At 37.3% G+C, this 72089-nt stretch overlaps 1 protein-coding gene across 8 annotated transcripts; it reads left to right on the forward strand.

The window, feature by feature from the left end:
- Positions 1-2758: 2758 nt before the first annotated feature.
- Positions 2759-43565, forward strand: LOC149289762 (phosphorylase b kinase regulatory subunit alpha, liver isoform-like). 8 transcript variants are annotated; one of them, XM_089490347.1, is made up of 33 exons: positions 2759-2836; positions 7628-7786; positions 9542-9589; positions 11644-11812; positions 13698-13780; positions 14716-14796; positions 16083-16181; positions 17704-17850; positions 19551-19604; positions 19903-20025; positions 20818-20913; positions 21335-21442; positions 21843-21921; positions 22714-22848; positions 23285-23394; positions 24188-24332; positions 24909-24987; positions 25615-25790; positions 26533-26709; positions 26930-27018; positions 28109-28233; positions 28849-29005; positions 29618-29697; positions 30663-30741; positions 31325-31454; positions 31697-31798; positions 32762-32880; positions 33428-33457; positions 35716-35766; positions 40660-40833; positions 42000-42053; positions 42539-42739; positions 43392-43565. In XM_089490347.1, exons 1-33 carry the CDS (start codon positions 2759-2761, stop codon positions 43563-43565), a joined length of 3711 nt encoding a protein of 1236 aa, XP_089346473.1. The 8 variants fall into 8 exon arrangements, with proteins under 8 accessions (XP_089346473.1, XP_089346471.1, XP_089346472.1 ...); XM_089490345.1 differs by having other exon boundaries at positions 26536-26709; positions 28100-28233; positions 35716-35793; XM_089490346.1 differs by having other exon boundaries at positions 26536-26709; positions 28100-28233.
- Positions 43566-72089: the final 28524 nt, after the last annotated feature.

The following is a 72089-nucleotide window of genomic DNA, read 5'->3' on the forward strand; positions in this document are numbered from 1 at the left end:
AACTGATTGTATTGAGTTGCTTCTAACAAATCAATAAAACAGGTTGTTGGCTTCCCCTCTGCTTATGCCATTTGCATTACAGTTATGCAGGAATTCTTCATGTATAACCCCCAAGTGCATTTAAGGGTCTTCAAATATATTCAGAACATTACTTCTGTCTAATATCATATTTTATAAACCACAAAGTTACCCGAAAACAAGCGAGTAGCTCAAAGCCAGGAGCCATGGAGAAGTGAATATTTCACAGAATAAGTGTGCAAAAATTCTTTTAGAAGATGCTGAATTGTACATAAAATTCTGAAAGACTGTAATTTGCATTAATTATACTTACCATCTATCAGTCATTTGTGTGGAGAAGATTCAAAAGCAGCAGGTTAATGATTTTCTGAGGCAATCACAATAAGAAAAAATAATATATTAAGTTGATACCTCTTATTGGGCCAACCTAGAAAATGTTTTAAAAAGACATCGGCATTAGGGACCACAAATGTCTCTTTTAGATGGCACTAAGAAATTAACTCTTTACTTTTCCTGCTGTATTTTACAATTTATCTAACATGCAATTTTTTATTATTAAACATTTTCTAGATTTTCTTGATTTTTACATTGGATACTTTAAAAATGTTTTGAAGACTGAAGATTCTATTGAGATTATATATATAATTGTAGAGAATCCCATGGCACACTCACCAATACACAAGACCCTGGTGCAGTCTCCAAATGAATTTGAGCACAAAGGCAGTTTAAAATACCAATCCACAAAGGATTTTATTAACACATACAGAATCTAATTCAGATTCTGTATGTACTAATAAAATGTTTAATGGATTGCCATTTTAAACTCCGTGTGCTCCCATTAATTTGTGTGTATATATATATATATATATACGTATAAATTTCTTAGCCATTATGGAATACAAATGAGGAAACGGTTTCCTAACTCAATTGTGGGAAAAAAGTTCCTTTCAAGTACTTATCTAGAAATCTAAATAGTGAACAATGGGCAACTGAGTACTAGTTTTGCAAACAGAGAAGGCATCTATACAAACATAATAGAGTCTATTCACTAAAGGGAGAGTTAACATGAGAGATGCGTTTCATGTCCTTGGCTTCACTATACATTGTGAAAGTCCAAACACAGCAAGCTTCAGTTGCACTTAGAGCTTTAATCGCCCTGTCAAAAATGTTTTATGTTACATACTATGTGTTATGTCCTGTCTATCCATTGCACAGTGCTATGGAATATGATAGCACTATATAATAATAATAATAATTAATAATAATAATTCAGGGCCATCTTAACCTTGTTCCTGGAGAAACCTGCCAGTGATGGCCCTTCATAGTGAAAATTGAAGTTAGAGAGTTAAAACTACTACTCTCATGTGACCTCATTGTATGCCATAAAACCACATGAAAATGGGTACCTATCGGATATTGGTCCCAAAAAAGTGTTAATATGCTTGTGATACCTTTAAATGGGTCACCATATTGGGTCATAGATGGTGTCACATAAACTTATACATTTCTGGTCTCTTATCTCATGTATATGCTGTTTCAAGAAAATGTATCATAATGTCCTCAAAGGCTCTAATGTCATTATAAAACCAACAGCAGTATCAGAAAGAGGCCTTTTACATTATTATATTACATTGTAATATAAAAGGATCCTCTTCTATTTGAGTACGTGACTTTGTATTGTCCTGGGTGTGCTAGCGACCCCTTCTGTCCACGAGGAGCATTGCAGATATCAAAGATGATTATTCACACACAGTGCAGGTCCCCCGGCTGACACAGATCTGCAGCGGCCATAATGAGAGCAGACTGAGGAAAAACCTTCTTTAAGAGCGATTTACGAAGATCGTCCTTGTTTTCTTCCTTGTTCATGTCCTTGCCGAGGGGCAAGACTAAGGCCAGTGTGTTTTAACATTGGAATAAAGCGCTGTCGCCCGGTTGAGCCTTGAAACCGGTATGTTTTGCGTTAACGGGATCAACACAACAGTCTGGAGATGACAATTATCTGAAGCCTGGATAATACATGATTTATCTTCATACTAGCAGGTAATTAACATTCCCGATTCCCTTTGTCTTTACACATACATAGATTTCTTACAAAAGAAAGAGCCAATAGCATTAATATCCAACGCTGTACGATCAGTAGATCCCTTACCGAGATCACACTGTCTGGGCGTGACATGGTTAATCTTTAATCACTTGCTGGGTCACTTTGGGATTCAGATACACACTGGCTATTTATTATGCACATTTAATCACTGTTGGAATTACACAGTTCGAAAATTATATTAATATATATATATATATATATATACAAACACATTAAATACAGTATATATATATATATACATACAAACATTATATACAGTATATATATATACAAACACATTATATACAGTATATATATATATATATATATTGTGTAATATTTATGAAAAGCAATTATATAGCAAATTGCCAATAGTGACACATGTTTACTTGCTTTCTAAGAATGTCTTTTGGGAGCTGCCATCTAATGCTTAGTAACTTGCTTACTTGTCAGGGTGGGATGCAGGGAAATCTCAAATAATCCAACCCCTTTGACAGCTCTGTTTATTTTGGAACAAGGACATCAGCTGTCTCCAAGTGTCATTGAACCCTGAATGAATGAGAGCAGCACTCTGAAAGCAAAGGAAATTTGCCCAGCCTGTGCTGCTGACCCACAAGGAAGCTGGCTGGCAGAGGAGCGTGAAGTGCAGAACCAACAATGAGAAGCAGGAGTAATTCTGGAGTGAGACTGGATGGCTATGCAAGGCTTATACAGCAAACTATACTGTGTCACCAGGTAATATTATTATTATTTATTGATTGATTTATATAGCGGCATCAGATTCTGCAGCATTGTGCAATGGATATTCTCTTAATTTGACTGAGCATGTAAAGTATGATCTACGATTTATATATATAATGATAAGTTGCAGCCTATTATGTTGGGTGCTATACTATATTTATTGAGTTTAATTATTGTCAGTTTAAAGTTTCTCAAATTAGTTTATTAATGATTATGTCATGATCGGTGCTAATCTTCACCAGCAGCAGATATAACCAATGAATAGGATTGTGTGAAAAAATTAATATTTTAATACTATGGAAACTGGATAATGCTGGAGAGATTGTTCATATGTACTGATGAGTACTGGATTTTATCAGACCAAATGTCAGCTCAGATAAGCGGGTGTCTGCAAGCAGTAAGGAATTTCTACCAGAATCCAGTATCCTTTGCCTATAGTTTAGAAATGTCTATCCTGATTTCTAGTGAATTGGATATGGTATTCTGATTTGGATCACTTTGTATACACTGAAGACTTTGTCAGCGTAAGAGATGTTTGGAAAAACAACTTTAAAGTTTATGAAAAAATAGCCTTCCCTGCTTTTGACAATATCCCGCCTGAGCATCATTTTCCAAGCCATATTAAATGTATGTGCCAACATATTAAATAACCTAAAAGTCTTTACTGGAATCCGTTAAGTCCATTCTAAGGAGTACTTATCAGTTTAGAATATCTGTTAGTACAGTTGTGCCTAACTTAGGTGCACCATCCATAGCACAGGGAGCTTGCACACAAATAAATAGGTGTTGGGTTTTAAGTTGATTAAGATGATACCTTTATTGGCTAGCTGAAACGTAATAGATTGCAAGCTATTGAGACTATGTAGGCTTGGTCTCTTCTATTGATGCCTGAAGAAGAGACCTAGATAGTTTTGAAAGCTTGCAATGGATTTTCCTAAATTGGTGTACTGAGCTTGCAGTATCCGTTGTTCCTATGGTTCATCCATGCTTGATAAGCATCAAGTTGGGGCTAAAATCCATTGTATGCTTGGCCAGCTGAACATAATCCAAGGGCAAAACTTGCTTGGTCCCTCACAGTTGACTGGGTTGAATTCAGTGCAAAAGAGGCTGAGAATTTATTAGAGAAGGTTAGAGTAAAAAATAAGAAGAAGCGGGGAAACGTGCAGGAGCAGATATGATGGAAGAAATAAACTGAAATGAACTGAAGGGAAACCTCAAAAATCTGGAAAGAGTCCTGTGATATTATCCTGAGTTGAACTCCTTGGTGGAATTTCTCATTGGAATGCCTGTTGTAATTCAATGTTGCTGAGAATGCAAAAAAACAGAATGTTGCAGAATCTTGTAATACCTTTTTTATTGGACTAACAGTATTTAAAATAATAGACGAGCTTTCGGGAGTCCTCCCTTTATCAAGTCAAGTGAGAAATGCTTTTGACTTGATAAAGGGAGGACTCCCGAAAGCTCGTCTATTATTTTAAATACTGTTAGTCCAATAAAAAAGGTATTACAAGATTCTGCAACATTCTGTTTTTTTGCATTCTTATACACTGGACTAATACGGCTACCCCAAACTACAGTAATGTTGCTGAGCAAACAGTGAATTCACTGATCACTGATCATCTTAAGGCCCAATTTATTACCCTAAGGTTTACTTCGCTAAAACTCTGAGAACCAGACAGGCTCTTGTCTACGTGGGACTAACACTGTTGCAATGCAGAGATAAAATACTCCCAACATTTGATTTCTTACCATTATGCAGAAGGAGCTAGTGCTGGCAGGTTTATCCAACAGGGTGAAATGATTATATTATACAGAGGGTTATGAGAGGACAAAGCGGGGCGGGAGAAATTGATTGTAAGCAGAGACCTTTGGGGGCAAGAAAGAAGCCAAAAGTGCAGTAGATAGAAAAAGTGTTCAACGGCACGAGAGAAAAGATAAATAAAACACAAAGCAAAATTTTATATGTTGCCGCTGTCTGGGGTATGTCAATACTGCCATTACTCGTAATCTTAGACCTTTACCATTTTTGTAAGTGTATAAAGAGCCGGCCTTCTCTGTAATGATCACTATTACAGCGGGTCTGTAAATCTAGAAGTAGTTCCAGGAATAGCACATACAGGCTATTTGTGTCTGTCTAATGGAAAGGACATTATTAACCTTTTGAATACTGGGGTGGGCTATTAATATTTCTGCAATTAAAAGGTTAACGTAAATTTCATGTAAAAGGTAATTTTAGAACGGTTATCTCTTGAGTGATACCGTTTTAGCGCTCTTCCCCTCATTAAGCAGAATGTCAGACGAAATTAGGAGGTAAGTTTGTAAGAAGATGTCAACACATTGATTTCTGTCATGTAAGTGTAACTGATAAATGTTATTTTAATGTTTCCGTGTACTAATGGAAGCCATCACTTATCACTCAGGTACTTTGGTTAAGACAACTTTATCAATCCCATGACATTTTTCATGCAATTATATATTCTAAGTATTGCTGGCAAAATTATATTGTGGACCAAATATATGGCTAAATAGTTTTGTGGCACACAGCATGACCACATCGGCAATGTTTTCCAGGACATACATGCTTTTCATTTATCAATACAGGTTAAGTACTTCAGGGCAGTAGTTACATACAGGCCTGGACTGGCCATCTGCCACATCGGGCAAATGCCCAGTGGGCAGCTGGCCAACAGCCTCCCATACTCATCTACAGTGCCTGGATATGGCCGGTTGCATGCTACCGTAGCATAAAAACATAACGTGTGGCCTGTCGTATGCAGCCGTTGGCCACGCTTACATCATTAGGTGGCTGCTGGTGTTAAAATGCTAGGGCCGCCTCAGTCCGTCCCTGGTTTCACGTGTAATTACCATAGAATGTCTCAGCCTTAATTACCCACTAATGGGTGTAATGACATTATTACTAATAAAAGTCTATAGGGGAAAGGGCATTATAGCCTACAACAGCAGCCTCCTGATCCGCAGATAAAGGAAATTTATTGGAACAAATTGAACAAAAGCAAAGTTTTCTCCAAGGTGGTGCAGGAGACATTGCGTATCTGGGTTTCGGTAAGGCTTTTCACACTGTCCCACATAGGAGACCTATCAATAAACTGCAATCTCTGAGTTTAGATCCCAATATTGTTGAATGGCAGACAGACAATAGAGTGTTGTAGTAAACAAGGTTTTGTTACCAGTGGGATACCTCAGGGATCTATACTTGGATCCATTCTCTTCAATATTTTTATTAGCGATATTGCAGAAGGTCTTAAAGGTAAGGTATGTCTTTTTGCTGATGACACAAAGATTTCCTGGAGGAATAAGTCAAATAGCAAATGATTTAGGTAAACTGGAAAAATGGTCAGAGCTGTGGCAATTGGCATTTAATGTAGATAAATGCAAAGTAATGCATCTGGGGCATAAAAACCCAAGGGCAGAGTATAGAATATTTGGTACTGTCTTAACCTCAACGTGTGAGGAAAGGGATTTAGGGGTAATTATTTCGGAGGATTTAAAGGTAGGCAGACAATGCAGTAGAGCAGCAGGTAATGCTAGCAGAATGCTTGTTTGTAAAGGGAGAGGGAAGAGCTCATGCCGTACAGATCACTGGTGAGTCCTCACTTGGAGTATTGTGTACAGTACTGGAGACCGTATCTCCAGAAGGATATAGATACTTTGGAGAAAGTTCAGTGGAGGGCTGCTGGATTACAGGATAAAACTTTCCAGGATATTATTAAATATAGCCTGGAAGAAAGACATGACAGGGGGATATGATAGAAACATTTAAATACTTAAAGGGAATCAACAAGATACAGGAAGAGAGTTTATTTAAAAGAAGAAATACTGCCACAACAAGAGGACATAGTCTTAAACTAGAAGGGCAAAGTTTAAAAGTAACATCAGGAAATATTACTTTACTGAAAGAGTGGTGGATGCATGGAATAGCCTTCTAACAGAAGTGGTAGAAGCAAGCATATAAGGCAAGGCCAGGGACTAAGGAAAGTATTCAGAGGTTGGGCAGACTAGATGGGCCGAATGGTTCTTATCTGCCATAACTTCCTGTGTTTCTATGTTACATTACTGCATGGAAGTACTCTATTTCATTCTCAAAGAGAAATATTTGTTTTTCCATGTGATGTCTCCTTTATTATATCCTAAGATTATCTCATCTTCATACTGGCAGAGCCAATGCATGCTGATACTGAGATAGGAACAAGCAGAGTAGATTTTATTTTCTGTATCTCGGTTATATATTTATGTTGTTTTTTTTTTTAAAAAACATCTTCTCTGTTTATACAGCAACAATGTTGACCACAAAACTGTTGCGACAAGGGTCTATCTGTTCCACAATTTCCTGCCTTTAACCTTCATTGCCATAAGCTACAGTACATATCTTTTCAAAAATAGAACCTGTTATACATTCTGGGAGGATCAGTTGTACATGTCAAAGTCCGCCCGGAAGAACTGTAGCCAAGTAGGTCAGAGTTTACAGCAAGGACCCCTTTCGGCTCCTGAAATTCCGAGTAAATTTAGTATTTCGTTTTGCTCTTTAATTTGCTAGAGGAGCGGACGGTGCATTGCAGGTATTCTGAGTACAGAATACAACCCGATCACACGGCTGCAGTCATGACACTGTTGCAGCAGTGAATCACAACATGTTTAAATGTTCTCTCCGCAGAACGATTAGTCCTAGCTCCAGTAAGCTGTTGTGTGTGCTTTATATTTACTGCTGTGCCGTGTAAGACATACGAAATAATCATTTCTCATCATACCATTTATTTTTTTACACAGCATCCAGTCACTGGCCTGCTCCCTGCCAGTAACGACCAGAAGGATGCCTGGGTTAGAGACAATGTGTACAGCATCCTGGCTGTCTGGGGACTGGGAATGGCATACCGAAAAAATGCTGATCGTGATGAAGACAAAGCCAAAGCCTACGAACTAGAACAGGTATTGCCTTTCAATTGAAAAGGATCCATTCCAATGCGTGGCGTTTATGCAGCAGCCTGAACTTTAGCAAATGAACTATCTGACCATGGGGATAAAGGTTCACTCCAACCTTAAACAGGGTTTTTTTGCATTCAGATGCACATACAGAGTCATCAGAATGCACTTTCATTCTGCCAAGCTGAACAGTTTTGAAGTTGTCCCATAATTGAGTTCTGTCTTTGGGGAACTTTCACATATCTCACAACTGCCTTGTTTTTGGCAATGCAGTCCTGAATCTGGGGCATTGTCTCGTTGCCCTACCAAGTGGCAATCTGTTTATAGGATGCATAGACTGGTTCTGTGTGGTGGTAACTTTCTGTCAAAATCTATCTCTAGTCCTCTCTCTCTCACCTGCTATGTGTCGGGAAGAGATGTCACATCTTGGCAAGCAGTGTGGCAAGCCAGAGAGACTGGAAGGCATGTTGCGACATCTGAGTGTGCCTGCATGTCAGGAGATTGGGTGGCTGGCCTGTTACACAGGGTAGGGGACGCTGATTGCCAGCCTGGGGATTTTTCAGAGCAGGGAGGGAGATGTCCCACTTTGGATGTTGGGTCAGTTCAGTAAACCTTATCTAACGTGTATTGCATATAGTTACACATTTGCTCAAAACCCTCTAGTAATAAATCAAATGTTGGTTATCACTTGACTAATGAGTCATGTCACCATACCTGTGGTTTTGAATTGTATATAGTGACATCAAAAGTAATTAAGATAGGAGGTGAAGTCTAGATGGTTATAGTGAGTGGGGACATCAGAGTTCATTGCTGGCAAATCCTAACTAAGCTTTCATAAGAGAATTATACATTGGAAATATTATACATGTATGACTTTGAATGTAAAAATTTCAATGTGAAAGTTTTCAAACAAAAAGCCATATGTCACATGAGCTAGAACTGACATTTAGGGATTTGGGAAATAAATCCCACTCAAATTCTGCCAGTGAAGAAAGATTTCCTTATTCCCTTGGCCAGTGCAGCATGAGCTAGTGGACTGCATTCACTTCACAAATCTTTCATAACTTATTCAAAACACTTGATTTTGAAACATATTAAGCTTCATCTACAATTTCTTTAGAAATTTACTAACCAATTTAAGGTAGGCAAATATACTCTAGGATATGTAAAGAACACGTGGTGGGATAAAACACCGGATTCCAGCCTCTACATACATGAAGCACAAAAGAAGAAACCTCTTGGCAGCCATTTTTTTGTTGACGTAGTAGTTGTAGGAAGTAGTTGTGAGTAATGTATTTATTTGATTGATTTTTAAATGAATTGTTATGAAACTCCTGACCAATTAAACGATAAATTCAGTGGGTTCCTGTAAAACTAAATGATTTTAGAAGGTCAATGCAAACATCATTGTCAAGTACCTCGGTGACCAAGTCTGGTGATTTTCCTGAAAATTGTGAACTGGGAAAAAATCAGCTGAGGGAATCAAGAACATGGGAGATACACATCACTTTCTCCTAGTTTTATATCACTTACTGAGATTACCACTTACAAAAGCCAGCTGGATTCTATCATGTCTAATTGATTGCTGCTAATGATCCCCTCATATAAGGTCTGCTTGTGTCTTATTTCATAATTTAAGTTAATATTGTTTTCCTGAATACAGTACAAGCCTGGAATGTACACGCTTCTCTGCAGCATTGGCTGTGTATGCATATAAATCAGTAATCCACATTAAAAAAATGTTAATTTTATTTTTTTCAGAGTGTTGTAAAGTTGATGCGAGGGATTTTGCATTGCATGCTGAGACAGGTACGCAAACCTCTTCCACACTTTGATTATTACAAAGCTTTGCTTACAAAATGTTAACTATAAGCTGCAAATGTAACATTGGGATGGCAGAGGTGCACCATGGAGCCTGGAGGACTGGGACTTGGCTTCCATGAGGTGAAATATCCCCACACTTAATTTAGTTGGGGTTACCATACAGGGGCGTAACTAGAAGCCTCAGGGCCCCGGTACGAGAATCTGTTACACTCACACTATCTACCCTCTCCCTACCCCCCTCTCACACTATCTACCCTCTCTCACACTATCTACCCCCTCTCACACTATCTACCCCCTCTCCCTCCCTTCTCACTATCTACCCTCTCCCTACCCCCCATTCTCACTATCTACCCTCTCCCTACCCCCCTTTTCACTATCTACCCTCTCCCTAACCCCTTTGTAGGTCACTTACCGTGCAGTCCTGTGGTGGGGGCGCGCGGCCTCTGTCTCACTGCTCTGCCGCGGTGTACGCGGCTTCACTGCTGAGCGCCGGCATATGACGTCATATGCCGGCGCTCAGCGTGAAGCGCCGGCACCCGAGACAGAGGCCTCACGCTCCCACCACTGCAGTTGGGGCAGCACTGAGGCAGGCGGCGGCGCTGCGGCAGGGAGTAGAGGAGACAGAAGCCGCTCGGCACCCCTTGGGCCCCCCTGACTGGCAGAACTCCAGGGCCCGGTCGCAGTCGCGACCCCTGCGACCCTGGTAGTTCCGCCACTGTTACCATAGGAACTAATTTCTTATGCCAAACTAGTTTTTCATGTCAACACAAATAAAACATAATTAATGGAAACAAAAGTTTCTTGCAGATTCCTTTACATTCCATTCATGATGTAAGACCCTTCTCATATTAATAGTTAGCATTATGTGCCACATAAGGCCTTGCTACTTGATTACTGTAAAATGGGCACTATGCATAAGCCAAGCTGACTTTCAACGGGACTGTTGACAAGTGGCACATAACTCCTGGTCAAGAAGGTCCCATTTAAATCTGGACAATGGGAAACAAATATAATATTACATCTACCACACAACACAAGGGTGGAAAAACTAGGCACTTACGCTCCACTAAATCGACCAAGAGCTGCTATCAGCCATTGCACTTCAAGATACTTCCTTGTTGTCTCTCACTAGCAGGGTGTAAAGTACAGTGCAGCGTGGGACTGGGCACACAACCCTGTGCAACATGGAGAGAAAGGAGGCCAAACAGTCAATCAGCACACACTGTGTGACCTAAAGCCCTTCCACTCTTTGTGCCTGAGAGCAGATGGACACTGAGAGAGGAGCCGGCTCTGCACTGGGTTATTCATGTAATATACGAACCTGCTGTAGAGCTGGCTCCTCTCTGCTAGTGTCTGACAGTCCCTCACATTACTCCAGAGCTCAGAGGCAGCACAGGTTATAACAGTGATGGAGCATCTTAGGCTACTAAATTAAGTACGGTAAGTCTACTATAGGATAGGGACTCAGTGCCCCCTACCACGCTGGGCCCGTAGAGCAAATGCTCCATGTGCCCCTTGATATACAGTATCCTGTGCTGCGTAAAGGCAACTAAGTAGGTCTCCAATCTTTCCCTTTAACCTGTTTCCCTTTAACCCTTGCTCTATTTATTTGTATAGTTCCCACGTCCTTAAATCCCACATCCGGTTAGGTAGGCAGTAAGCTCAAAACATCAAAGTAATTCGCATATGTATGGGATATACATAAAACTATGTTGAATCTAAAATGACACCAAGGACGGATTACGGTCAACATCTGGGAAAAATGGGTGGACTCGATGGATGGACTTATCCAGTGTCTAATTTTATGTTTCAAATTCTGTTTCATTAACTATGTAGGTTTTCCCCTAAGGTTAAATACAATTACAACAAATACCTACAAAACAGTTGAAGTAATGACAAGCCATAGGTATTTAATTTAATTTTAATAAAATATGTGTAGGTTGCAATTTCTCACCAGCATAATAGAATATTATTATACACTTTGATCAATATTACTCATTCTCGCTGAACACAATTTTTTTTTCTTTTTTGTGTGTTAGGTAGATAAAGTTGAAAAGTTCAAACACACACAGAGTACAAAAGATTGTCTACATGCCAAGTACAACACAGCAACGTGCAGTACTATAGTTGGTGATGACCAGTGGGGTCATCTTCAGGTGGATGCTACCTCCCTCTTCCTGCTGTGCCTCGCTCAGATGACTGCCGCAGGTAAAGGGCCTTTAATTTCTGATGATATTTGGCATTACATTGCTGGATAACATCTTACAAAAATCACTAATGTGACAAATGTAACAATGAAATCATCACAATCTGCTGGTTTACACAATACATAAATGTAAGCTCATCCTACATGGCTAATGATGAACCTCCCACCAAGAAGTCTTAGGGGTTCCATCGGTCTGTCCATTCTACATTGATTATGAATAACTTACTTAAATCAAAATGATAAGCAGTGCTGCTGTAGGGTATCTGTTACAAATTAATATATTTTTTTTCTTCATGAACAAACTAGATTTTTTTCAGCAAATGTCAATTAAAGCGACATTCCAGTGTTTAATTACCATGAAAGAATTAGTAGTCAAATATTTTGCATTCATTAAACTTGTGAAAAATAAAACAAAAGTGGCTTACCTTTAGAAGAAGCTGGAGCTCCAGAATTGCAGGGCAATTCCCCCTCTGTCCCCATATCCACAGCGTATAGGTTCAGACTCCCACAGAGGAACACAAGCAATGTTATGGTACATGAAGTCAACATTAGGCCCAGCAAACAGTTTCTGGGATTAATATTGCAGTTATCATCAGGGGAGGGCTGGCAGCCTAAGGCCTGGGGGGCAAGTCTAGTCAAGTGGCCTGTTGTGCGACCGAATCAGCACACCATCCATGCCCATCTTTTCCTGATTTTCTAACGCATATTGATGTAATGTGATGGGACCGGGAGTAAAAAAAAATTATGTTTAATACATTAAAAAACAGCTAATCTTTGTAACAAAAAAGATAAGCATCAAGATAACATTAACAAATTACAGTCCAGAGTGAGCCAACTTTGTCCCCAAACAGCCCAGCGTGAGCCAATTTTGTACCCAAACAGCCCGCCCTGACACCAGTAAAGGCTCTGCCACACCGACACCCAAACACACACACACCAGGACAGGCTCTGCCACACAGATACCAGGACAGGCTCTGCCACACCGACACCCAAACACACACACCGGGACAGGCTTTGCCACACAGACAGCCAAACACACAGACACCAGGACAGGCTCTGCCACACCGATATCCAAACACACACACACCAGGACAGGCTCTGCCACACTGGTTTGCTGTTTGTTTGTTTTTGCCCCTTGTGTATTGATGTCCCAGCCAGCCCCCCCCTTTGGTTTTAATGTATTCCCCCCACACCCTTGTGTATTGCCCCATGTGGATTTGTGCCCCTAGCCAGCCCCCTTTGTACATTATGTCCCAACACCCTTGTGTATTGATTTATGTGATGTCCCCAGCCAGCCCCCCTCCCTTGTGTATTGATGCCCCCCTTTGCATTGTTAATGACCCATGTATATTGAACCCAGCCACCCACCCCAATTGTTGACCCATGCTCCTCTAGCTGTCACGAGGAGCTGTTCCGTGTGACTCCGCCCCCTTGAGCGGCCCATCACATTGACAATGTGACGTGTCTCTCAAGGGGGCGGAGTCACATCGAACAGGACACTGTGCGGCACTGGGCAGGCACGCTGGCCGCTTAATGATTTTAAAGCAGCCAGCGTGTCTTACGGCCGCTTTAAGACTCGCAGCCACATCGGCTGCAATGGCATCTCGGTGTGCCGGCCAGTTCGGCCGGCCCACCGCGGATGCTGCGGGCATTAAAGACAGCCCTGGCGTGGCCGAATCGGCCACTTAAATGGGCGGCCGCGCGGCCGTTTAATGTAGATTCAGGGTGGCCTGGGGGGCAATTGCCCCCTTGCTCCCCGGCCCAGCCTGCCCCTGGTTATCCTACTGCGTGAACATAGGGGATATTTAAACATATTTGTGTGTTGTACATTAGGAAGACATTATGTTATTGTAACATATTAACGTGCATGTGTATTACAACCTCTAGGACTCCGCATTGTGTTTACACTGGATGAAGTGGCCTTTATACAGAATCTTGTATTTTATATTGAAGCTGCTTATAAAGTTGCTGTAAGTATAAAACTGTCATATACGCACATTAAGGGTTTTTTTCCGGCTATTCCTGATATTTTATTTTCATGTATGAAAAACCTAAGGTTTGCAAATTGGTCTTATCACCATGACAACCAATGGAATTCTCCAATCAATTGCTATGGTGAGAGACCATTTTTCAAACTTTGCACCAGTCACTTTTTATATAAAATCTGTCTAAAATCTATAACAGACACTAGATAATATAATAATTTATGTGTAAGAAACTTCCAACATTTGGTAGGTTCTGATGGCCAGAATCACCAAGTTTAGGGATAGTGAAGCTAAAAAATAAGAATTCAGAATTTCATTTATTCATGAGCCCTAGAGTGAAATTTTACATTTTTCATTGATGATTCCCATAATGTATAGTCAGTTATATTAACAACCCATGCGCTCAGTGAGTGAGTATCGCCAAAAATAGACAAAAAAATATACAGTATATTAACCTTCAAAATATAAGATAGTAGAAACCATATAGGTCACTATGAATGTAGTGAAAAGGGTTTGTTTCATATAAAAAAAAATATCTTATTTAAAACATGCAGCAGCCAGCTTCCATGTTATAAGATCCAGGCAGGAAAAATAATCCTAAATAAGTCCAGAGAATGAAGTCAGGATACGCCAGGAGGAAGCCCCGATAGGGTGAAACATTTAGTGAGCTGAGTACCTTGATTTTTTTGTATCACTTTTTTTATCTGGGAGAATATATTTATTATTTGTTTTGTGAACTTCATCCGCTGGACCCATTCAGGTCTATTTTCCTGCCTGGATCTTATTACATGGACCTCTTAATTAGCAGGGTATGATAGAAAAATGGTATATAAAGTACAATATAATGATCTAGGATTTTAATATTTAATGTGCAGAAAATATAATTAGTGACTATTTCTTATATGTTATGTTGTTTCCAGGACTATGGAATGTGGGAAAGAGGAGATAAAACAAATCAAGGGATTCCTGAACTGAATGCCAGCTCTGTGGGAATGGCAAAAGTAAGAACTAATCTTATTTTATTGTTGATTTAGCTAGCGTGTCACTACTGTTTAGAGAACTTTTCTTATGTTCTCTACTGTAAAAATGTTTTGGTTTCTATTGACTATCCTTCAGAATCTTAAGACTTTTTTCATTACTGGTGTTTTTTCCTGTAATGATCGGTTCTTGATCGTTTCTTAGTTTCATATATATAACATGGAAATACTCATTAATACGTATGTTGTTATCCTTTGATTTATATAGCTCCATCATTTGTGCAATGCTGTACAACAGACAAATACAACATACACAATAAGGCATTATAATTTTATAGCTGTATAATAACAAGTTTACTTACAGTGAAACAAATTGAGGAGCTTACAATCTAGAAGAAGATTAATTATATATTATAAGTATATTATATTATAAATATTATATATGCATATAGTAAGAGGTAAATGAGAAATATTTGAGGTGGATCAGCAATACAAAAGTGTATTGCAGTCTAAACATTGTTTAAATAAATATTACTAAACATGCACAGACTGACAGAAGGTTCAAATTTACATGAAAACAATAATTGAGAAGATATCACAATAAATAGATTATTTTAAATAATAATAATAATATGGACATTTTTATAATTCTATTTTCATTACAACATATGCTCTATGACAAAATGTATGTGGACTCCACTCCTTATTATTGAGTTAAGTGTTTCAGTTACACTCGTTGTTAACATGTGTATAAAATAAAGCACATAGAAAAATGAATGCCCATGGTTTTGGAGTGGGATGGCCAACAAGCTCATATAGGTGTGATGGTCAGATGCCCACATACTTTTGGTCATATAGTGAAGATTGTGGTTAAAAAAACTGCTGATTCAGAGCATTGCAAAGAATGTTTTATCTTTTTGAACACATTACTCTTTACATCACACACCTTTATTTAATCATTTCTCCATAACCATTATTAAATACTTTCAATTGTAATTTATTATCCTGCTTCCAACATTTACTTTAGAAGGTGGGGTATGTAAAGTCAGAGGTGGATGATTAACAATGGGGAAAGAGGGAAAGAGTGTCACCTCTTGTAACAGTGTTGCCCCAGGGTAGCACCTGATCTTGATCCACCCTTCTGTAAATTACAATGAGTAGGGCCTACAATGAGTAGCCTGCTTTTGAATGCATGTCAGAAAAAAGTTCAATTTTAACTGCTCTGTAAAATGTTGCAATGTTGTTTTTTCTTTCTTATGTAACTTTGTGAACACATATGAAAACTCACTTTTTAAAAATTTTTCTTGAAGGCTGCTCTGGAAGCTATTGATGAACTTGACCTATTTGGAGCTCATGGTGGACCCAAGTCAGTGATTCATGTTTTACCTGATGATGTGGAACATTGTCAAGTAAGAGTATCACAGTTTACATAGAAAATAAGCCTAACTCTTTAGCCTAGTAGAGATCAATATCATTAAAATTGTATTTTATCATCTACTGTGTACATCCGTATGTTTGCAATGAAAATACATGTATCTTGAAAAACAGTAAGGGATTTGACTAGAGCTGGCCAAAAACAGATGTTTTTGTCACCAGGAGATACAGTGGACACCTCTCGATTTCCACCAATTCCACATGAGTGGTGTATGTGCGAATAACCTTAAACACACAGAAAAATGAACTTGGATATAAAAAGGCCGTGGTATTTTATTGAGGCTTTAATGAAACCACAATTAAAATTAACCATTTATTAACCATAACTTAATAACCATAACTTCATACATAATAATTTAACCATTAAGTCAGCCCTACTAGCCAGACTTACAACCAAAATTGAAAAGCTGTCCACCCCCCCCTCCAATGGGCAGGTGACCCATACCCTCAATAAAAAACCACGACAAGTCAATAATAAATTTTTTTGGGGGGCTCAGCCCAACGCAACACAAGCTGGCTAGTTACCTTAGATTTGTGCAAACAATTTTACCCGCGCAGCGCTATTTATATTAACGTTTCCCGCCTTAATCTCTCACGCAACACATAGCCAGTCAGCGGCTCACCTAACTACCATGCACAGCTGAAATAAAATGCGCTCGTGCTACTACCTGCCCTATTAACCCCTACCCGCCCAACACCCTCATGCAACATTAAGGGCTATGCACCCCCATTTTGTCAGTAATTGCTACAGTGCCTGCAAAAGTAGTCAAAAGCTCATGACACATCATGGCAATGACTATTTATTTCTATAGTCATGTGTCATGTCATGATCTAGGCTTCACAATGATGCAGGTGGCCACAGATGTTCCACTTGGAAACAATTTTTTTATGAACGAGATTACAATATAGGAGAAGGTTTTCACCCGCTACTAGAGCTTTCCTATCCTTCTTGTTGTAAGTTATTTGACAGATTTTGAAAGCTTTAATTTGAAAAATAAATAAATAAATAAATATATATATTTTAAAGATTATGATAACTTAATTAAAGTGATAGGAAACACAAAAACCAAAATAAGAAAGGGGTGTAGCTTTTGTGTACACTGAATTTTAGTATATTATGCTGTATTTCATGGTGTGAATTGCAAAAATACATTATACACTACATTATTGTAGTGTATAATACACGGAGCTCTCATTGTAGCCAGTTGGGATATTTGGGAGACATTCTCTTTGCAAACACCACTGATTGATTGTTTAATGCAATGTTGATTAACACAGAGAAATTATGTTTTTTATCAGTATACAAATGTAGGATTCGGGAAAAGTCACAAATTCTGCTTAAACTGTCCATCTAGTGTCATATTGATATGCATTCTAACACATATGTTATATGCTTTTAGCATATAACAAGAAAGTTAATAAACGTACTGTGTCTGAACTGCTGCTTTTACAAGTGCAAGTCTGTAATAATACTAACTCATACTGTACTATTCACAGTCCATCCTATACTCAATGTTACCACGAGCTTCGACATCCAAAGAGATTGATGCTGGTCTTCTTTCGATCATTTCATACCCGGCATTTGCAGTAGAAGACATTAACCTTGTTAATGGGACCAAAAATGAAATCATAACAAAGCTTCAGGTAAGATATCTGCTCCTTTGACATTTTTCTGTATTAAGCTTTTTAATATAGAGATGAAAGTAGACAACTGCATACATTGTGCTTTTTCCCCAGGATGCATGCCTTAAAGCCGGAAGAGGTATTTCAGGTGTATTACTTGATGCACAGGGCCCTTCCCAGCCATGTGTCGTACCTACCCGGCCGGCTGGGGTCCCTCGGCGTCCTTCGCGCCCGTCCTCCTCGTGTGTTGCCGTGCGTGCGGCGCGCACACGAGGGGGCGTGTGTATCGGGCAGGCACGCCTTCCTGCCACTGTCAGTCCTGATCGGGCTGCCGCTACATGTCAGCGGCGATCGAAGCGACGATCCGCCGCTACATGCTCGCGGCGCCCGACCAGTACCTCTTCTGCCTGTGCGGCGCCGCCGCGTTGCTCGCGGCGGCAGCACAGGCAGAGAGGAGATTGTGGTTAGCCGCCGCCGACATGTCGGCGGCGATCGAGTGTTCGATCGCCGCTGCCTGTCCACGGTTGCTGTCTCTTCCTCCCCTGCCTGTGTGGCGCTTCCGCGTCTTTCGCGGAGGTACCACAGGCAGTAGGGTTTGTTTTGGTTCGTTGTCATCGCGACGGCGCTTCTCTTGCGCCGGTCGCGATGACGTCATCGTACCTGCTTTCCCGCCATTGGTCCTATTTAAACTTCCTGGTCCTGTGTTTCCTTGCCCGTTCAACGAGTCCAAATCATTGTTCTCGGGGTGTTTGTTTCGCTTGTGCCTTTTGATTGCTATTCTTGTGTACCAGACCTTGGCTATTGTTCCTTGACTACGATCCTGCGCTGCCCGTCCCGACCTTGGCTATTGTTCTTTGACTACGATCCTGCGCTGCCCGTCCCGACCTTGGCTATTGTTGTTTGACTTCGCTCCTGTGCTGCCTGCCTCGATCCCGGCTTGTTTATTGGATTTGCTCGCCATTTCTGCATTGTGGGTCCATCACCTGCGGTGCCTGATTCCGTAACACCATGGACATTTATATGCAGCATGGGGGGGGTACAAATAAAAGCTGAATTAGATGACTGCTTGGGTGAAATGAAGTTAGGTGTGTAATGAGAGATAGTGAATACGTATCTCAATGAATATGCTTTGCCCATGCAAGCCCTTGAAAAATGCCGGTTGTTACACTTATTTCCAAAGGGCCAGGTCTTTTCTTCACTAAACTTTACAGTAGGCACCATGTATTTCAGTAGGTAGCATTCTTCTGGAATCTACCAAACCCACATTTGTCCAAGCAATATCCATCGCTCCAGAAAACATATTCTACTGCCAGTTATTGTCTATGGAGATTTTATACACCTGTTAGCAATGATGATTGCCAAATCTTTATGTGTCAGAAAATGTTTCTCCTTTTTCAGAGATATTACTGATGGGGCATAATCATTTTCTTAATGCATGTTTGTTATTCTGAATAGGAATGCATTGGATGTGTCACGCAGGGGACTAGTGGCTAAAGGAGAAGTTTGTAGGAGAGTTTGCTGGAGAGTTCTGTGTTATAAAGGTCCTAACCTAAGTGAGCTTCTAACCACAATGCTCCTGCCAATGCTTTTAATGAATAGATCCTGCCATAAGGCACACTGGATGCATGCCTCTGCATTCTTTCTCTAATGGAGAATAACTGGAGATGGAGAGTAGCTGCACATTTTATATAATTGATAAGTTTGTTTTCTTGTTAATCTAGGGGAGATACGGCTGCTGTCGATTTTTACGAGATGGTTATAAAACACCAAGAGAGGTACAGAACAAATACAGTTTTGCCATGTTTGTATTCACCATAGCATGCATAACATGTCCATATGTTGCCCATCCCATAAGATCTATAAGATTTATGAGATATATGGTACATGCTTTCTGCTGTCCCAATGATTCTTAATGATGACTTAAATAAACCTAATATTTCTTATAAATGCATAACCAGCCAGCTCCTTTTTGTTGTCTATAACAATGGATATCAGTGTAAGGCTGCCTTTCTCTCCCGAATATAGTATATTATACAAATTGCATTTTTAATATGTGGCTGAATTACCTTCTAGGATCCAACCAGATTACACTATGACTCGACAGAACTTAAATTGTTTGAAAATATAGAATGTGAGTGGCCAGTGTTCTGGACCTACTTAGTGATTGATGGTGTTTTTATTGGAGATCAAGTTCAGGTAAGGGGAAAATATATATGGGGTATATACCATACATGATTTTGGCCTTTATTTAACCATGGGTGAACCGTGGGATTCTAATGTGGGAATATTTGCATGCAATGTCCTGGCTATGATTTTGTAGGATGTCAGAGATTGAGAACAATTATAAATGACTGAAACATCAGAAGATTAATAATAATAATAATTATTATTATTAGACATACTGTGTGATAGATCATTATTATAATGTATTATTTTATATAGCGCCATCAAACTCCATAGCGCTGTACAATGGGTAGTAGTGATGGAAAGTTCAGATCAGTAAAGTGAATCGGTTAATTTTGAGTGATTCATTGAAATGAACCGATTCATCGGTTCACTCAATGTGACTCACATGATTTACGTTGAAGTCATAACCCTCCCCCCAACTTTTTAAAAAGTTGTCATATAACAGAACAAACATCCAGGCCTTGTGGCAACCAATCGACCTGCTAGGCACGTGTTCATCCATGTACAATCCAAGTAAAATCTTCCTGATGAAGGGTCTCATTAAAGACATTATGGACATGACTTACACAGAATTGAGACAGAACATGGTCAAAACTTGTTGGAGCGCTGGGAAAACGAAAGAGCTCTCTGAATATCACCACTAAAAATGCTCTGTATTCAAGTGCAAGTTAATGATGTAACATTATTTTTGAAATATGTCCAGTAAATGTCACCTATACTTTTGGGACTTATTTATAATCATATCTAAAAATGCTTCATGTTTTTACAGTAAATCTCACCGTTTATGTGTTGCTTTCTCAGGTGCAAGAATACAGGGAGGTTTTGGAGGGAATAATTATTAGAGGAAAGAAAGGAATACACCTTGTTCCAGAATTGTATGCCGTTCCAGCTAACAAGGTAATGTTCCATATGGAAATATGTTGTTACAATGGAATTATCTTTCCCATGACCTACAGTGTATGTAAAATACTCTACAGCTTGTATGTGAAGTTCCATCTATGTTGGTGATATGATATGTTGACCCTGTCTAGTAGGCCAAAATACCCTAGCATACAGGGATTGGGATTCCGTAAACACAGATTAGTATCAGCCACATCCCTAGCATTCAGGCCGGGACTGACCATCTGAAAAATGCCTGGTGGGTCAGTGCCTGATGGCGACGGACATCCCTACGTTATGTGGCCCCATATGTTACTTAGTGACCGCTGGCCTTGTAGCGTAAGAGTATTTTCTCCGGCTTGCTGTACACTAGAACACGTCAACTATTGATTTTGTCTGTCATATGCTTCCTTCCAAATAGTTTCTTTTTTGTTCTCAGATAGATGAGGAATACCACAATCCCCATTCTGTTGACCGGATTCCTGTTGGGAAGATTCCACATATGTGGGGACAGTCGCTATACATACTGGGATCCCTTTTAGCAGAGGTAACATTAATAAACATCAATAACATTAATAATAAAATATTAAACCAATATTAAAACATTGAATCTATACTGTTCTAATAAATACATTATTCTTCAGGGTACCATGTTTTATTATTATTTGTTGACTTATTTGGTCCCATCATATTTCACAGTGCTGTACAATGGCTAATGTTCTGTATTTTCAAGAGTTTTGTCAGAAAACATTCTTCCACAGATGAACCTTAGGATACATAACGATTTGGACAGTAAAGGAAGAATGATCAATATTGCAAACTCAGCTACATGGACACCTTGTGAACCTAAATTTCCAATGTTTGAATACTAAGCAAATTAATTATATATATTTTTGATATGAGCCATTAGTTATAGACATTACTTATGTTTTAATATTTCTTCATAGGGATTTCTAGCACCTGGAGAGATTGATCCTTTGAACAGAAGATTTTCTACATCCTTTAAGCCTGATGTGGTAGTACAAGGTTTGTGTTTCTAGTACAATAAAGCATGTAGATGTGGCAACAATTATATATATTTATATATATATATATATATATATATTATATAAAACAATAGTAACTAGTTTAGGGGGTGAACTAAACAATACCTATCCCTCTTTATCTTAAATAAATTAACTTTAGTAGTTTGTGCTAGCCTTTAGTTGGTCAACATATTTATGGATCAAGGAACATTTGCAAACTCAATACTGGAAAGGTTAACTAGGATAATTTCAATACACTCTTGATACCCTGCACAGATATGTTTAATGTGGATACGCTCCACCTGCAATCCAATCTTAAAGCATGAGGTCAAAACATTTTTTGAGGACAAAAATGTACATTTTGGGTGTGTGTTGTTATGTGACATATCCTACCCACTAATACAACAGTATATCTAAAAATACAATGATCTGTGAATTTAGCTGCTGGGAACGTAATGCACTTGAAGTGTCATTAGGGTATTAGTTCATCTCCATCATGTGGACTGAATGATTAGGGGCAGTCTCTATGTTTTGAGGGTCATACCAGCTTTTGTGCAGAATAAGGTACACAATATTTACTTTGATGTCATATAGAAATTTAAATCATAACAAGGATTATTATGATTTGACAGGTTCAATGAGCCAGTTATAACCCTTATATCCCAAATGCTTACCTTGTTTTAATATGTGCTTCTAATTGGCTAGTCAGTAGATTTTCTGTAGAAAGTAAATGGTATAAAATAATTCATTCAGTAACTTAATGTGTTCCTATAATTGATTTTTTTTGGTTTAGTTTGTGTTGTAGCAGAATCTAAAGAAATCCAGAAAATGTTGAAATCCCATGATATTTCTGTTCAGAGCTTCAGAGATATCCGTCCAATACGAGTGCAGCCTGCTAGGATTTTGAGCCATCTGTATGCTAAGCTAGGTAAGTGCACATTTCAGTCCAACTAGTAAATCCGAAGGAAAATGTAATTTTTTACGTCGAGAGAACTTTTGTCTCCTCCAACACCATATTGATATGCACCACAAAACATCAAGGTATTTTGAAGATTTATTAAATTCTTTATTTTTCCAAATAATAGAAAGTACAATCAATATATTGGGACACCTCATTTGAGTCATCATAGGGAGTGCTCATGCCACCTCCTCTGTTGTTCTCTTACTCAAGGTGACCAAGCTTTTTAAAATGCTGCTATAGATCATTAAACATTTAATAATTTTTATACGTGTACACGTTTTCTTCTATGTCCAGCAAATGAAATTATGACATGGAGCCATCTTACTGTAGCGTGGTTGTGGAAAAGGCACATTTGTTTGCATTCATTTTTTATTATGATTTTTAATTTGTTTTTGCTGTCTAGGATTTAATAAAGCTATGAAGCTAAGTGGACGTCCATACCGCCATATTGGTGTTCTTGGGACATCTAAACTGTACACGATCAGAAATCAAATCTTTACCTTTACCCCCCAGGTAGGTACCAGAAGTAGCGCTAGAAGAATAACTATGTTTGTAAAGTTAGTAATTGCTTTAACCCAGGACAGCACATGTCTGCGTGGACAAGGAGAGTTGAACAGGTTTGAAGATACAAAGATGACACCTTCACTCAATGGATGGAATCATACATATAGTTTATTAACCAAATCAAAATACATTCATAAGAATCAGCAATAAAAGAGGATTATGCTTATGTCTCTTCCTGCACTGGGAGACCCTCAAAGCTATACAATGCTTCACAGTGCAAGGCGGGCTGCAGGGCCAGATGCCAAGTATCACAAACTGTAGATTCTCTCTTAAATCCCACTTTTATATCTTTTAGTAATACATGAAACTCTATGTAAATATCTGTCTATGTGATCATGCTCATTTACTATTGTTTAGCAATTTTGCAGTTAGTTGAGAACAGGAGTCTCATGCTGTACTGCTTATCCATTTCTCAGGCTCCCAGCATCCCTGGTTCAACGACATGTTCAACTGTGTTCAGTCCCACTAGAACATTATACAGCACATCCCTTTAAATTAAAGTTCCTGTTTTATTTTAAAGAGAATAACTACAAAAAAAACCGCATTGTAACCCATTAACAAGGAAAATGTGCTCTTCTAGTTCTTTTTGAAATGGTTCTGGAGTCTAACTCGCAAACAATTGTGTTGACTCTCCATATCTTGTTTGGAGATGAACCACAGGACATTAGGCTCACTAATTATGAACTACATGCACATGGCATATTAAATATGAATTTACCGTATCATCTGATTTCTCCTGCAGTTTACAGACCAGCACCACTTCTACCTAGCTCTGGACAGCAGGATGATTGTTGAAATGCTCAGGACTGAACTGGCTTACTTAACGTCTTGCTGGAGAATGACCGGGAGACCAACGCTTACTTTCCCTATTACTCACGCAATGCTCAGTAAGATGGGCTCTGTTTTACTGTAATGTCAATGTTCCTATAGGGTGTGAAACACATAGTTTCAAATCACTGTTATCACCATAAAAACCAAAGGAATGTTCTAGGTTCTTGGTTCATTGTATTGGTTGCTGTACAGATAAGGTCAATAAAGGAACTAATCTAAAATAGTCCAAAGTTAGGCCAGTTAGAGTCTTGAAGGTGTTGAAGAAGAGTCCTGCCTTTTGCAATGTTGTCAAAAGCTAGGGTTGTATCAGTTCTTGGTGTTTGTTGTAATCATGTGTGCTTTTTGCTCCCTTAATGCAGGTTATCCAGTGCTCTGTACTTTTATGTGACTACATATTCAGGCACCTTTTCTGTTTTCATCATCTGTACTCTATCTGTAACTGACTTTTAGTCAACTGCAAGAGTGAAAGTCCTACTTTATTCAGCAAGAGATGATTCAAAAAAAGGTTGTTTAAGAAAACATTTTAGAATAGTGCAGTCAATATTACAAAAGTAAACCTCTATCTTTGTAAATCACTGACTTTATTATTTAGTGAGTATATTGAAAATACAATTAATTCATTTGTCTTCTAGACGAAGATGGTTCTGACATAGACCCGGCTATTGTTTCTACAATCAGAAAACTAGAAGATGGATATTTTGGAGGGGCAAGGTAAAATAAAAGGGGTTTATTCACAAACTGAGAGTTGTCCTACAAGTAGACCCGTGTCAGTTAATATTATTGTTGCTTAAAGTACTGATCCTCACAAACCTCTTATTTAGTCATTTTCCAGGATGAATATTCCAGAGCTGTTTAAATTGGAGATTGATGGCAGATTGAGTCCCCGCTCAATTAACATTCTGGATTAAGTCCCCATTAACAGCAACGGGGAATCAGTTTGGGTCGAATTATTTATTAGAGTGGCCCAGCAACAAAAAAAGGATTTTATGCTAATCATCTATTTAAAACAGGAATTTTTAAAGATTTTAACACATCTGCCAAATATTTTTATTAGGGTGTTCATAGCACCTCACCCATTCACTCAATATTTCTTGATCGGCAGCCTAGTGATATTTTGTTTGCGGAAGTGAATATCGATTTCTTATATGTCTGAGAGGCTTTATAAGTCATCATGGCTCATAATGCTGTGATAAACATATGATTAAATGCCCACAGTGTTTATGTTATAGAAACATTCAACATTGTGTACATATAGTTCATATATTTATAGCCTTTGGCTATTCTGGCTTGGGATATTATTCCTCCATCATGTACTAATACTTTACATTTATATTCCAGAGTGAAAGTGGGAACGTTGTCAGACTTCCTTACTACATCATTCTACACCCACCTAAGTTTCCTGGACTCTGATTGTGATGAAAAACTTTTTGACGATGTGAATGAGGGAAGCTACAGTCCTGATAATGAATATGAGTATGAATTAGGAATATTTCCAGAGGATCATTGTGAAAATGGTAATCTTTGTTGCATGCCCTAGACATCCATCCACCTTTTTCCTTTTCGCTGTTTAATGCTTTCCCATATTGGTATATTAGATTAATTCCAGTCTCTAGCTAGACAAATCTTTGTAGCAAGGAGAAGGTTAATTGCAAGATTTTTGAACAATTTCTCCTTTAAATATGTAAATAAATATGAAATTTAAAAAAATGAGGGGTTAAGAATAAATCTAGTCTTAACATATCTTTAAATAAATTGTCAGCTTTCATTTTAGAGGTCCCACCAGATAAGAAGTATGGATCAATTTTTGTCCATTTTTACCTATAAAATTAAAAAAAATAGTTTGTGAAGATTGGTAAAATAGACTTCTTTCCTTGTTGTAATCCATGCTTGGGACCATTAATCAAAAGTAATTGATATTTCTAGATCAGACTCCCATTTAAGCAAAAAGACAGTCTTGTCCATATTAACTCCTTGTAGTTTTAGAGATTAGGCTTGTCTTAAAATTATGATTTAAAAAAATGAGAGTATGGAAAATTGATTTAAAAGATTAGATTTTAATAAACTGTGGATTCTGATATGGTTAAACTATATATTATTTTTAAATCTTGAAAACTGGTAGTAATAATAAAAATTGTGAATTAGAATAAGTGTGAAAGAGAGAGAATGCTTGGTAAGGTCCAATTTGGCAGTTTGATATTTCCTTAAAAGAGAGAATATATGTTTGTCAGATGCTTTTAAGTGTATTTTTCCCCCCAGAAGAAAGTCATGATGAGCTGGATCAGTATATAAATCACTTGCAGCAAAGTATGGCATCGACTTCATATTTACCAGAAACCTGTAATACGTCCACAACATACCATGCCGTTAGCGCACTTCATTCCACTCGCGACATTCTTTCTATGATGGCCAAATCGAAAGGCTTGGAAGTACCAAGTGAGTATTGTACACATCGGTAATAATGTACATTATTTTCCGTAGATCTCAAAGCAAAAGTTCAGAAGCTTGCTATAATTTCATATGTATTCCCAAAAGATAATTTTGCCTTTTAAACCCAGTATTGGCTATACGTATTTTGTGTTGCCTTTAATAACATACAGCTGTTGAGTTGTATATTTGACAGCTATTACATGTTTAGCATTCTTTTTCGATTCAGATTCTTCTTTATTTCTACCTGCTAAAAATTTAAGTGCCCATCGGAAGTCTTTAAATTTGCTGGAAGTTCCAAAGCTTCACCAAAGTCAGGTAAAACTGTCTTTTTTTTAAAAAACTTTTTTCTCCATTTTGCATGATATAAGTCACGTGTATGTGCTCTAGTTGTGTTAAGTCTACTAGAGAAACATTCTGACTTCTTATCATACTATATTGTACTAAACAATATCATTGTTCTGAACAGTCATCCTTAAATATCATATGACTGCATACACTGGCAGCCAAGGTTTGTAGATAAAAGGAACATAATAAAATATTTTTTGGAACATTATAAAATAAAAGCATGTTTTCTTCATTACTCTATAGAGCACTGTATTGTATGGTCGAAGAAAAATAATATAAAATAAAAATAAATTATCAAGCTGCAAGCAGAAGCATGATGAAACCAATTATACTTTTATAAGCATCTATCACAGATCATACATAATTTAAATGTGGCATATTTCAGATTTATGTCACGTTTCTTCTTTGCATAAGCATTCATTATCCTAGTTGTATGTCTTTGTTCACTATTTGATTACCAAAGCTTACAGTTTATAGTATTTGTGCCACAAAGCTAGTCATCAGATCCACACAAGCTTCTGCTTGTTATTACTTGTTATATACCCCTGTATAGCTTATAAATTATATGAAGCAGTAATAAGGGTCCCACTGGGTAAATAATACATAAGTGATATATTTCAAATGGACTTGGTTTTATATTATTGTATAGAATCCCTGAGCTTTACTGCAAGGTTTGGATATTTCTGATTTTAGTGCTTTTTTGTTCACTTATTTTTTTTAAAAATCTATCTTTTTGAAATGTACTACTTTTCTGCTCACCGTTAGATTATGGAATTTGATCATTTACGTGCATTAACCCTTCCTTTTGTCTTAATTACTCATATAATTCATTTTAGATTTTAAGCTTAGAGCGGGACCCTCATAAGCCATAAAGATAGATGGCAAGCTTATTGGCAGGGTCCTGAACTCCTGTTGTAGCTGAATGTGTAAATGTATGTTTGTTATATATTTGTTAACCACCCCGTATTTACATGTGTTAATGGGGCTATGCTGTTGAATACGTTAGCACTTAATTAATAAAGTATAATAACAAACTCTGTATGTTCAATAGAATCACGAGATGGAATTAAACCTACCCAAAGATGCTCATGGTAATCTTGATTGCCACAAACTTGTTGAGAAGCTTAAGGAATGTCCCACACTTCAGGACCAGGCAGATATACTGTATATTTTGTGTGTCATACGGTAAGAATACAAGCATCCTTATTCACTGAAGAGCTAAACTGATCCACCAAAGACAAACGTACTTTATAAACATGCAGTGTTGAGTCAGGTGTTATCATTGGCAGGGCTGTTAGCTTTCTGTGCTAGCATGTTGTTGCTATTGGCAGTTTTACAGCATTTTTTTTCTCAGAATAGCTTTTGCAGGCAATTACACTTTTGCAGGCAATGATGCTGGAAACATGATGTCATGTCCTGGCACTTGTTTTCTTAAAGGCGCGCAGCGCCATTATTCGACCTGGATGCCGACCACAGAGGGGGAGGGGACTGGGGGGCTGCCCTAGGTCGGACCTAGGATGGCCCCAAATGTAAATACATCACAAATTGCCGGGATAGCTTACAAACTATTTTTTGACTTCTAACTCCCATCAGATGAAGGCAAGTCCTAGCTGATCATCGTGTCAGTTTGAGTTTCACAATAGCTGTGGCTGTACATGTTGGATCCTATGGGAATATTATCAGTGGTGTACTTGTCTATGGCGCTGTACTAAACTGTCTAATTTTTAAGCTGCAGTTTTTGCTTGAAGAAATTGTTCCTTGCTCAATACAGTTTATAACAGTTTATTGTTTTGTGCCCAGAGGACTAGACTGGGACACTAATCTGAATGGACAGTCTGGGGTAACAGTCCGTATTCTGCTGAGTGAACTCTACAACAAGGCTGGCGTCAATAGAGAATGGGGATTAATCCGTTACATCTCTGGTTTACTGAAGAAGCGTGTTGAAGTGCTTGCTGAGGTATGGAGGAAATTCCACCAACTTAAGCTGTTTTGTGTTTACTAGACCTCTACCCCTTAGACAAGTTAACCTAGTATTGAGGAATGCTCTGGTTACATAAAGTTTATGCTTAATGCCAAAACCTTTATAAAAATGTCATTCTAAACATGTACTAAATGACTATGTAGCATTTTTACTAAAACCACTGGGATGTCTTCATTCTTCACTAACCCCAAAGCATACATGTTACTGCACTATACACTAAATAAACCTATGCAAGGCAATTTACAGATTAAAATAAGAAGATATATTTGCATTAGCTATTTTTGTATTTTTGTGTATACTATGGGAGCAGTCATCTTACACAGTAGGTGGATAGAAGGAAGTTCGCTGCGACCCTTGTAGTTATGCCAGTGTAAACATGTAACCTAAACAATAAGAAACAGAAATATTGTATTCCTAAATATGCCTCCTAGTGAAATAGCCCTTGTCTCTCAAGACAAAATATTTTGTACTTAAAATGTAACACTATTTTAGATTACCCGATTCATCCACCAGCTCAGATCTGTCTTATTTATATAATGTTTTAGTAATTTAAAGGGTCAGTACAAATTCTGCATTATTTCCCTCTAGGCCTGCACGGACATCTTGTCACATCAGAAGCACCTGACTGTCGGTCTGCCCCCAGAGCCTCGAGAAAAAACCATCACTGAGTAAGTGCTATCGCCTGTATCAGTGCTACTGTACATTACCTAAACCAACATATCTTACACTAGCCGTGTAGTAGGAGCGATATTTGCGTCAATGTTTTGAGCCTGGTCTAGCAAGGCCCCGAAAGACAGAGCAGGTAAGAATTCAGAATTTGGTCCCTCAGCTTGACCTACGATGAGAAAGACCTTGGCAACTCGGGGTACAAAATACTGTTATAGGAGATCACAGGGTTGTTGTTTTTTTGTCTGCTGAAGGTTCATGTCATTTCAGTTGTAGGAGTAAGAAGTAGCCACCATTAGAACAGAGTTTTTGATATTGTATGAGATAGTGTGGTAATCTGAGATGCCATTTAATGAATGATCATATTTTTAGAACAAGAGTTCAAGTCACAAAAGCATAAGGCCTTTTCTCCAAATACAGCATGGAATGAGAGGACTTAATATATAGAACTAAAATAGAAACACACTTGTTGCGTGTGGGTGGGTCATTTATGATAAAATGTCGTCACAAATGTTTATCCATAAGACAGCCGGGGAGTGATAGTAACTACTACAGTATCTGACATACAGACGGATGGATTCCCTATTAATGCATAAGGATTTTGAAGCATTGTCAGTATGCATTCAGATTTAGAATCATCGCTTAATCAAAAGCAGATGAGATAACAAAATATCAAAATTATCTGTTGTGCTTAAAAAATCTATACTATTGGAACAACATTCTAGGCAATTATTGCTCTGAAGTAAAATACACTTAAAAAAAACCCAATTTCTGAATGTGGAACTATGAATAATTAATTGTTGCTGAAAATCACAATATATGTTATTATATATATATATATATGGACTTCCTCTGTTTTAATCCTAACATTTCTTATATGGCTTTTACCTGGTTCTCTCTCTCAGCATATTCGTTGTATGTATCATATATATAACCTGTACTATCTGTAATATTTTAATTCCCCCAGTCCTTTGCCTCCTGAAGAGCTAGCTGCTTTGATTTATGAAGCAAGTGGACAAGACATTAGCATTGCTGTACTTACACAGGTAAAAAATAAGAAGGAATAGCAATTTTAAGCATGTAAAACGGAGGTTATCAGCTCTTTTTCATCGTAGGTTATTCCGCAGGGAAGCTCTTAAACATGGATTAGCATCTCTCTAAACAAATCTAAAGACATAAAACAAATATGAAGCATTTATGGTCTACACATTTCAGATCACTAGTCATACAAGAGTGTTGCTCAAAGCTACGTAGCAAGGGTGAATATCATACAGGTGTTGAACTCAATGGTGTGGAAATAGAAGTGATCAAGTTTGCACAGCATTCATTATATTTCCAAAACCTGCTTGAGAGTAGGTGACATCAATCAAAGATCTAAAATACAACACATTACAGGTCCATGATGACAGTACCATATGAGTACCTTACTCTTTCTGATGAAACATTCTTGGTTCAAAAATCACATTTATTTTTTCACAACTTAAATAACTAAGCTACTTCAAAACAATTACAGAAATATTGTCTGACGTTAATTGCAGATGTTTTTCGAAAATAGATTTAGGCCATCAGAGCAGACTTCAGAGGAAGTGTTTTTGCTATTTTATTAATTGTTTGTGTTTATTCTCACAGGAGATAATGCTGTATCTAGCAATGTATGTCAGGTCCCAACCAAGTCTTTTTGGAGAAATGCTCAGGCTTCGCATTGGACTTATCATGCAGGTGATGGCCACCGAACTGGCTCGAAGCTTGAACTGCTCAGGTGAATTTGATGTCCTTTAGTCATTTATTTTATATGTATAAAAAGTACACGCATTGTTCCCAACTTGTAAATGATGCCAAAGTTTAAATTCTATGCTTAGAATTTACCTTTTTTAAAGTGAGACTAATTTCCATTACCAAGAATCCTGTATAAATGAATTTATGCATGTATATATTGTTTGAGTATAAAGTCTAAAATATATCAAACCCATTGATTAAATACAATAAAAATTGCATTTTCAGGCGAAGAAGCATCTGAAAGTTTAATGAGCCTTAGTCCATTTGACATGAAGAATCTTCTTCACCATATTCTGAGCGGGAAAGAGTTTGGTGTGGAACGAAGCAGTAAGTAGTTTGGATTTTGGGGTGACGGAATGACTCAATATTTACACAATACTATTAATGAGATGTACAGAATATTGTACAGAAGTTCTCATTTATGTTAAGAGATAGTCAAATGCTAGAGGGCTAGGTCTTTGAAATCCCTGAGAAAAAAATACAATATTCATATTCAATATATTATTTTTTTAAATTCTAGGATAATGGTGCATACTGACAGAATTATTCAAAAGTTCTAGCCAGTGATGTATCCACAATATGATACAGGGTGCACTTTATAGTATGATTAATAATGTCTTTACAGTACTAAAAAGATCAGTGTCTTACCTTGGGTCTTTATCCCACCTTAGCAATACTGCATTACATTGTGGGGTACACCATATTATTTGTTTAATTATTTGAAAACAACATAACCAAATAGATACGCTGTCCAAAGAGTTGTGAACCAATAAATATTTACACCTTAAAAAACTCAGTACAGATTATACAGATTAGTATGTACTATATACTCAGTATCCACTATATGGACAAATGTATTGAGACATCTGACTATTACATCAACAGGGACTTTTATGACATCGCATTCTAAATACATAGACATTAATATGTAGTTGGTCCCCCTTTGCAGTTATAACAGCTTTTACTCTTCTCAACCCCATCAAACACCTTTGGGATGAACTGGAACGGAGATTGTGAGCCAACCCTTCTCGTCCATCAGTGACTGACCTCACAAATACTCTGGGCAGAAATTCCCAAAGAAACACTCCAAAGTCTTGTGCTATCTTGCAAAGGAGCACCAAATACATATGAATGTCTATGTATTTAGAATGCAATATCAAAAAATGCAATGTCCCTGTTGGTGTAATGGTCAGGTGTCCCAATACTTCTGTCCATTGTGCATATATATATATTTGCTATTATTGGTTTATCTTTGTTTAGTTTAATATTTTGTCTGTGCTGTTTCTAAAGTGCGCCCTATTGAATCCTGTGCCACAAGTCCAGCAATATCAATACATGAGATGGGACACACAGGGGTCACAAAGACAGAAAGAACTGGTATTAACAGGCTGCGGAGTGAAATGAAGCAGGTGATACTTTTACTACCTCTTAGTTCTTGGGTCTTTTGTTAGTAAGGCAACATTTATTTTGAAGTTACAATACAACTTCCCTCTGCAACTCATATGCTTTAGGAAACACTATATATATATATATATATATATATATATATATATATATATATGTACAGTATCTCACAAAAGTAAGTACACCCCTCACATTTTTGTAAATATTTTATTATATCTTTTCATGTGAAAAAAATGAAGAAATGTCACTCTGCTACAATGTAAAGTAGTGAGTGTAAAGCCTGTATAACACCGTAATTCTGCTGTCCTCAAAATAACTCAACACACTAATTAATGTCTAAACCTTGGCAACAAAAGATATAATAAAATATTATGAGATATGAGATACTGTATATATATATATATATATATATATATATATAATCAAATGGTTTTGTAATTAAATAGATAAGCCAGATGCATCTGGCTTGGATTTGGTCAGATTTTGTTCACGGCTAACTTATCCATAATTGTTTTCAGCTTGTTTATTTTCAATTATTATTTTTTATTGCAGATGGATAGGAGATTTAGCGCTGATGATCAGGTGAAACTTAATTTGGATTTTTCTCACTTTTAAGTCTGCTTTCGTGTTACTTACTTTACTAATTCCACTTTTATCGATAACATCTGATGCCTTTCAGTTTTTATTAACCCTTTTCTACCCATGCTAAGAAGTTGAACAATTGTTTAAGCAATTGTTATAGGAATATCTGGATAATGTCAGTGTTTGTTCCTTAGTCTGAGGATTCGATTGCATTCCAAGACAGTGTCACGCTTTAGTCCTGTAGTGCTAGACACACCATTGTGTCAGGATAATTATGACTGATATTGATAATTGATTATGCAACTCTTCCAAGAATATGACCTTTGAGGGCTGAGTTTGACATTTGTGCCCAAAGGTTAAATTTCAAGTTGTGCATTTTGGGGTCTTAAGCCAACTTGTAATGTAGTTCTTGTTATGTTATAGAGGCAGATCCCTGCTTGAACATAGATGTTGCAACAAGAGTAACGCTTATGTCAGGGTCCACTGTAATTTAGCCATATTATATGATCATGTTGGACCAACCAATTCCCAGATTTTCTTTTGTGAAAAGTTTTTATATAACTACAGTGCTTGTTGTGCGCCACATATTTAACGGAAATGTAGGTGTCGCTTCATATTAAAACATTTATTGTTCAGTTCAATAAGTTATGTAATATTTTTTGTTATGTATATATTTTATGTATATATTTCTCAATAAAACAATTATCTGCATTTACTAAGCAAGATGCCTTCTGCTACTAGAGGAAATCTACCAGGCATTTACCTTAAATGACCTGCAAGTGATTTTCACACAATAAAAAGCATCCTGAGGCAAATACTGGTTACAGCACAGTACTTATGTGCGGATAGCTAGCCCTGGGGATATATAATAAACAATAGTAAAAGAAGGCTTACATGGAGGTAAATAGACCCATCTTTTTCTCACAGATAGGCTGTGTTGGACAGGGCCCCCTTAAACTGATCTGAGGTTCAGCTAATTAATCTAGTTAGGATGTGAAGATTTAGGTGGGTATTCTGTTATCCTGTCTGCTGGGTTCAAGAATCAGGAAAGGAACAGTCAATATAGTTTGGTTATATTATATTTTTTTATTAGAACTATTGAAGTTCCCGTGGTTCCCCATTCATTGCACAGTGTGTCTGCTGGATAGGCATAAAAAAGTTTAGGCTCCTTACATTGCTGGATGAGACTGGCCAATAATCAGCACCCTAAAGTGTCACTAATAATTGGTCAGGTTGCAATAATTATGTATAAAAAAAATAAAATGGTTTTTTTTTGTTATTCCTTATTTGTGAGCTTTTTTTCTTTACCTTGGATGACAGCTCTCTCTGTGTCACTTATGAGAGAGGGACATCAAGTGGCTGTCATAATGATCAGATCACTCCTGAGTGGCTCGGCAGCAGTTTCAGAGCCTAACCGACAGCAATTGACCTGGAAGCACCTTTGAACTCCAGGTTATTGCTGCTGAAGGCATGCTGAAGGCATATGTATATGCCTTATGAAGGAATATATATATATATATGTCCACATGGTCCTCAGGTGGGCCGCACATCTGTGTCCGGTGGGCTGCTTTGTGTCCGCTGGCAGCTAGTTGGACACACCTGTGGTACAGCACACATGGTTTTCTTGAAATAATGCAGGTTTCTATTCTGTATTCACTTAACATACAGATATCAGGACAGCAAATTACAGAGGCTGTTTTAGAAGTATGTCAAAACAAACCAAGCATAAATCAAAACATACCTCCCACTTATAGATCTAACTGACTATGGCAAGGCTCTTTGGTTGTCTGCCTGTGTCCCTGGCTAACCACGGGTGCCCATCTAAACCAGGCACCGGAACAATACCTACAGCCCCATATCAGTTTTCTACACTTTGTGAGAGTAAATTATTTCACCTCTAGTTCTTTATAATCTGTCACATATGCATTCTTTAAAAAAGGGGAAAAAATTAAACACTTGCCTGATTTAGAAGCTTGCAGCTGTCCTCCACTTCTGTGGTCTGATGATTCTTGCTACCGATTGGCTGCTTCAAGTAAGAAAAGTGATCCCATTGAAATATGACTGTGAACATGAGCCAACATTTAATTCAAGCAGACCTGGATATAAAAGCATGATGTAATATTGTATTATTGCTTACAAAACTAGCTCTGTGACTATCACTTACCTCTGAATATGTCATATTCTTCATATTCTTTCCTGTTACATAGAATTCCTGTAAAGTGTCCATTTTTTTTACACATTTTGTTTCTGTGTTATAGTTCATGTATGGCCATTCTGTAAGCAGCAGCATCTATTCATCCAGGTCTACGGTAAAACCATATAATGTGTTTTATTGTGCGTCTGTATTTCCATTCCTGTTCTGTACGCTGCTTACCTGTCGTATATTCTGGAAATGTGCTGTTCTACCTACTCTGTTAAAATGTAAAACTTTTGAAACCAAATAAAACAGAAACAATCCTAGAACTCCTGAATGGGCAGGGAATTCACAGAAAATAATTATTTCATTGTATGAAATGTTCCCTTTATTCATAACAATTTACACAACGCAAGCCTGAAAGTCTGTTACCATAGAAACAACAACAAAAATATTCTTAAATGTTTTGTGTTGTTTTCATGTGATTAATACAAACAAAAGATAAATAGAGTGCAGTGCTCCGTTTGTAATAGCTCTATATTAATATTATATATTGTATTATATACAATTGAACATGTCCATTCTTACAAAATAACACCCATCGTGCATAAAGAAGGAAAAAAAAAACAAAAAAACACAGGTATACTTAGATTCAGATCACAAATCACAGGTGATGTCTTAATCTTTTGAGCAACCAAGTTTGCTCAAACTATAGGGCGTCTGTATAGGAATATATATAGGATATCTGTTTCTGTTTCTGTTTCCTATACAGACGCCCTATTGGATCCTATGATATTCCTATACAGACGCCCTATAGTTTGAGCAAACTTGGTTGCTCCAAAGATTAAGACATCACCTGTGATTTGTGATCTGAATCTGAGTATACCTGTGGTTTTTTTTCTTTTTTTTTTTTTCTTTCTTTATGCACGATGGGTGTTATTTTGTAAGAATGGACATGTTCAATTGTATATAATACAAAACTGCATAACACTATTAATATAGAGCTATTACAAACGGAGCGCTGCACTCTATTTATCTTTTGTTTGTATTACTGTCACATAGGGGTTAAGTGCTGACAGCTATTTATATTCCCTTTATATATCTAAATATCTATTAGAAGCGCCGTTATTCACTTTAATTTTGTAAATTTTTTCATGTGATTAAACCTCTTGAAGAAAGTGTAGACTGACAGATCCACTGTTTTAATTTTCTTAAACTTGTAGAGTTCCGTTAACTGCACCCTAAATGTGTATATTTTCCTGACTATAACTGTATTGCTGAATATATAGTATAGGAAATTAATGTTTTTTTTTTTATATTGATAAACCACTTTAAATGTTTACCGGTAGAAGTAGTTCTAAAACCAAAAATTGTGTTATCATTAAATGAATAAATATGTTTAAAAAGTATTAATTTGTCACAGGAAATACTAATATCTAATGCAGCTGAAACATTGGGAAGAAAAAAACAGTATCGATACCCTGGTACTACTATTTTCTCACCGCAAAGAGTTAAAATGTGGATGATCTCTGGCTGCCAGCGCACAGCTAAATAGAAAAAGAGGGTAGAATTTTAGTGCTGTTTAAACATCAAACACGCAGATGCCGCTTTGAGGTTTATGGTTGCTTTCATGTCCTTACAGCTGGAAAATCAGCTCTCTTTTATTATTATTATTATTATCCTTTATTTATATAGCGCCAACAGTTTACGCAGCGCTTAATACAATACATAAATTCAAGGGATATGACAAGACAAGAATTGACAGACTAAGACAAACCGATACATTTGGTGGAGAGAGCCCTGCTCGCAAGCTTACAATCTAGAGGGAAATGGGGTGACAAACATAAGGCATAGAGAAAGGGTGAGAGGTATTGTGGGGGTTGTATCGATGACAAGGAAGTTCTAGCAGCTAAGATGGTATGCTTCTCTGAAGAAGTGGGTTTTTAGATGTTTCTTGAAAGTTGGGAGGGAGGGACAATGCTGAAGGTACCTTGGGAGTAGATTCCAGAGACATGGGGCAGCTCGAGTGAAATCTTGTAGACGGGAAAAGGAAGAGGTGATGAGTGAGGAGGAGAGCCTTAGCCCATGGGAGGAACGTAGGGATCGAGTAGGAGAGTATTTGCTAATGAGGTCAGAAATGTACGGAGGAGCAGTATTATGGATGGCCTTATATGTCAGTACCAGGATCTTAAATTTAATTCTAAAGGTAATTGGGAGCCAGTGGAGGGTTTCACAGAGGGGGAAGCAGAAGAGGAGCGACGTGCAAGGAAGATGAGCCTAGCAGCGGCATTTAGGATAGACTGTAAAGGAGAGAGTCGAGACAGTGGAGTGCCAACCAGAAGAGTGTTGCAGTAGTCAAGACGGGAAATGATAAGGGAATGAACTAGTGTTTTTGTGGATTCTTGGGTGAGGAATGGGCGGATACGAGAGATGTTTTTTAGGTGTAAGCGGCAGGATTTGGCGAGGGACTGAATGTGAGGGATGAAGGAGAGGTTTGAGTCAAGGATGACCCCAAGGCATCGGGCCTGGTTAGTAGGAGAGATAGTCGTGTTGTTAATGGTGATAGAGAATTCAGGTAGTGGAGTGGAGATGGAGGGAGGGAAGATAATGAGTTCAGTTTTAGAAAGATTAAGTTTCAGGTAGTGTTGTGACATCCATGAAGAAATAGCAGACAAGCAATTGGTAATACGGGACAGGAGAGATGGAGAGAGATCAGGAGAAGACAGGTAGATTTGGGTATCATCTGCATATAGGTGATACTGGAGGCCAAATGAGTTGATTAGTGTGCCAAGAGAGGAAGTATAAAGAGAGAACAGCAGAGGGCCAAGGACTGAACCTTGGGGGACACCAACCGAAAGTGGAAGGGGTGATGATGTCTTGCCAGAGAAGTTGACAGAGAAGGAACGGTTAGACAGATATGAGGAGATCCAGGAGAGAGCTGTATCTCGAATGCCTATAGAAGTAAGTGAGTGTAGAAGAAGGTGGTGATCAACAGTATCGAAAGCAGTAGAGAGATCCAGTAGAATTAGAATAGAGAAGTGACCTTTTGCTTTGGCAGAGAGCAAGTCATTGGAGACTTTTGTTAGAGCTGTTTCAGTAGAGTGAAGGGGTTTGAAACCAGACTGTAGAGGGTGAAGGAGGGAATTAGAGGAGAGGAAGTTAATGAGGCGGTTGTACACAATCCGTTCAAGCAGCTTAGAGATAAAAGGAAGCAGAGAGATAGGGCGGTAGTTAGTCAAACAGACGGGATCTGAGGAAGGATTCTTTAGAATTGGTGTGATTAGCGCATGCTTGAAGGCAGATGGTACAGTTCCAGATGATAGAGAAAGATTAAATAGGTGGGTAAGTGATGTACCAAGGGATGGATATAGAGACTTTGTGAGGTGTGAAGGGATGGGGTCGAGGGGACAGGTTGTTGGGTGAGAGGAAGAAAGAAGAGTGGCTATCTCTTCTTCGGTTGTAGGGGAAAAGGCAGTTAGTATAGTAGGAGTGGAGAGAGTGGTGTTGAGTGGTGTAGGAGGGAGTTGTAAGGAAGAGAGGTCTTTTCTAATAGTCTCGATCTTCTCTTTGAAGTGGGTAGCAAGATCTTGGGCAGTGAGAGAGGTTTGTGGTGTGGGTGTGGAGGGACAGAGAAGGGAGTTGAAAGTAGAAAAAAGGCGTCGTGGGTTGGAAGAAAGAGAGGATATGAGAGTGGAGAAGTAGAGCTGTTTGGTGAGAGAGAGGGCAGAGTTGTAGGTGTGGAGCATGAATTTATAGTGATTAAAGTCTTCGCTGGATTTGGATTTTCTGAAGTAACGCTCAGCCGTGCGGCAGCACTTCTGAAGAAACCGTGTGGTTTTGGTATGCCATGGTTGGCGTTTAACTTGTCGGGGGTAACTTGTAGTAATTGGAGCTATGGTGTTGAGGGATGAAGCAAGTGTGTTGTTATAAAAAGAGGCTGCTGTGTCTGGGCAGGAAAGGGTTAACATGGAAGGTAAGAGAGGTTCAAGTGAGGCTGACAGTTGGGTAATGGTATTGTCTGGTAATGGCCTACAAGTATGAGCTGAGCGCTGTAAGTATGTCTTGTTAGGGGTTAGCACTGGAGAAAAGGATAGAAGGTGGTGGTCAGACAGAGGGAACGGGTAGATGGAGAAGTCTGAAAGGGAGCATGATCTGGAGAAAACCAGGTCAAGTGAGTGTCCCTCGGTGTGCGTAGGGGAATTAGTCCATTGAGAGAGACCAGAGGAGGATGTTAGGGAGAGGAGTTTGGAGCTAGCAGAGTTGTTAGATATATCTAAAGGAATGTTAAAGTCACCCAGAATAAGACAGGGGATATTAAGAGAGAGGAAGAAAGGGAGCCAGGCAGAAAGGTGGTCAAAGAACTGCGAGGTAGGACCTGGAGGGCGATATATGACAGCAATTTGAAGAGAGAGTGGAGAGAAAAGACGGATTGTGTGAGCTTCAAAGGAACAGAATGAGAGGGAGGGAGGGCTTGGTATATTCTGGAAGGTGCAGTGAGGTGAGAGAAGGATGCCTACACCACCACCCTTTCTGCCATCAGGCCTAGGAGTGTGGCTGAAGTGTAGTCCTCCGAAGGAGAGTGCAGCAGAAGCAGTAGTGTCTTGGGAGGGGATCCAGGTTTCAGTAAGAGCTAGGAGGTTAAAAGCATGGGATAGAAAAAGGTCATGTATACAAGCAAGTTTGTTGCATACCGAGCGGGCATTCCATAGGGCACAGTTAAAGACGGGAGGTAGCTTAAGGTTGGAGATGATAGGAATAAGATTGGTTAGGTTGCGCATGTTGATTGAGTTTGCTGGTTAAGAGTGATGGGAATAGGGAAGACTATGTGGGGGACAGGAGTAGTATGGTATATTTCTAGTATGGAGCAATGCTTCTGTATTGGAGACCAATATATATTCTGTTAAAGTAGCTTATAGAATGTCTAGTGTACGTAAAGTATGTTTTGGTTTTTTTACAGCCTTGACTTTCAAATTAACCACCTTCCTCAAACGTTCTGTGTGGGCTTATCAAACCTTAACCGGTTTATTAATAATAGAAAAAGTAGCAAGTATTTGTTGTCATGTTTCAGAGGTGCAGCAGTCCTTCTTCTCCAACTGGGCCATTGTCTCCAATGGGTTCCACTGTTCCCCAACTGATGTGGGATGATCACCAGGGTCAGTGGCTAAGAAGAAGGCGGCTTGATGGGGCTATCAACCGTGTACCGGTGGGCTTCTACCAGAAGGTGTGGAATGTTCTTCAAAAGGTAAATTGGGAAAGATCCCATTATTAAGCAACAGTATGAAATAAAGATAATATCTTCACTAAATGCCACCAAATGCCACTGATTTTAATGTGGATACCCACAAAATCTTAATACTTCAACACCATGTTATCTACAAAGTTCATTAGGGGAATGGAGCATTTTAGTTATGAAGAAAGACTAGAAAAAACAAACTTGTTTTCACTTGAAAAGAGGGCATCTGATCACATTGTATAAATACATACAGCTCTCTAGTGATCTATTCACCAGGAGGTCTCTACAAAAGACATGGGGTCATCAGTTACATAGTTCATAAGGTTGAAAAAAGACCTAAGTCCATCAAGTTCAACCCTTCTACCTAACCTTCCTATTCCTGATCCAAAAGACTTAAGACTTGAGTAAACAAGATTTCAGCATCAGCATAGGAAAGGGTTCTTCACAACTGTTAAAAGGACAGTAATATTAGCAGGGAGTAATCTGGTTGCCACTATGGAATTAAGAAGTATTTTTTCCCTGTTGTGGCATAATTGCCCCAAGTAGGGTTTTTTTGCCTTCTTAAGAACTTTAGGTTTGTGTGAAAGGTTGAAGTCTTTTTTCAACCTACTATGATACATGATACACTATGATTTCTTATTATTATTGGGCAAAGGCTTACAACGATTCCCTAAACATCTCAAGTGGCAGAAGTCGTGGAACAAAGTGTATGCCACCAATTGCTAAGATGACCAAAGAAGGGCACCTGTTTTAGGGGATGTTGTTAAGTCAGGGTTATATTAACAATTTAATTAGTTAGCTAGTTAGTAGCAGCATATGTAACTGAATATGGTATTAGAAACCAAATGGTTTATTTCAATGATATAATTGATTTTACCAACGTTTTCTGCTTTTTCCATACATATTATTGTGATTGATTTATAGGGCTGTAGAGCATTGTGATATACACATACCCACCAAGCTTTCTGATCTACTAGAATAGGGGGACATTAGAAGACATGTCATTTCTTCCCAAAGAGGGGCTGTACTTCTTAAAGATGGTTTTCTCATCATTTGAATTGTAGTCTAGTCTTCTGATTGGCTGAAATTATATTTACAGCTAGGCATATGTTACGTTATGTTGTGTTTCCATTATTGCTTTGCATTTCTTTATGCATTTCTATTTTGTTATTTAGTGCCATGGTTTATCAATTGATGGATATGTTCTTCCTTCCTCCACCACAAGAGAGGTAACTGCATAAAACGTTTCTTTTTAAATATATTGGAGGGTGTCATAAGAAGCTTTGCTTCAGATGTAACCTTATGAAAAAAAATAAGATCATTTAAGATTAGTGATATAACTTTTTTTTAACTTTTATCATTATTTTTACATTTTAATAACATAACATTTCATAACAACTTTAGCACATAATTACCCATTAATTACTGAAAAATTATACATTGACATAATAAGGACAAAGAGGGTACAAAGATGTTGAGCCCTTTGTGAAGCCTACTCGCTGCCAGTAACACCTTTGTGCTCCCTTTGATAGAAAGATTGTAAACTTCTGACTAGTGTAGCTCAGTATAGCGGCATTAGCCGCTAGATGTGCATGCGCACGTTGAGAGGTTTTCTCTATTTTCCTAATTATTTCCGTAATTATGTCTTTTTTGCGATATAATGGTTTATGTCTTTTTCGCTAATAATTTCCACGCATTTTTATTAATTACATAGATGACTGCTTGCGAGATTAAGTTTGCAGTCCATGTGGAGTCGGTTCTTAATCACGTCCCTCAGCCTGAGTACAGACAGCTGCTAGTGGAAGCTATCCACGTACTCACACTCGTCTCAGACATGGAAGTGAATAGTATTGGTGGAATCATCCATGTAGACCGGATCGTGCACTTGGCCAGTGATTTATTTCTTCAGGACCAGGTAGATACTATAACATCCGTAGTAAGTGCTTACCATAGGGCAGGTGTTGTAATACAAGTAGAAGTAGCCAATCATATTTCTACAAAAGTTTTTTTCCCTTTAAAGCAACTCAGTCAGGAGTTACCAATGTGATTGAAAGCATCTGTCCTTGCTTGTATAGTTCTAGTACTCCCATGAAAAAAAACCCTAACAATTAATAGTAGTAATTGCCATGGAATCAATGGAAGACTCTCATTACCTTCCCGTATATATAGATACCCCCTTACCAGAAGTAGATTGCCCTGTTGGGTCACTGGGCTACTTGGTGGGCTGATTTCTTATGTAACCAGCCCTTTTAGCCAGCACAGAACTTCCTAGCATAGCTCCCTTTTCCTGTGCGAACTTTAGAGGTAAAAGACTGGGATATAGAGAATAAGAGGAAGTACAGTAAGTCTAAGAGGAGTCTGTGGAAGCTGCTTTGGTTCAGGCCTACCAGCCAAATTCAGTCAATGATTATGCCCTAGCCCCCCATTGCTAGTTGTGTATTGCCAGTTTCCTGATATGTAACATTGATGTCCTTTCAACCTGAAGCATCATCCTAACGCATTAACCTATAGTAAAGCCTCAATAGCCACGTGTGCAAAAATATTTCACACTTTCCTATGTTTTGCAGAAAGCTTTAGGAGCTGCTGAATTTTACTTGGAACACGACCAAGCAACTGGAATCTGCAACTTTTTCTATGACAGCGCACCTAGTGGGGCTTACGGCACCATGACCTATCTGACCAAAGCCGTGGCCACCCATCTCCACGACTTTCTGCCAAGCACAAGTTGTTTCATGCAGTAATAAGCAATTCATTCAGTTTAACCCTCTTTATATTTCAGTTTAGCAATAATCAATTTGTCTTGTGAGATATGTGTGAAAACATATTTTGTTGCATTTTACTTATGTTATATTTATTGAATTATTTTATTATTTACCAAATGACTTTAGAATGTGCAAAAATAATTTTATTGCAGGGAACATAAAAATGAATAATGTAATTTTACTAAAGCTGTGTTTATTCTTTAGCCCCAGCAAAGGTGAATTTTTTTTATATTCAACAAAGAAAAAAATTCTAATCCATACTGTTGTTTTAGAGAAATATAGTTGTTAGTTTTTTGGGTTTATATTTGTTGCCTATGGGTTATATATGTGTGTAAAATCATGTATAAAATAAGGCAAATGACAATAAGTTTAATTTTTTTAATTTCAGAAAGGTAAATAATAATAACAATAAAGGTAAATAATAATAATAATTACTCAACTTCCTGCTTTTCAAAGAATAAAATTAACACCTGCTAAGTCAACAAATTAGAATAATATAGGATTTTTTCCACTTTATACATTTATTTCATTTCCTTTTTCCTTTTTTTTTTTCACCTTGACCAATGACCCCTGAAGATAAGCAAACATAAACTTAAGACACAACTTCTTGACTTTAAAAGCGCAATATATACACAAACATAATAAGTGTATTTCTAAGAACATTTGTGGTATGCAAATCATAGGTTTATGCTCATCGTAAACACCTATAATGATATGTTTTACTTGGCAGAAATAGTGTTGCTGGGAATCTTGCATAAGGTAATGACCTGTTTTTACTGCAGATAAATATTGTCATGTGATAGGTAGGGGTAGTTTGTGTAACTTAAGTGAGACTAGCAGAAGCTGATACTATATGATACTATATGTGGCTTCTTTTATAAACATTGGATGAAATGTGCTATGGACATAGTTTTTGCAATGGACGGCAATAGAGTTGTGGTTCTCAACTACCCCACAATGGTGCAGATTTTCATTTCTCAAATTTCTTAGATTGCTATTGACTTTCAGAGATTAAAAGGAACTGAATACCTACAACGATGATTAGGAAGTTCAAGAAGAAAAAATATTTTTTCTACAGATCATGTTAGCATTATTATGGAATGTGTAGACCAAGACAAATTACTGTTTAAATGTGTAAATCACCAAATCCCATTAGCACTACATATAAATCAGTCTAGCATGCAAGTGATCTTGCTTTGCATGAATCCAAGTGATCTCTGGTAGCTATTGTACACAATCACGCACGTAAGCAGAGTAATGTCCCATACTCCCACCTCTACACCTGCAACACAAGGCACAGTCACTCCAGTTTTTCTTGATCTGTATATTAACGAACATTTAAGATTGGACCATACATATGCAATTCATTTTTAAAGAATGTCTGTATATGACCCTTTTCTCTGGTATATATAGGCTTCAGAAAACTCTACTAGTGTTTTTGCAAAAAAATATTTTTCAGCAAGTCCCTACAGCTATGAATGTGCTTATAATTGGGTAACAGCTGTGCTTTAAAATATTCCATTGCCTCAATACAATAGAAGTGTTTTACCTAAAAAGCCATCATATGAATTTGAATGTACATTTGTCTATAAGTCATTCTCTTAGCTTGTGAAGGGCTGAATGTTTTATACCTCTTTAACCCTCCAAGGGTACATGGACAGCTAACAAATGTACTTAACTGTTACCAAACCAAATTATTATTTATGTTGCTATATGATAAGGCATCCATATATTGTCAGTGAACCTGCATGTTCATGATGGTTCAGTTACTAATACAAATGTAAAATATTGAATTGTTTCTGTTAAATTTATATTACTTTTTTTTTTTTATTTAATTTATTTGTCAGTATGTGCTGTTTTTATCAGTTAATGAAACTTCGTTAATGTATGGTAATTGTTCATAATACACACTGGATTAAAAAAAACATAATTTTGTTTATTGATATTCAGTTCTCTGTAATATGGCGACATGCATGTTTACTGTGTTTTATCTGAATCTTGGCCACAATATAACTTATTTACTTAATCTGTGATCTTTTATCTCCTTTAAAAATATTGGACTCAAAGGTTTGATTTTGTCTCATTTTTCTCCTTTGTAGCTATGTATAAATTCCCATTCTGGTGGTTGAAGGTAATCAATTACCATAACAACTAGTGGAATGATCATGTTGGCTGTTCTTAATTAAACCACAGTGGCAGAATCTTTACACATTACCAACTTTATCTTTTGTTTCTTGCATTTATGCTGCTCTGTGATCTCTCATTACATCTGTGGATCAAATGTAGGAATATGGTACCCGTAGCATAGCTGCTTTATTTTTAATACTTGGTTACCATTCTTCCATCACAATATGCATTAAGCAATTGTAGGTATCAATAGTTTCCCTACAGCTGTAACCAGAACTATTAGTATAAAAATCATGAAACCATACACAAAGTTAATACATTAAAAAAATACTTTAAAAAAGGGATATTGATTAGCTCCCAGACAAGACAAGACTGAACCTAGACAATACACTCAAGGCAATGATGTTGGCTGTTGTCATTCTTTTTTAGCATGCACAAAAAGTTCCTCATCTATACCAAAATGCAGGGGTTGTGCTACCATAGTTGTGATCATAGTCTTTCATATTTTATTTATATTTTTTGTATTGCAGTTTTCACTAAACCCCCTAAAAAACAGTGGGTTAGAAAGGCATGCCCTTTTCGTTCTTTTTGCTCCTTTCTCAAAACTTGCATGCACCTAATTCAGTGCATTGTAGAGGTTCAGTTCACTTCTGCAAAAACTGCATGTGCACTGAAACATGTGAAAGACATTCAATTAGAATATATTTTGCATTAGTAACCTTTCACATTAAAACACCAAAAAAGACCTTGCTTCCCAACTGAGAATAAGCCAAGGGTACCTCCCCTGGGAAAGTAAAGGGGTCAGACATGCATGAGATCATAAAGCTATGCTTAATCTAAAACAAGGCCAAAAACTGATAAAGATCTGAGTCTTTACATCAGGAAAAATAGATGGGCCAGATGGTTCTTGTCTACTGTCAAAGTTCTATGTTTCTCAGGTAGTTCACCACCTGCTGCTAAGTAACTCCTGCCATTCTGCCACCACCCTACTACATTCACCATTTGGCAGAGGTGGTGGGTGAATCCATCCATTGTAACAGAACTAACCCTTAGTATTAAGTAACATAAGAAAATGAAAATGATAAATAAAATATAATGTACCCTTAATTTATAAAAGGGCATGTTTTTTTCTTTCAAATGGGATGCATCTGCAAGATGACAACCGTCATGTACAACAGAAAATAAAGTAGAGGATTTTTTAAATACTTTGTATATGAAATCCCAATTTAAACAATCTACAACACTGATTTGTCTACCTATAAAGATTGAATATGTTGTAGCCTCACATGTAGAAGGTGACATAACATACCACATAATTGACAAAATGGAGGCAACTGGCAACAATTATTTTTTATTTCATTTACAATAGTAATTGGGAATTAAAGCAAAAGATACTGTTTAGCAATACTGTTGAAAAATGCATTTACACAAAGGATAAGGGTAAACACACCAAGGGCAAATAGTAACTTTGGTATGAACACAATAATATAGGTATATGAATTAAAATTGGGATTACCTGGAAATTGACAATTCCTATATAAAACATCAAGTTTTTGTGCATGTGTATGTGAATGAAGTGAAAACAAAGAATGAGACATATTTGGTGGAAACATTCAGCAGACATTACTAAAGTTGTCCAAACTGTTATTATATCTTTATTGTACAGAGAAGTGGAATGTGATGGGGCATATGGTCCTATACACATGATTTTGCATCTTCAGCAAGGGTGAGTCCTGGCCAACAGCTGCATTGATAAGACCCAAAGGTGTTAGTACAGATCTGTTCACATGGCTGAGGTCCATCACCGCACTCATTTACATCTTTATCCCAAAAGAAAAGAAATATGCATATGTATGTATGTATGTAAGAGAGGGCTGGCAAGTGGGGGCAAGGTGACAATTCCCACTGGGTTGCTTTGATTTTGGGACACTACCTAACTTTTTTTAGGTTTTATGCCTGCTATCATGTGACTAGTTCGCATTTCTATTTTTTTTTTTTTTTTTTTTTTTTTTTTTTCTGTTCAATATTTTATGGTTATAGTAAGTTATGCCAGACGGATGACATACAAAACTGTGATTTTGACCAAATATTAATTGGTCACATTCCCGGGTTAAGTGTTGGTTGACCTCTGTTTTTTAATGAGCAGTCTTCTGTAAAAATATTTTATTTTCCTCAGAGAGATATTTAAATATTTTAATATTCTCTTCACCTGGAGTGATAGTGTTAATTAATTTGGAATTAAACTTAAAACTTGCACAGGATAGATATAGAGTGATCCTGAATATAAAACAAAACCTTTTTACACATGATAAAATAGACAAGACTATATGGGCCGCATGGTTCCGGTCAAAAAGAGGGTCTTATGGATATTATATTAATGTACCCAGGCTAATGCTAGAGTGGGGCTGACAACAATCAGTCCAGGGGGCCGGCACTAGCATAAAGCCAAATAATATGGTGTTCCAAGACATTTAGCACTTGATAGTAAGGGCAACAATGCACAATCTTGTCATGCCCAACATATATTTAACAAAATGAACCGTGTAAAAGTAGCACAGAGCATATACAGTCAATGCTTAGATGTTGCCTTAAGCCATAGTTCATTTAGATATCCTCTTGGCAGTGGCACAAAATTTCCCCCCACTTGCCAACTAACCAGCCCTTCCCTGACTTGCTATGAAGAAAAGTAAAACTATATATACTTAAGCTTTGATTATGTTTACATTTAAGTAATTTTTAATGGGTCAGCAGTAGGGGGCAAGTGTACCCAAATGGCCCCCCAAACCCCCATCAAAAACACTATTCAAATATAACCAGCTCACCCTGCCAGACTTTTCCCAATGCTCTCAGCTAAGTCCTGGTTCTAGCACAGTGATAAATGACCCTGCTGCTTGCCTGCCTCTCAGACCCCCCACTCATGCCAGTTTGCCATTAGTAACTGCTAAACAGATGCATATGTTCTTTAATATGATATTCCTATAGTAAAATATAAACATATAATTACCTCTGCAAGTCCTCTTATCATCAAGCAACTGAAAACCTTCTTTACAAGAGCATTCTGCATGTCCTTCATCCTGGACTTTACAGATTTGAGAGCACCCACCATTGTTAATCATGCAAGGTACAAATTCTGTAACAAAGAATGTGTTACAATTATAAACAATTGCTATAATTGTCATATGTTAAGTGGTATGTAGAATAGATTTACAATATGTACAATATGCATGTACAAAAGGTTTTCTTTTAAAAGCACAGATGTTACCTTTTTTCAGGTAACATAAAATCAGATTGTGTTTTGGTTATGAACAGAACCCTTATACCATTAGCTAGCTACCCATCTAGATAAACTAATCTTATCTGTAGATTAAATTCAACATTACATTCAAGTGCTCTGTAGAAAACTGGGATCTGTCTGTATCTGAGTAACAGGAGAAGATACCTTTTTTCTTTAAACTGCTCTTTAGATAAGAAAACCCTTATTTTTGTGCAAGTTTAATATTAACATTTTTAATATGTACCGGTATATAACAAACCAACCTTCACAAATAGGTGTGACTCCACTCCACAATCCATGTTCCAGACAAAAACTGTACTCATCTCCTTGAGACATGGTATATCCAGGATAACAAGAGTACTGGATATAATACCTGAATTCACTGGGAAGTGGATCTTTTATGGTGAGGAATCTGAAAGTCCCATGTGTGGGCACAGGTGGATAGGTACAACGCACTCTTCTTTTTAATGGTTTATTTAGGCCATCATAGAATCGGTTAGCCATGAATTTAGCAGTAGGTAAAGCTGCTCTTTGGGTTGTAATTAATGAAACAGTAGATGTGTATGTTGGTGTATAATGTTTTTTTGCTAGCCTAGTATATTGGGTTGCTTTTGTTTGATTGTCAAGTGCATATGGTTTATCGGTGAACAAATGCTTTCTTGAGCTGTAACCACGTTGCTTCTGTACTGTAGTTGCTATGCCGTTAGACTCCAGCAGGTTGTCAACTGGACTGTTATGAGTTCCATGAAACCTCACAGTTGAGGTCTGTGTCCTTTGATCTTCTGCAAAGTTACCTAGAGAAGCTACTGAAGAGTTGGCATGACTGATTAAAGAGGACTCGGTGGTCCTTGATGATGGTGTTGATGAGTTAGCTTTTGCAGAAATGGCAGGAAGAGTCTCTGACAGGCCAGTTGTGTTCATCAATACTTTATTGGTAAGATTCTTTGACAAAGGGTTGCCTATTGACGCAAGCAATGGCATTTTCTCTAAAGTTTCACTGTCACCTCTGACACCAGGTATAGCCTCCACAGAAATTTCATTTACAAGACTTAATGGAGTGGCCTTGCTTGAAGCTATATGTTGTTGTGATATTTGACTATCCACATCTTCCAAAACATTTAATTTAGAAATTCTTATCTCAGTAGGAACCATGTGAGTTGCTTTTGGAACATTTAAAGGTTCAGTGATTAAATCATCCTCTGTAGCTGTATTTTTACATTTTGTTATGTTTGTTTGGGGAGATGATGTAGCAAATTTGTTAATTTCAACATTGTAGTTAAATACTATGTCCATTTTGTTTGTAAACATCGAACTATCATCAGTTGGCTTGTATGATGCCCTATTTATTGATATGTCAACCTTTGGGCTTGGAATCTTAGTAACGGGTGATTGTTTTTGAATGGTAGTCTTTATCTGAAATGGTTGAGCTGGTGTAGCTTGGAGAACAGAGTTTCTTATTTTAGAAGAAGTAAAAATGTTGCTTATCTGCACACTGTTTTTAGATATTAAATTCATTTTGTTCGATGTAACAGTGTGACTATCCACCGTTCTTTCTGGTGCGCTGCTTAAATTAATATTTAGACTTTGGGTGCCAGAAGCAAAAGATGATCGTTTAAGATCAATAGCCTGTGGTGGCTGTGTTGATGTACTTTGCAGAAAACATGGAAAAATATTAGTTCTTGCTGTTGTTACAAATTTGTTAACTAAATTTTTTTCTGGTTTTAAAAATGTTGCATTTGTTTGTAAATGATTTTGGTGCATCTCTACAGATATTTTGAGCCTTTTGTCATTTGGGAAATCAGATGAGCTCTTTTTAAGTTGTCGAGATTCTAGCTTACTATTTTGAATGATTTCTTTAGAAATTAAAACATTATCATTCCGAATTGTTTGAAACTTCTGCCATGTATTATTATTGGGGATATTATTTTGCTGGCCACTCAAGATGCTACTAGGAGGATTTGGTGAAGTAAAAAGACTTCCATTGACATTTGGACCTCCTGTCACTTGGCTCTTCTTTTTCAGATGGGTACTCATCATGTCAGACTCTGAAAAAGATTTAATTTTAAATTAAAAAAACATAATGTATATGTTTATTATAATGTATATGTATATTACACAGATATGTTAAACTTACATACGGCTCCTGTATATAAACAGAATGGATCAGCATTGATGACAACAAAACATGTAGGGACCCTTGAACATTATTTTTAAATTCACCGTTAAGGAACTTTATTTTTCTTGCACTATCCCGTTAATTCATTTAATCTTGTTCTCAGGATCTGCATGATTATTTCTCCCCATGATAGTGTCTCTCTCCCCCTTTTTAAGTATTGATGTTGATTGATCTGTTATAATGATTATATAAATGAAGAACACCATCCTAACCTCTACACGTAGGAATGGGACTGTTCCATCTTTTCCCATCACAATAGATTAATGAAGATCCACGGAGTTTATAGCCTTTGTTGCATATGAAATTGATGGCAGCTCCATTGAAACTTGTTCTGAGACTGCCATGTACAATACCACGGGGAAGGCTACATCCAGGAGCTGGAATAGAACAAAAAAATTGCTGAAGGAATGGAAAGTAGAGAACTTATTTGCAGAATTGTATAAAAAGGCTTCCCAGACACTAGATTTAAAGTTCATATTTTAATATGAGCCAGGGCTAAAAGGACCATGGCTGTTATATGTCAATTTATAGAGTCCCGTTAATCCACAACAGTTATTTTAACAGTATTTATTTGACTTATTTGTAGTCTATGAACTGCCACAGGGAATCACATAGCTGAAAGTAAAAAGGTTATGGTCAGCATTTAGGGAAATCTGTTCATATGCTTACATTTTTTATAGGATTAGGTAGTCCACAGCAACCAAGATGCAATGGCCTAGTTTTCACTACAGTTTGGAGGGTAAGTGGCATGCTATCTACAGCAATGCAAACTTGCCTTTTAATAGATGGATTTTCACTTGATTTTTAACTATACTTTCCCTGCTACAAAAGTCTGGCTTTGCATAGATAACAGATTTGATTTTAGCAATTCAACCTCTAAAAAAATAAAATCAATTCAAGAACAAAAAGCAAAAGATATATGGGACTTTCATATATTAATTTAAGAAAACTAATGCTTTGAAGGTCACATTTCCTCTTTGGTGGAAGTACTTGATTAGGGTACAGTAAAGGTAATTGAAAAGGCCTATTACACTGTTGTGACTTACCTACACATACTGGAGCAGGCCTCCTCCACCTTCCTCTGACGCAGGTACTGCTAGTGTGACCCAGAAGATTAAATCCAACATTACATACAAACGATGCATAAATCCCTCCATAGCGGAAAAATGTTCTTCCATTCTCCAGTTGGCCTAGTCCAGCACACACAGCAGCTGTGACGACTGCATGACAAGTAAGATGTGTTAAGTAGGACACTGGTTGTTACTCAAGGAAATTTCAGTGTATTAAAGAACTATATAACGTAGCACTCTGCTCAGAAACATTAGCGAGCATCGGCATAAGTCATTTAGTTAAAGTCATGTCTATTTTTACATTGCTTTTATAATACAGAGTGGCTTAAACTCAACCTTTGGTTATCAAAGGGACCTTAGCCTGTTTCACTGATGCCGGCAAGATAGGACTGGTCATGGGACACAACGGGCAAATGCAATTTTCCACTCACTGCTTGGCCCGCCAATGTAATGCCTTAATATGTGGCTACCAGCTATACGCAAGCAGTTACACTCTACAAAAGTGTAGATTGATTTAAAAGTGCAGGATGTCATCACAACTATCCAAAAAGAGGCCAATTAACTGTGATTTATTGGCCATTGGCCTGAAATTGCCTGGCATGATACCGGTTCTTTTTATTTGATCATTTTATTATGTAATTAAAAATAAAATCTGTTTGTTATACATCAACAGATTTCTACAATTCTGACAATTTGGGAACCAGATTTACAAATGACTAATTGTATAATCCTTTGACCTGGCTATCTGGTTTTAAATCCAGTAGCATCAAATGTGACTACTGCTAATAAAACATAGTAATAATGATTTGTTGATGTTTTAACCTTGTCCTTAACAAGTAGCATATACAGTATTATATTGTAGTTACACATCTAGGTGATGCTGTTTTAGACATTAATCAACATACTTGTTAGCTGACCCTTCAAATATTACCCCTTAATAGCCCATCATAAGTATCCTATTGTGATGTTGCATTCATTTTCAAATCTAAAAATAGATATAGGTAAATATATTCTGAACGGTCACCTGTACTCAAGAAGGGATTTGAGATGTGATTTGCCAGCAAGAAAAGCACCTTTTGGGATGCTCAGATACCATTATATCAGAAGAATACATTGGTGTACAGATTGTGTGACCTAAGAATTTGCCCCTTCACGCAGAGACCATTAGAAAGGGTTAAAAAAAGAACATTCAAAAAATGAGAACTACCAGGATGTAAGCATTTAGGTTTAACTATAAAGTATATGATTTGTTAGTAAAATATGGCTGGTTGCTTAAACAGATGCTCCAAGAAAAGACTCAACTTGCTGACAAAAATATCCATATTTGCACACAAGTAGCCTACAATGGCACTGTTAAATTTAATATGAAACGTGTTAATACTTACTGTTTTTTGTCGTGAGCACAGACAATATTAGAAAGAGGTTCAATAGCTCCATTAGATAATTTTGTCTCAGTCCACATAAGTATTGTGGCTTAGGGGCCTTGTGTACAAGGTGCTGCTGATCTTCACAGTCTATTAGCAAGTCAATGAATAAAGTTGCATCATTACCAGTTGATGAATAGCAGTGTTAAGATTTCTTAAAATTTCCAGTATATACTATCCAAATTAGTGGATTGTTTACAGTGAAACAGCTTCCTATGTAGAATGGCTTCTGGAATTCCAATGTATCTAAATGCAGAAGGTGTGGAGTCCAATCACATACCTTACTAAATAGTTGTTACCTTCCCCCACATCCAATGGTGTGACAGCGTAGTAATAAACCGGTGAGCGCCTAAGGGCATTCCAAGATGTAGAAACAAATTTCTTTCTACAAAAGGTATGTTTAGCCTTATTTTCAGAAATGTAAATTTTTTTTTCTAGGCAAATCCAGAACATTTTAAAATGTGTAATGCCAAATTTTATTTTGAAATGAGTATAAAAAGGTAAGTCATATACTGTACCTGTCACATACAACATTTATATGGACAGCCATGCAAGGTTATTTTTCAAAGATTGGTGGCCTACTGTCTTTAAAGGTCTGGAACTTGCACAGCATTTGCCTCTAGACATTAGTCAGTCATGAGTGCCAGGTATCTACTTTTGAGTGTTCAGCCACCATAAGCATGCATATCTATACTTCTAGCGTATATCCCCATTATTATAATGTATTGTTTTCTAAAGCGCCATCAAATTCCGTAGCGCTGTACAATGTGTCTAAGGTGCTAGTGTTATAAAAAGGAAAGGTTTAACAACAGCAGCACTTCTCTTAAATGCAGAGTATCAATACAGAGAACTGGTTAAAAAAAACCAAAACATTTTAAAGATAGAAAGAGGGGATAAAAGCCATCCAAAAAAACACAGCAACCAAAAAAAAAAGACTTAGTAGAATAATTTGATTAGGAGAAAAGAAATAACAAAAACTGGGGCTTCACTTGTATGAACTGATTAATTCATTCATAATTTTTTTCTTACAGTTAAATAATCTGTATTATGGTCAGTTAAGACTCGGCATACAAAAACCATATTTGCTAGACTTGCGCAAAATATGGTTTTGTACGAATGCGTTTTTTTGTGCCGAATTTTACCGTTTTGTCCATTCGTCCGAATAAAGAACCAAGGATTGCAACATTGGATGAGAGAACCAAAAACCAAATGTGCGCAGTAAAAAAATCTTTGTGCATTTGTTCTGCCACTGCGGCCGTCATTTTAGCTACACTAAGAGGAGGAGAATCTTGCCATTTTGCCTTCGTTTGTCAGCTCAATCCTGTCACATCAAGAAAACAAGCAGACTAATCATGAAGATAGCCTATATAAGAGCAGAGCAGGCAGGGGATCCATTTATTTCACTGTGACTGCTTTATGTGACACTGCTGTGCTGCATCTGAGCATTTTACAGAGTGAGAGAGGTGGTGGGCCTCAGCCTACTATTTCTTACAGTGTCTAAGAATCTCCATAGTTAATTTAATTTATTTAACTAAGATAATTTAACCAGTCCACTACTATACTTACCCGTACCCCTAAAACTCTAAGCTAATTTTCTACCATCTATTGGTCTCAAATTCTCTATGCAATTTCTTCTACACGTTTATTTCTTGTTGCATTCCATTGCAACCGGACGAACAAATGGGATTTCCAAAAAAGAAAATGTTGGACAATACAAAGAAAATTTCCCCCCGAAAATTAACACAAATTTTCTGTCGGCGCCCAAGTCTAATATTTGCTTAAATGTTTTCACTTTAAAAACATAGCCATTTCCGACTATTTCCGAGATTCACCAGGTTATACCTACACTTTCAGGTTTCAGCATCATTAAATAAATTCAACAAAAAAATACCCATGTGATTTTTTTCAATTAGTGCAATGTAATTAAAATACAGAGTATGTGAAATGCAACTTGTATTGATAGATGTAATAAAAACATAAGCAATGTACTAATGTAATAAACCCAAATTGCAACAGCAAAAATATTTTATTTCACTACTCAGTATAATATTAAAGGGACGGTAAATGTTTTCTAAAACATATTCCAATTAAATAAGTATTTAACATGATTTTTACCAGAAATTAATGTGAACACTTTCTGCACATGATCATAAGTAGTCTCATCAGACTAAACTGTTTCCCAAGCCTGGCTGGTGATGAGTACTCCCTGAGCACTGGTAAGCCGGAGAATGCCCTCTGCAAGCCAAACTACTAGCAGGAAAACCTTTGTTCTTTTGAATCCCTCCATGTATTTGTATGGAAATAAAATATTAAGGTGACAGCTATCGTGTGCATTTAAACTACATGGGATGGCTGGAAGGTCCCTTTAAGAATACAGATTCTTCAATTCTTCTGAACAGTATGCCTTAAGAAATACACACATACCAAATTCATGCATCCAGTCTAAAATAAGTATGTTGCACACATGGACATGAAAATAAGGGCCGGGGGTGTATATATCACTTTTTAATTCCAACACTAACTATATTCCCTGGCGATGGCAAAGGCTTAAGTACAGTAAGTTAACTATCATTTTTGTGAGCAAACAGGCAAAATCTGTCCATCATAAACAGTACAGCAAGCAAAATCACATGTTAAATGTGTTGTTTAATTTAGACAAAACCTGAATTGCATGCATGTTAAGTAAATAAACCTTGGCAAACTTGTGATTTTATGTTTTCCTGTGAAAATCACATACAAACACAACAAAACTGTAAAGAACTATTTATTTACAAATGTTTTGAATTCAGCAGAGTATGTGAAACAGATTGTTTAAAATTGACACTTACAAAAATAATGCACATACTGCCAAGTCTATAAGAATACCTAAATTTAATGCACAAAAGTTACATTGTATATTCAATATTTATTCATAATGTCTTTGTTTTTTCCATGGCTCTCCCTACATTTAGTCAAGGCTGGTATGACTTTTTACAGCTTGATGAATTGAAAGGTATATATATAGTGACTGATTAATTGCCTTCTCTGGAATGTTAAAGTCAGTGTATAAATGTCTTCTCTATTGTACTAGGTATTTTGAACTGTGCAAATATTACCGAACAATGAAATATATTTTATTAATGATGACTAAAAAAAAAATTCTTTTATGTATGGTGAAACCCTCGCATATACAGCAAGGGACAAGCTGTTGCTGCCAAATCAGATCTTTATGACTAACCCAGTCACATTTTGGATACAAGACAAATAACAATTTTCCCTTAAAGTGTTTTGTGTTAGTCTACTTTACATATATATTCTTGCTGTCCATAATATCAAACTTCTTAACCACGCGAAAGGCTTCCAAGAATTCATGAAAGTCAATACCGCCATCTTTGTTCGAGTCAATGCTGTGGGCCAAGTCATCGATAGTTGAATCATCTATGTCAATGTGAAGGTGAGTGCTGAAAAGCTTCCATGTCTGGCGGAACTCTTCAATAGAGATAAGGCCTGAAATAGAATAAAGTAAAATACCATGTTGATTTCCATATTTTTGTGAAGATTAGAACAAGGCAGAAATGTCCCATAAATACAGCTCACATCAGAAAATTTTTGTAATTCAAGGGCACAAAATAAATGGCATTGTTGGTATTCAAACATCTAATGCTTGTGTTACTTTTCAGCATGGCACCCAGGACATTACATGACCGTGTGGTTATAGCATGGCAGTTCATGTGTATTCTATGGTGTCAGAATGAATGTATCTTAGCGTAGGGTGTTAGAGTGAGTGAGTGTATCTGTTAGCATTTGGTGCTCGATTGTGTGTGTGCAAGTGTGAGGCATTACAGTGAGGGTGTTAGTGTATAGTGTGGTAGTGAGTTTGTGTTTTATTCTGTGCGTGTGTTAGCAGGTGGTGAGAGGGACACCTATGAAATACTGCACCCAGGAGCTATCAATTTTAGGCTAACCCCTGCTTTTCAGTCTGAGAAAACATAACAGATTGACCAGGCAATTAATATTGTAAACATGCCAGCTTTGTTTACTGTTATTTATATGTATAATGATGTTAAAATGTATATACAGTCCTTGCTGATTTCTTCTATTTTTGCAGCTTTTAAATTATGAAAGTATGTATAGAAGGAAAAAGCTATCCAAGCCTACCAGAACCTATATGAAACGAAATCAACCAATTAACTAAATTTTATTGATAATTGGGTTCGATTTCACTAGACATTCCAGGTTTTGCAAAGTCAAGTAGGCTAAAAGGTCTCAAAATGCAGTGCACTATGTCATGACCTAGAAATTTAATAACAGATGAGAAACAAAGTCATTGACGTCTATTATGATGAAAAGGGTTACAAAGCCATTTCTAAGGCTCTGTGGATCATGGTGAGGACCATTCCCAGGAGTTGCCAGCCTACCAATCTTCCTCCAAGAGTGCATTAATAACTCATCAAGAAGATTACAAAATAACCCGGACTAACATGTAAAGAACTGCAGGCCTCACTTCCTTCAGTTAAGGTCAGTGTTCACAATTCCACAAGAAGAGTCTGTGCAAAAATGGCATCCATAGAAGAGCTGCAAGACGAAAACCACCATTGACCAAAAAGAATGCAAAGGCTTGTCTCACATTTGCTAAAAAAACCCACTTTGATGACTCCCAAGATTTTTATGATAATATTCTGTGGACTGACGAGTCAAAAGTGAAACTTTTTTAAAGACATGGGTCCTGCTACACCTGGCATAAAGCAACACAGCACTGCACAATAAGAACATCATACCAACAGTCAAACACAGTGGTGGTAGTGTGAGGGTCTGGGGCTGCTTTGCTGCTTCAGGACCTGGGCGGCTTGCCATAACGGATGGAACGAGGAATTCTACTCACTACCAGAATATCCTGAAGAAGAATGTACGGCCATCAGTTTGTGACCTAAAGCTCAAGCACAGTTAGGTTATGGACCGGGATAATGATCCGATGCACACAAGCAAGTCCAACTTTCAATGGCTCAAAATAAATAATGTGAAATCTTGGAGCGGCCTAGTTAAAGTAATGACTTGAATCTGATTGACATGCTGTGACATGACACTACAAAAGTAGTTCATGCACAAAACCCCTCCAATGTGGCCCACAGCGATGTAAAAGGCTCATTGCAGCTGTTGCCGCCAAGGGTGGAACGACCAATTATAAGGTTTACTTTCTATATGGTTGATATAGGTCTTGATTAACTCTTTACCGTCAATAAATGAAATTATAATTTACAAGCTGTAATTTGTGTTGGCCAACTGCATTATAAGTATGTAGCAAATGTATTAATGAAAAGTTGTAACATGGCTTTAAGAAGTTTACACTACAGAGATTTTGGGACCGTTCAGTTTCTAGAATTGTAATTTTATAGCGAACAGCTTAGAAATAAAAGCTAAATGCTTCCTTGGGCTTTTCACCCATACATTACTTGGCTAATGGGCTAGCAGAGTTCTTGTGATTGTTTTACAGTACCTGCTTCTGTTTTTGAACAGCTGGTAATGATTTTAAGTGAGGCCTGCAATGTATATGGAAATGTTTGTGAGGACTGCGATGGACATCTTGGCCAATTGGAATATGATTTAGAAAACATTTAAAACTGTGACAAAACTGATGTTTACGTGTATGTCTTACATTAAATGTATCACCTGTGAAAAGCAAAAGAATTCCTTTGGGAAATCTAGAAACATTAGCAATCAGTAAAACTTAACCATTCATTTTTTTAATTTGCATTGAAATACTGCACAGAATAAAACCTGCACATTTTAAAAGCTCAGAAATTTCAAAGTAGTAAAAAAAAAATGGACAGTAGTAAAAACATTACCTGAGTGATCCTTATCAATGATATTAAATATGATTTCCAAGTCAGCTCTGTATCTGTGTAATATTTCTATTAAGCTAGGTTGAACCTATTAGGGAAAGATAATATATCCGTTTATATTGTAGTCAGGAAACCAAGAGCTACCGTAACACTCAAGACTGCAATCTAAAATTATTGGATTTTTTATATAAAATATCCTACTGCTGTTAAAATGGAAGCCAATGACAAATACATGCTACTATGTAAACATGATGTCAACATGTCTGATACATGGAAAGTTGATTATGAATTTCAAAAGGGTTCTCATTTTAATGGGTACATTTTCTTGCTGTTGAAATCCCATAAAATGTACATACAAGATTTCTTATCCTGTTTAGCTTAAATGCATCACATTATGATAAAATCATTTCATAATAAAATAGATCAGATTCTATGCATTCTATAAATATGTTTTTATACAAACTTTAGAGCAGCTATATGTATTTTTGCAAACATATTGGAAGGGTAGGTTATAATTACATACCTTCTATGTGGATAGTGGCGGTTTCTATACACCACACATACATTGGTATCCAACTATTGGACCCCTCAAACCAGGAGAATACACGGATGTGACCAGATCATCGCCAGAAATTACGGGCATCTTGACACTTATTTAAGTGTAAGTATATCTCCACTTGTTGCGTATTTAGCGCTATATACATAATACACTATTGGATTCTTTTCTGGTTTGTTTCCTCGGTATATATCCCTGTATACGGACCTCAAGGCCATCTCTACGACGCACTGAACCCCATCAACACACTGTGAGTGGGAAATCTGCGATACGCAGGGCATTACACACTGTTTTACTCCTACACTATAAATTTTTTTTTTCTCTGTTTTATTTTTCATTGAATGGAACACACGAGCGCCCCCTAGTGGACTTTTTGCTGTATTACTTCAACACCCGGAGAGTGTTGCTTAAGGGTTGCAGCTGTGGTTCCAGATACACAAGGAAAGTCAATAAGGTTGATTATTCCTACCATTCACTATCCTATTCCCTATACTGGTTTTTCTCACGTTTTTTACACATATAATTAGGTAATGCAAACATGTTTTTATGTTAAATCTTTTTTTTATTAAAATAGAGTAATGTGTGATACAAACTGTTTTTATTGGGCGTTCCATCTGAAGATCTTCAAAACATGAGAGATATTCCACATTTCCATCAGAAGTAAGTCGAACTAGTCTGGAACGTAAAGTCCTCCATGGTAGGTCTAAGTGCAGAACAGCTTCAACTGAAGATGCCCACTCACTGGTGGATATGTTTCCTTCCAAAACCACATATAAGGTTTAACGTGTTAATATTCATATACATATATAAACCAAACACACATTTCACTTGAAAATAATGAAGCATTTTATTATGTAGTTTTACACTGAACTGGACCACCAGATCTTTCATTGTAATCTCCACAACACCAGTGTGTCCATACCTCATTCTTTTAAATACCTTTTTTCCTTTAATACTACCGGGGCAATCATTTTGTTAACAAGGGATCGTTTTTAAGAGTAATTTACAATTATGATGTTTATAATTATTTTAACAAGAATCAGAGCCGTTCAATAACTATAATAGTGATAAAATTGTTGACTAAAGATGTTTAAAACTACATACCAGACAGGACTACAGAAAACTATTGTTAATGCTCAGTCTTTGTAAAACTTTAAAATATAGACATATATTTTTTTTTGCTTTTGGAAAACGTAGCGTTCTTGAAATATCACAAAACAATTTCTACCTGTTCCCTTTGGGTCATGCTCTTTAAAAGCTTTTATGAGGTCTGTTTTGTGAGCATAAATTTTTTCCTGGAGAGCTTTCAAAGCAGAATCTTCCACTGCACTTACTCTAAAAAAAGGCATAAAAAGGTTTTAGAATCGCGTTATTACACCAGGTATTGTTCTGGAGTACGTGTTTTCAACTGGTAAATCCTGGAAAGACCATTATTTTATAGGTGTTGCTATTTTATTATTATTAGCTTTTATTTATATAGCGCCAACAATTTACACAGCACTTCTTACAATACATATATTCAAGGGGTATGACAAAACTAGAATTGACAGACCACAACAAACAGAATCAGGTGGAGAGGGCCCTGCTCACAAGCTTACAATAATGAGGGAAAGGGATGAGGACAAACATAAAGGGATATAAGGATATTTTCTATCAATAGAGCATTTGAAATAATTTGTATCCTAAAAAAAGCAGACATTCACAACCAGCACTAAATAAGACTTAACATGTGGAGAGCTGGAGGCTTCACTAGAGAAGTACAGAATTGAAAGCGCAAGCTGGACATTAGACAGATACAGGGTCATTCAGAGGTCAGGGAGGTCAGGGCACTCAGGTTTTAGCGGGCTGGGTCAGCTAAATCCAATTTTCATGTTGTCAGGCAGGTAGCACAGCTGATTATTATTATTTTATATAGCGCCATCAAATTCCGTAGCACTGTACAATGGGTAGACAGGACATAACAAGTAGCATGTAACATAACAAATTGACTAACAGAGACAACAGGTGAGGAGTTTTAAAGGGGGCAGCTTTTAGGAATAGCCCTCTGTGCAAGCTGTTGTATCTGTTGTGCTACTACTGCAGGGTCCCGTAACATGTGTTATGTGACCCCACTGAATGCCTAGGTTACCTGGCTGCAAGATAGGTGGGAGCATGGGTTCAAAAAGGGGCTGAAGGAGGAAGCAACCTCAAAATACCTGGGGCCTCAGCGCTTTCTGTTGACCCATAGTGATGCCCCTCTTGCTAGCTAAACCTCAGGGAGTAAATGAGGAAAGTTTTATTGATGGTAGAATATAATTGGAAAGGCTTTTGTAATTATTACAACTAATATTCATCCATACAGGTCTATCAAAGAAAAGCTGAAGAAAATCACAATATATTCTCTAACCTCTGATGAAGCGTGAGTTTGCGTGTGCATTTACTAACTTGATACTGCACAAAGCGCATGGTTAAGTCTGGGCTCAGTTTCAGGTATGCTCCTCTGTTGCTACCTTCATCGTAATAATTAGAAGCCGAAAAAATGGTTACAACCTAAAGACAGTAAACAGAACATTTTCTGTATGTTTATTCAAAGGGCATTCCAAATACACCTTATAATTGACATGCATCAATGGACTTATTTAAAAGATTATTCTTTGGTAGTTACAGCTTCCAATGCCATGCATGATCTGGGTCTTTACATTATAAAAAATGGGCAGACTTGATAGGCCAAATGGTTCTTACCTGCTGACAAATTCTGTTTCTAAACTATACTACCTGAAGATAAACAGACCCAATTGATTAATAATTTTAGCTAACGACGGTAGTGCAAAAGATTCATATACACTTTGTAGTTGGACTCGTTTTCTGTTAACTACCTTTTTGGAATTATTTGTGGTCAAATATTTAATGGCAATACTGTGATATAAAATGATTATCCCTTGGAGGGCATCTTTTCTCATTCGTAGCAGCTGCCCCCTGAATTTGGAAGCTACATTGCATCCTCTGTAGACTTGAATGGGACCCATTTAGTTTAGCCCCATTTAGCCCCTGTCCCACCTCACATGGGTTGTGGAAAGATGGGGGCAATAATCAATAGTTCATGAAATTGCGTGTTGTCTTCTTTTTTCAAAACACATACACTTGACTCTCCTGAGGGTGAGTGTATGCAAGGTGAGAGTGATTATTTGCAAGTGCTAATGCTAGTTGGCTTCAATTTAAGAGCTGAACTTTTACTGCAGCAAGCTTGCATTTTTTTGCCAGATTGCATGTACTCGCGGTAAAAAGACCGAAAGGTTTCACCCAACTAGCACATACTACATGTAATCTAGGTTCTTACCTTTCCACTGTGGCATATCTCATAGCCTTCCTGTTTGCATTCATGTGACCTTATTAACATTTTGAAATTGTACTTATTAAGGAACTGTGTGCTAATATCTGGACCAAAGTAACAACCTCCGCCTCGAAAACTGTTTGGTAAGCAGCCATTTTGGTTTCTAGGATCACTCCACAATATGTCCACAATCTTCAAAACAGAACAGAACAATGATCAGTGTAAGCTATGCGATTCCCTAAAAGGGCTTTCCAGGTTACTGGATGTCTAAAGAGTACCTGTTAGCCATATGCACAAGTTTCACACGAAAAGTACGATATTTGGTAGCCTTGCTAAGAGAACACTAGGCGTGGTAATGCTAAAAATGTTTTCTGCCCCCACTAGGTCCATTTGCCATTTTAACTGGCAGGTAAAAAAAAATAACATTGAATTCCTTTGGAAATTATGAATAAATACCTGTTTCCATTCATCTCGTTCTATTGCTGTTAGATCTGGAGTCATATCAGGCAATTGAATTTTTGAGTCCAGGTAATGTATCTCAAGAATGCCGTTATGGCTCGCTCCATTTTTCACCATACTAGATGGTTCATTAGAACTTGAAAACAATGATGGAGAGTAGCATTCATCTGTATTGCTGGGTTTTCTCTGACTGGAGGTCACCATTTCCATGTCTGGTTTATGTGGGTTTGGTTTGTTGGCTTTCTGTGACTTTGGTGGACGCAGGGCAGATTTAAACTTAAAGTGTACAAAATAAGGAAAATTAGAAATTGAAGATGTGTGTATACATATCCTATTTTCAGATTCACATGTTCAATCTTAATCATGATATCAGCATCCCAGTGTTGTTGATACATGCACTTTGTGTGGAATCATTGTAAAATTAATAATGACACTTTTTATTTTCTTTGATTCTTCTGCATTCTTGCTTAACTTAAAGTTGGTTTATTTCACTATGTATTTACAATTTTAAATGTGTTATTTATTTAACTTTTATTTCAATAAACATAAGAAATTGTGAAAAGAAAACAAAATCCCCAGATGCTAATCATAAAACAATGTGGCTGGGGTAGCTGTATCATATTAATGGAAGATAAAGAAAATATAGATATTTAGTGACAATTCAGCAAGGATTTGGATTAGTTTGCGGATTTTGTCTATATTTTCTTTTATTTTCCTTGTTGTTTATGTTTTATAAATGACTTACATTGCTGTACTGTTTGCTATAAAATAAATTCTAGGGTAAAGCACTCATTAGATATATTTTTCCTCAAATATCTGATTTAGATGAAGTTTGCTTCTCACTGATGCACATTTTATTTGTTCCATTAAATAAAAACATCTATATGTGGAACATTCTGTTATGTTCTGTTGTGTCTCTTACCTTACATCTTTCAATTGAGGACAGGAAATCGAGGTCAGTTGAGTCTGATATTCCTCCATGTAAAATAAGTATCTTGCTATCAATAATGGTAGCAAAAGGCAGCTGGCTGTAGATGTCTTCCAAAAGACAAATCATTTTTTGTCCATGGCACTGCAAGACAAGAAATGTCTAATACAGGGAAATATATAAACACAATCTGGCAGAGTAGCTATACTACAGATATACATATTAGATTCCTCAAATGATAGAGATGGACAAATTCCTATTCAATGTTCCTAGTGTGTTCACATTTGTAGAGCATATAGTATCACAGTAATTGCAAAGTGAAACATGTGAAACTTAATCATAAAGAGTAAGAAATACAGTATGATAACAAATTACAATAAAAAAATACATATTAACATACACATTATAATAAATACCTTATACTTTTGCAATATTTCTTTTGTGAAGCCATATCTGAAATTAATAAACAGATTCTGGGTTACTTCATATTAATTTCACAGTTTTAATATATATATATATATATATATATATATATATATATATAGTATCTCACAAACTATTCGCCATTTTCCCTCCCAGTGTCATGTGAATGGGGAGCAGATGTGTTATTACTCTCACACTCTCTCATACTGGTCACTGGAAGTTCAACATGGCACCTCATGGCAAAGAACTCTTTGAGGATCTGAAAAAAAGAATTGTTGCTCTAGATAAAGATGGCCTAGGCTATAAGAAGACCCTGAAACTGAGCTGCAGCACAGAGGGCAAGACAATACAGCGGTTTCACAGGACAGGTTCCACTCAGAACAGGCCTCGCCATGGTCGACCAAAGAAGTTGAGTGCAAGTGCCGGGCATCATATCCAGAGGTTGTCTTTGGGAAATAGACTTTTGAGTGCTACCAGCATTGCTGCAGAGGTTGAAGGGGTGGGGGGTCAGCCTGTCAGTGCTCAGACCATATGCCACACACTGCATCAAATTGGTCTGCATGGCTGTCGTCCCAGAAGGAAGTCAAGTATGGTGGTGGGAGTGTCATGCTCTGGGCCTGCATGATTGCTGCCGGCACTGGGGAGCTACAGTTCATTGAGGGAACCATGAATGCCAACATGTACTGTGACGAAGCAGAACATGATCCCCTCCCTTCGGAGACTGGGTCGCAGGACAGTATTCCAACATGATAACGTCCCCAAACACACCTCCAAGACGACCACTGACTTGCTAATGAAGCTGAGGGTAAAGGTGATGGACTGGCCAAGAATGTCTTCAGACCTAAACCCTATTGGGCATCCTCAAATGGAAGTTGGGGGGTGCAAGGTCTCTAACATCCACCAGCTCCATGATGTCGTCATGGAGGAGTGGAAGACGACTCCAGTAGCAACCTGTAAAGCTCTGGAGAACTTGACACTATGGGCCCAATTTGGACATTTTAGTAAAAGTAATATGTATTTTAATAAAAGCTAAGATTGTATTACCTTAGGTTCATGATGGGATCCTCGTGATTCCCTCTGTTCAAATGTAAATGATTAGGATAGACAAGAAGGAATGCAAAGAGTATTATCAATATTTCAACTGAATTCTTTCCTCGGTCTACAAAATCTCCATTAAACAAATAAGGATTTTCTGGTGAAGGAAGACCATTCTGGAAAACATAATAATCACAAAAAACATTAATAATTGATATTTGTTTCTTAATTTATATACTTGTATTTTAACTTAAAAAAAAAAAATCTGTCTACAAAAGCTCCGTACCTTGTAGAATATTAGCAAAAGATCATCCAACTTTCCATGTAGGTCACCTAGGTATTATAAACAGATTTAATTCAATGCCATGCAGAACACTGTCTGTGTGAAAAAAGTAGGTCTTACATCTACATGATGTACTCCTATATAGAATGTTCTCATATTTCTATTACTGCGGTGGTAATGAGTAAGATATCTACTTTATTTGCTAAACTGTGAGTCTACAGGAGAACTGCAGTTCCTCATCAAATGCAAAACTCATTATGAAGGGCAAATCCTAGTAAACATCTCCACCAAGAAGGGCTGAGTTGGAATTATACACAGATATCTACTGATTTAACTATGCATTGGACAGGGTCAACCAATTTTTTTTTCTGCAGCAGAAGCTCACTGGACTTGTTTCTTGCTAATGTTTAAAGATGCAAATGGGCCAAAACGAGTTGGATGAATTTTTCCATTCATCTTTGGGCCATTCGTTTTTGAGCAATGAATAACGTTCCCTGCCCATTTGATGAAGATGAAAATCGAGTGGCATTTTTAATTTGTTGCCTAGTGACCATATTCACTCTCATTCAATCTCATCCACTCTCTCATTCACTCTCTCATGTTCTTTAAATGTTTCCTTACTTTCTCTGCCGACCACTTCTGCTTCTGATCTTTGTTCATATCTCTGCAGACATAACCTGGCGCGAACTTCCTCCTAAATGGCAGCGCTCCCGGTGAAGTCCTCTCGCCCAATCCTCCAATTGGGTGAGTGGGCTTCATTGAAACTGCCACAATTTTGGTGGAAATTCACTTTAGGGCAAAATGGCTACGCTTTCTCTGACATCTTCTCACCTGATTGGAACATCAGGCGAGGGGACGTACCCAGAAGTAGTGCCATTTTGGTGGACGTTTGCTCCAGGTTATGTCAGTGGAGATACAGACAAAAATATAAAATCAAAGAGAGGAGATAGAAGATGAAGAACAAGAAGATGTGGAAACGGTCAGGAGAAGTGGAAGTGGTCGGCAGAGAGGGTAGGGAAACAGAGAGTGCGAGAGAATGAGAGTGTGAGTGAAAGGGCCTGTGAAATAGGGATGAAAATTTTGAGCTTTTTGCTTAATTTTCATCCGCTTCGTGGGGGTCTGACCTAATTTTCGTGGCTTTGTACGATTTGCCAAATTTCCAATTTGTATGCACATAAAAAAAAGAGCAACTGACATAGCCTTGCCTGCAGTATATATAAGTATAAATGTTGGTTATAACCTGGCTACACATATGTACTTTATTCTGTTTTATACTATTTCTAAAATATATTGTATACATTTTGTAGTAGTTTATACCAATTACTTCATTTCTGTTAAACCTATACAGAGTATAAATTGCTGACTTTGCATAATAGTGTGTAGCTGCTACAGATACCACTCACCACAAATTGTTATCTCCTTAGAATATGATGAAGATACATGAACAACATTTGGCATTTGTTTGAGAAATTTCTTAGTTTCATGAAACAATTGTAAAACATATCGGGCATGAAGTTGCTGAAACACAGATATAAAAAACATAACCAATTATAGTGAATACATTTATTACATGTAATTATCATTTTCCCTTTTTATTTTTGTTCCAAACAGATGTTATGTTTCTACATAAAAGTGACACAAGTATACACCTTTTATTTTTACATTTACATGCAGAATAGTATAACAAATATTAAGGGTCCCGTCATGATCATAAATACCTTTTCTTGCTTAAAAGCACCCAGGAGACTGTTAGTGTCAGACACAGTCAGAGGGAATGAAAGTCGAGGACCATCATAGGTGTCAGGAACATCAACCATTTCATAGTCCATATGTTGCTTCTGTCCTTCTTTTGAGTTGAATATATCAGATATCAAGTCTAAAAAAAGTAGATTAGGTTTTTTTCTGCAATTCTTCAACATACTTCAGTTAACTGTATAAAGTAGCTATCATTACAGAAGCATGTGTCTATGAGACTTGCTGTAATTGATAGTCTATATTTTAGAGGTGCACATGTGATGTGCACAGGTGGCACATTTAATATTGTAATACATGCTAATTTCAGGGATATTTTACCATTATGTGAAATTGCATTCACCCAATTCACTTTAATAGAAAATCTAAACAATAAGAAGAACCCAAATAACTGTGTACATCTTAAGTCTCCTTCTGTTACTGGTGGGTTCATATTAAGGAAAACAAAATTAATTGTCCAACTGATAGATAATATCAGATATTGGAACCAGCTGCAAAATGTTCAGGATTGCAGTACCAGATCAGCTGGACCGATGTTCTATAATCATTATTACATATAGCTCTGTAATGAACTTTAAAATATCTCTCAATAATTTTATGTATCTTTGCTCAGACACCTGGAAAACAATCAGTTTTTTAAGCAATACATCTGATTTTCTCAAGTCTTACCTGGTCCTTGCCCATTTATTTGCGCAAAGTGATCCATCATAAAGTTAAAAAAGTTGGAGAGCTGGTGGAATAACATATAGGGCCAGTTAAAAGCAAATAGTCTTTATATATATATTAATATATCTGTTAATATATATTACTAAATTGGACCCATTACTCTCCAATATCTAATAATCTACAGTCCATTATACCAAATTAACCTTTGTGATGTTTACATCTTATCTAAATAATCCCTTCTTATTAAGTATTTTACTTTTGGTGAAACTCAGTGTTGTAGAAAAAGTACAAGAAACACCAAATTATGCTGCTACCAAGATCAAAGTAATTGTGAACACTGAAAGAGTAACACCAAATTGTGAGTCTATAGTTTATACAGTCCATAAATGTATCCTGATTTGGATGTAAATGGCGGGGGCCCGGTGCAAACTGTGCACCTGAGAAATCGGTACTGACACTATATTATGGTGCAAGCACAGGTTGATAATTTTGCACAAACATAAGCTTAGGGTATGATAACACATCCATCTGTAGTGCCTGGTAATAAGTAATTAGATAATAACAGTATGCTTAATTGTCAAGAAGGCTAGCGGGTTGCACTGTACTGTAGGAGCACCCATAATTAACACTACATAAGTGTTCAATGACCTTGCAGGGACATGAGATTTTAAAACTGTACAGTAATACTTGCCTGAAGTTGAGCTTGTTCTTCTGCATATTCTATGGACTGAAATATACTGAGCGAATAACGCCTTCTCATTTCCAGTCGGGCTGTGTAGAATCGATACCACCTCTGTATCAGGATGGCTGCTTTTATTGCTATTTTCAAACATGACAGAGAGAAGATATTAATAACTACATAGGGTATATACAGTATAATATATATATATATATATATATATATATATATATATATATATATATACATAGGATTCCTGTCACATTAGAGAAAACACTATAAGCAAAAAAATACAAATATAAAAAACTAGGAGGAAAAAATACTAAATGAAAAAACTATGAGAAAATATATATATATATATTTATGAAAAAAATATTGTTGCTATGATGATATTGGTCCCAATGCACAAAGGATTCCTGCCGCATTACCTGAACTTCATACAGTATGACATTTCTCTGATTTTATTCTAATTTATGCATTAGCTTCATTTAACAGGACTCACTTTGTTTGTCTAAAGATATATATATCCCACTATGTATTTTTCAACTGTATTCTATAACATGCAAAGAAACATTATCAGATCTGGCGTTTTATTTTTTTTCTATAAAATGTAATAATGTAAAACAACACAAATTTGTTTAAGAACCATTTTTAACTTGTATGGCATATTTTAAATCATGTGACAAGCTACCCCAGCAAAAATTATGAACAAGAAAGGTGTGGGTAATCAAAAATACTAAGAATGCTTCTAATGCTGCATTGTTACAAAGGTGTTCAACAAATTAGGTAGAAAAGCACCTTCAATATGCATGGACCACTTACCTTTTTCAGACTTCTTGGTTTGGTTTTCAGTTTTTACTGATGTTCCACATCCCATAGCTTCAGATCACAGTTTTTGTTGTGTGATTTCATTTGATGTTTGCAGATGCAGCTGTTACTCCTCTGTAATTGCTTGAGCTTCAGTCTTCACAGCTGTATCACGAACCTGAGGGCGGTGCGTCGCCTGCACATAAGGAAGAAGAACAAGAAATTAAATTACATGGATTAGCGGAGCATGGTTTCAAAGGGACTGTTAGGATTATTAGAGCTTGTTATGAAAACATCACATGATAAGGACAGTGATCTTATAAACCAGACTGCAAGAAAAACATCTGCTGGCCGTTACATCATTATTCATGTACATTGTAGATTATATGCTTGGTGCCTGCTGTCCATATAGGCACAGTGTGAGTTTGTATTTTTCTAATCCTTGTTTCATATGTAGGGTCTATTTATAGTGTTGAATACCAAAGTTTGACATGAAAATGTTGACTTCTAATATCAGCATTTAGGTGCTTACATTTTGGTTATCAAGCATAAAGACAATCCTGATAAGGCACATTGGGTGCTTGGTTGTAAAACTTCTATAGGGATAATGGCTGGGATAAAAGGAAAGAGGAAAATGTTTCACCTCTGTTCTGCCAAGTATTCGTCAGAGCCTGCCAGGGCTGTCACCTTCTGGCCACATAAAGACCATGCCCCATAACAACACATACAAACACTACACTCACATTAACATACACACATATACACACTCATCTTGCATGTCCTCTAAGTATGTCCTCATGGAAGCCTACTTCTTGCACCCTGCTGGGCCATGTCTCAGAAAGGGTCTTGGGCCTGCCATTTTGGAGAATAAGGACTGGCCCATGAAGCCTTTATGGTTGTGGGAAGTGCAGACAGCATGTTCCTCACCATTTGTTTCTGTGTGTCTAAAGTGTTATGTGATGCTTGTTATGTCTTGTTTACTCATAGTACAGCACTGGGGAATATGGTGGCACTACATCGATCAATAAATAATAATAATAATTAGCCCTTACTAGAGCCTGGGGAATACATGAAATCATCCTGTTGATGACCACTTAGGCATAGAACATGTTCTTGCCTAGTTTTAGACAGTAAAAATATTAAAAAGTTAAAAACACAGTTATTTGTGCATATTTATCCCCACTTCATTGTAATGGTTAGAAAAAAGTAATTTGTTTGACATTATATCAGAAGAATGCACTAGCTGAGCCCAGGTACAACAATCCAGTTATTCTGCTCTAGCTTTGCTTATACGGAAGCTGAAGTGTCTACCTGAATTATTAGATTATAGAACAGCTGTTTCAATTTGAAAGGGACCATTTTATTTACATTAAAGAGGTCACTTTCTTCAGCAGTTACCTGAATACAATGAGTAAAAACTAGAAAACTATTGAATTGAATAAGAATAAGTAAGGAAAGCGATTGAGCAGTGGTAGCAGAGGCAGTGCGCAGGGCAGAGCGCAGGGCAAGCACTGGCAGGCAGGCACATGCAGCCACAAGACTGATTCTCCTCCCCCATGGTACAGAAAAGAAGAATTGATCCCCCCAGAGTAAAGAAAGGCATAGAATCGCAGGGTAGGGCACAGGGCAGGACAAGAACTATCAGCCAGATGCACTCAGCTAAATGACTGAACCTCCCTCATATTAGGAAAATTAGGAATGGATTGTTCAAGGAA

This window comes from Sceloporus occidentalis, unplaced genomic scaffold (genome assembly GCF_023333645.1).
Source record: "Sceloporus occidentalis isolate IW3139 unplaced genomic scaffold, rSceOcc1.0.p SCAF_43, whole genome shotgun sequence".
NCBI lineage: Eukaryota > Metazoa > Chordata > Lepidosauria > Squamata > Phrynosomatidae > Sceloporus > Sceloporus occidentalis.

Excerpts from the sequence above, each read along its gene's own strand:
- LOC149289762 (XM_089490345.1), top strand. The coding sequence starts at position 2,759 with ATGAGAAGCAGGAGTAATTCTGGAGTGAGACTGGATGGCTATGCAAGG. Across the intron at positions 19,605-19,902 it reads GTTATAAAACACCAAGAGAG|GATCCAACCAGATTACACTA; the intron begins GTACAGAACAAA and ends ATTACCTTCTAG. Across the intron at positions 31,799-32,761 it reads GTTTGGTGTGGAACGAAGCA|TGCGCCCTATTGAATCCTGT; the intron begins GTAAGTAGTTTG and ends CTGTTTCTAAAG.